General features: G+C 41.7%; 1 protein-coding gene, 2 long non-coding RNA genes, 1 other non-coding gene and 2 pseudogenes across 8 annotated transcripts; 3 read left to right on the top strand and 3 right to left on the bottom strand.

Annotated features, from left to right (window-relative positions):
- The first annotated feature begins 7,454 nt into the window (after window positions 1-7,454).
- On the top strand, window positions 7,455-11,405 carry LOC140637238 (uncharacterized). The gene is made up of 2 exons (XR_012034472.1): window positions 7,455-9,060; window positions 9,803-11,405. It is a non-coding gene; the product is annotated as an uncharacterized lncRNA (long non-coding RNA).
- A 906-nt stretch (window positions 11,406-12,311) lies between these two features.
- LOC140637236 (HLA class II histocompatibility antigen, DO alpha chain) lies at window positions 12,312-17,003 on the bottom strand. The gene is made up of 5 exons (XM_072833524.1): window positions 16,850-17,003; window positions 15,420-15,668; window positions 14,708-14,989; window positions 14,474-14,609; window positions 12,312-14,242 (listed from the first exon to the last, which is right to left on the bottom strand). Exons 1-5 carry the CDS (start codon window positions 16,929-16,931, stop codon window positions 14,239-14,241), a joined length of 753 nt encoding a protein of 250 aa, XP_072689625.1. The 5' UTR covers window positions 16,932-17,003; the 3' UTR covers window positions 12,312-14,238.
- An 8,355-nt stretch (window positions 17,004-25,358) lies between these two features.
- On the bottom strand, window positions 25,359-26,164 carry LOC140637396 (large ribosomal subunit protein uL24-like; annotated as a pseudogene).
- Window positions 26,165-30,689: 4,525 nt separating this feature from the next.
- LOC140637230 (uncharacterized) lies at window positions 30,690-44,460 on the top strand. 5 transcript variants are annotated; one of them, XR_012034467.1, is made up of 5 exons: window positions 30,698-30,995; window positions 31,305-33,372; window positions 39,500-39,626; window positions 41,705-41,825; window positions 43,439-44,460. It is a non-coding gene; the product is annotated as an uncharacterized lncRNA (long non-coding RNA). The 5 variants fall into 5 exon arrangements; XR_012034469.1 differs by lacking the exon at window positions 31,305-33,372 and having other exon boundaries at window positions 30,698-30,984; XR_012034465.1 differs by lacking the exon at window positions 31,305-33,372.
- On the top strand, window positions 32,656-32,784 carry LOC140637449 (small Cajal body-specific RNA 20). The gene has a single exon (XR_012034563.1).
- On the bottom strand, window positions 35,650-36,241 carry LOC140637229 (large ribosomal subunit protein uL5-like; annotated as a pseudogene).
- Window positions 44,461-50,565: the final 6,105 nt, after the last annotated feature.

Genomic DNA, 50,565 nt, shown 5'->3' with positions numbered 1-50,565 from the left:
TGTCCAGTCTCATTTCCACTATCCATCCCCCACGCTAGCTGCCAGAGAGATCTCTTAGGACAGAAATCTGATCATGTTGCTTATTATTACTCTTCAGGTTTAAACTTCTTTGCCAGGTCTCTAACCTGTGTTGCTTCTACACAGTGATATTTCTCATTTGCCCTTCCTTAAACTCTGCACTCAACTCAGAGCAAAAGATAAGCCTTCCCAGATTCTCCCATGCTGCTTAGAATATCCTTTCCCCATCAGTAAATCCTGCATAATCTCCAAGAACCACTTGTTATCTCCACTATAAAGACCTTTCTGACTGAACTTCCATACCCCATGACACATACACACACTTTCAAGGACCTCATTGAGCTTCTAACTATGCCCTAAGCCCTCCCCACCCAACCAATACCCTTTCCAGACTCCAGCGGGGGAATGTCTAACACTGATTTAAATTGGCCTCTCTGTTATGGCTGTTCTGCTCAGCAGCCTTGGAGGAATGTCCTTATGAACAATTAGACAACTTCAATTTTTCAGTTCACACTTAAGCACTTCCTCCTCAATTTTGCCCCTTCCACTTATATGTCTCTTATAGGTCCTTTGTTAGGCAGGAATTGTATCTTGTTCTTTATAAACTTAACCTTAACCAGTGCCTAGGGAAACAATTTACATGTAAAAATAAGTGATGGTTAAATTACCTCTTGGCATTTGCATCCATCCCAGGCACCTCAGCACACATCCCGCGGGGCTAGCAGGCGTGGGTGCTGAGGTATGGACTAGCGTAGTATCAAGTCACTGGCTCCAGTGACTAATTATGCAGGATTTGCTGATGGGGAAAGAGGATATTCTAAGCAGCATGGGAGAATGTACGGTCACCACCCACCCCTGTTTTGTCCAGAGCTGACTAGCTTTAGTTATAAATATGGGGAAATCTCAGGCGAATTGGGACAAGTGGTCACCTCATGAATAGGAGACATCATCACTTTGGCCATGCAGGCAGATAGTAAGAGGTAACATACTCTAGGCATTTTTTTATTTTCCAGGCCCTATGCTTATTTTATTGTATAACTCATCTGATTCTCACAAAATTGAATTCTTTCTCATTAAATTTTATTATGCCCTCTTCATAGAAGAGAAAGCAGAGGCTCACAGAGGTATATTAACTGGGCCTGAATCTTTGATTCCAAAGTCTGTGTCTTTGTGCTGTACCATGTGGTCTTGGGGTTCCATCAATCACCTTCTCCCTTCATGCCCCGCCCTTTGTGCAGGAGCCCTCCCTCCCTGGGGTACCAGGCAGGCCTGTCACTTGCAGTGAGGCCTCTCATCAACCTGGCAGCCAGGATAAGAATAGCTCCTTGTACAAGTGAGAGGAACTAGCAAACACTTATACGTAATATTCCTCATGTGCATCTACCAAACAAGGACATTGCTAACACTTTGTCGGCTAAGCTAATGTCTGATTTGAGGTTGGAATAGAAAAGGCATTTATTCTCCAGGGATACGAATTTTTGCCAGGTGTTGGTGTGAAAGAGTTACTAAAGTACTCTTCGACTGGTTCCGCTGTCAGACCTCAGAGTCAGCTGCTGTTAGGATTTCTGAGACCATGAGAATGCAACAGAGCCCAATCAATGAGTACTTTCTCCTCCTCTGCCCCTGCGGTGTGTGTGTTGGAACTGGCTTTCTCCGTGGAGGCAGGTTGTAGAGACACCTCTGAAAGTTCCTCCAGAAATGGTTATTACCTATCCTCCTGCCTCGTCTCTGCGTCTCACCCAGAGTTGCTGCAAAAGGGAGACGATTTTCTCTCAAAAAAAATGAAAACAAAAACAACCAGTTTTTAAGGTTTTCTAAGTTTGCATGTGTGCTTTTTTTAACTCTAACTCCAGGGCAACAAAAGCTGAAAAGTTACGGCGATGGGGGCAAAGAAGGCTCCATTCCTATCAGGAACCTACTGCTCTTTAATGGGACACAGAATGTCACATCCAGTGGTGACAGAAAAGTGTTGTTGTTGCTTGTTTGTTTTATCTCTCTCTGCTTATTATTAGGGATTTGTGGGCTTTCATATATTCAACATGTTTAAGTTGATTATAGTCATTTTTTGATGCTCAAATTCCCCCAAATTTGGCCAATGGGGAACCTCTTCAAGCTGGCTGCTCTTCTCTTTTGACATGCCCCTAATTAGTCTTAGAACACTTCATTGTTTGCTGAAACAAATTTGCTTTGTATTTTCCCTAACCCAGACCTGCAATCAGTCACTTCTCTAAAAAACTCCATTTCCTTTTATTAGGTATTTAGAAACCACAATCTGTGCACTTGGATGCTCCTTGCTACTGAGGTATCCTGTATCACTTTCAGGTTCTCTCAGCCACTGGAACTAGGAGATACACATATTTATACATCATTAATTAAAACTGACTTTTTTTTTTTTTAAGAGCACAAGCAGGGGGAGGGGCAAAGGGAGAGGAAGAAGCAGACTCCCCTGGTGAGCAGTGAGCCCACTGTGGGGCTCCCATCCCAGGACCCTGGAATCATGACCTGAGCCGAAGGCAGACACTTAACTGACTGAGCCACCCAGGCACCCCTAAATTCATTTCTAATTAAAATTTAATATTAGTGTTTTAATTCAGCTACTTTTTTCCCTTTAAAAGTAAAAAGACATTAAAAGTCTCAGTTCCAAAAAAAAAAAAAAGTCTCAGTTCCTGGGCAGCCTGGGTGGCTCAGCAGTTTAGCGCCACATTCGGCCCAGGGCTGATCCTGGAGCCCCGGGATCGAGTCCCACGTCGGGCTCCCTGCATGGAGCCTGCTTCTCCCTCTGCCTGTGTCTCTGCCTCTCTCTCTCTCTCTGATGAATAAATAAATAAAATCTTAAAAAAAAAAGTCTCAGTTCCTAAAAAAAAAATTCTTGGTTCCTAATTACATTACACTAGTAATTACTGATTGGTTAATATACATAATATAATTTCAAAATAATAATACAATATTAATTTTTTAAAGATTTTTTTTATTTATTCATGAGAGAGACACAGAGAGAGGCAGAGACACAGGCAGAAGGAGAAGCAGGCTCCCTGCGGGGAACCTGATGTGGGACTCGATCCAGATCCCAGGATCATGACCTGAGCCAAAGGCAGATGCTGAACCGCTGAGCCACCCAGGCATCCCAATGCAATATTATTATTATTATTATTATTAACAGTGAAACTACTCAATGACATTCAAGGTTTTTGGTAGTTCTTTTTGTCCTTAGCATATATTCCACTAAGAATATACAGTACTGTCTTCTTTTTTTTTTTTTTTTTTTTTTATGATAGTCACACAGAGTCGCACAAACCGCTGCGCCACCCAGGGATCCCTAGTACTGTCTTCTAATATTAGTTAAACTCTCTTCTTGGTGTAGTTTACTTGTTTCTGATAGTTTTAAATTTTAGGGTTTTTTAAAATATTTATAAAAATTGTAAAGCAGGGAAGCCCAGATGGCTCAGTGGCTTAGCGCCGCCTTCAGCCCCGGGCGTGATTCTGGAGACCTGGGATAGAGTCCCACATCGGGGTCCCTGCATGGGGCCTGCTTCTCCCTCTCCCTGTGTCTCTGCCTCTCTCTCTCTCTGTGTCTCTCATGAATAAACAAATAAAATCTTAAAAAAAAAAAAAATTGTAAAGCAGGGCAGCTGGGGTGGCTCAGTGGTTTAGTGCCACCTTTGGCCCAGGGCGTGATCCTGGAGTCCCGGGATCAAGTCCCACATTGGACTCCCTGCATGGAGCCTGCTTCTCCCTCTGCCTGTGTCTCTGTCTCTCTCTCTCTCACACACACTCTCTCTGTCTCTCATGAATAAATAAATAAAATCTTTTTAAAAATTGTAAAGCCTTTATATGTTTCAAAAGTCAATATTCATTTTTATCCCTGTTTTCTCAAACCCATTCCTTCAATTCTTATTCTCCCAACTTCATTTTTACCAATTTCTGGTTTTATCCTTCTAGTATGGCTTTTTGCAAATATATATCTCTGTTCTTTCTTACCCCAAAGGTAGCACATACTATATATAATTCCTTTGTATGTTGCATTCTCCATGACATCCTAGAGATTCCTCCACAGGAGCAAAGAGATCTTCCTTGTTCTGCCAACATCTTTAGAGTAATGGTATGGAAGTACTTCCACTGTGTGGAAATACCATAGCTTTTTCAACTATTCCACTCTTACTAGATATTGTTACCAATCTTTCACTTACAAAAAATGACATATCAGTCTTAAAAGGCAGATAAAGTCTACATGTTTGACATTTCCTTATACATATTAAAGTATATTTTTATTTTTTAAGGATTTATTTATTTGAGAGAAAAAGGTGCACACATGAGAGAGGGGAGGGGCGGAAGGAGAGGGAGAGAGAGAGAGAGAGAATCCACAAGCAGACTCCCCACTGAATTTGGAGACTGATTTGGGGCCCGATCCCATGACTCTGAGATCATGACCAGAGCCAAACCCAAGAGTCAGCTGCCTGACTCAGACACCCGGGTGCCCCTAAAGTATAATTTAGAAGAAAAATATTACTTGTGTCTATTTATTTTTAGTTCAGTTTTTAGCATTCTTTGGAATACTTGAATTTCATGGAACAATTTAAGAAACACCAGGTATATTTCACGGTGAGCATACAGACTAATGGATCGGACAAATGTCAGGTCTTCAGACTAGTGCTTGGCACACTAACAGTGCCTAATAAATGAAGGACAATCATGATAATAAAAGCAATAGTGTTAATAACAGCAGCCACATTTTAATTACAGGCTACCTTCCACTAGCTCGTGAGTAGTGATGGTTCAGCAGAAGGAATTTGGGCTCCTGCATCACACAGACCTTCCAGGCCACCTTTTAGATGTCTGACCTTGGGGCAAGTTGTATAATTTTTCAACCCCAGTTTCCTTCCTCCCCTGTAAAAAATGGGTATAATTATTCTAACTTTGCAAGTTGATTGTAAGAAAGAAATAATACATGGTGGAGGAATATTGCTTTTCTTTTCTTTTTTCTTTCTCTGTACTGAAGTCTGTGATATAGGGCGATGGCAGATGTCACCTCCAAGACCTCTCCTCTTCTGGCATTGAATTTCCCAAAGCCTGGAGCACACTGGACATCACGCCAGGCGTCTCAGACATTATACTAGGAAGATAGAGAGAGGAATGACTTTGAGAGGCAGGGAGGCAAGGCAGAGAGGGTAGATTCTCCTAAACTGTGGAAGGCACAGTGGTGGGTGGGTCCCGCGAGAGCCCCGTTACCCTGCGGCACCCAAAGCAGATAGGGAGGACTCTAGGGAAAAGAAAGGGTGTCCATCTGGTGCATTTGTGCAGTCATGCTCCAAAGCACTGGGGCTCACTCCTCACCAAAACCTCCCCTGCCCCCTGCCTGATGCAGAACAGCAAGCTGCCACTCCAAAAGGACTATCTATGCAAGCGAAGGCCCAGGCATCCTAGAGAGCGCCAGTCTGAACAGATGTAGGAAGACAGGGAGCTGGTCTAATGCCGCAGCGCTGTGTCAGTGCCTTTGAAAAACCATGAAAGAGGGGGCGCCTGGCTGGCTTAGTGGTTGAGCGCCTGCCCTTTGGCTCAGGCCATGATCCCAGGGTCCCAGCCAGTCCTGCATCGCGCTCCCCGCAGGGAGCCTGCTTCTCCCTCTGCCTGTGTCTCTGCCTCTCTCTCTGCATCTCTCATGAATAAATAAACAATCTTAAAAAAAAAAAAAGCTGCAGAACAGTGGGAATAGGCCAAATCTGCAAAAAATAAAATGGAATTCAGTAGAATTCTACCAATGTGTTAATGCCCAGTATGTTCCAGATAAGAGGTTAAGTGTTGGAAAGATGAAACACAGCCTTGCCTTGTGATAGAAGAGCAGCAAAGGAAGACACACACACGCACACACGCAGCTAACTCTGACATATGGCAGAATGTCATAGATCCTAGTGAGAAAATGGGCAAAATATTGTGGCCTGGGATTAGGAAGGTTTCACAGAGGTGGCATTGAATTTGGACTCCGGGGAGGACAGGTAAAATGTTTGGTTGGCAGAGGCAGGCAGGTCCAAGCAGAGAACAGTATGCGCAAAAGCAGGAGGTATAAACATATCTTGAGAGTTTGGTGTGACTTAGCAGTGGCTGTTTTCAGGGGAGCTACTAGGAATAATGTTAAAAAGTAGATTGAGGACAATTTGAGAAGGATCTTCTTCACCCCATAAGAATTTAAAGCTGGAAGAAGAGAAAAAGAAAATAGCCTAAAAGCTTCCAGAAAGAAAAAACAACAGATCACATACAAGTTTCAGGACTCCAAATATCTTTTGGCTTCTCAGTAATAATACTGGAAGCTAAAAGACTTATAGGGAAGCAGTTTAGCGCCACCTTCAGCCCAGGGCGTGATCCTGGAGACCCGGGATGGAGTCCCACTTCAGGCTCCCTGCATGGAGCCTGCTTCTCCTGCTGCCTGTGTCTCTGCCCACCCCCCTCTCTCTGTGTCTCTCATGAATAAATAAATAAAATCTTAAAAAAAAAATTCTGATAGAAATGATTTTAAATCTTGAATTGTATGCCCAACTTGTCTCATTCAAGTGTCAGAGTAGAATAAATCAATTTTCTGAAACGTAAAACATAAAAATGTGCCTTTTATGCACTCTTTCTCAGAGAGCTAAAAGAGGATGTACTTCTGCAAAATAAAGCATAGACCACAAAAGGGTAATTACTGGATTTAAGAAACAGAAGCTGCCGCACACAGGACAGGTAAATCCTGCCAAGGTTGGTGAAGGGTGATCCCAGGATGACAGCCATGTCACTGAAGGCAGCTGGTTAAGAATGGAGCAGACGGAAGGTGGTGGGACAGTTTTATCTGGCAATAAAATGGGCTGATTGTGTTGTAAGGAAATTTGTCATTCATTAATAATAAGTACAAACAAAGCCAAGCAAAGAGAAAACAGGATAATTATTCACTCCAGGGAAGACAAAAGCTGTTTAGGGAAGGAAGAGCCTGGCTTACTCTGTGGTTTGACTGCAAATAACTTTTACGTGGTCACAGTAATATAAACACTGAACACTGACCTAGCCAGAGCGACCATCTAACTAATTGTACTAAGGGATGACAGCACCAGAAGAGGGCATGTGTGTGGTATGAGGATGAAAATCCTCATCTTCCACAGTGTGAGGCAAAGAGAGAAAGCCTAAGGCTGAAAAATCAAGATGTAGCAACACAAACACATGATTTAGAGACAGGAGGTAATACCAACAGAATCAATCGAAAACAGTTGAAAGTTGGGGTGCCTGGGTGGCTCAGTCGGTTAAGCCTCTGCTTTTGGCTCAGGTCATGATCCCAGGGCCTTGGGGTCGAGCCCCATGTCAGGCTCCCCTCTGCTTCTCCCTTTGCTCCTCCCCACCCCACTCATTATCTCTCTCTCTCTCTCTCTCTCTCTCTCTCAAGTAAATAAATAAATATTTTTTTGAAAAAAAAGTTGAAAGTTATCACTTCTTGGCAGGGAGGACATGGTAGGAGCAGGGGCTGGAGACTAGATGTTTTGGGGAAATCTTGTAGAACTATTTGACTCTTTAAGCTATATGTGTGATGATGGCCCAGGCACCTCAGTGCAGCCACACTCCCAGGGAGCAGGTGGCCAGTGGCCCTCCCCAGGGACTATCCAGCAGGCCTGGAGGAACAAAAGTGGCTCTAAGTCCAGCACAGGCACATCGAAGAAAGCTAAAGCACTTCATGTGAAGCACAGATGCAGAATAAGTGTCAGATAGCAAGCAGTAGCCGGTCCACGTTTAGTGAGTGGGCAGCATTTCCTTCTCCCACTGGTGCCGACATGGCAGAAATTGGTGTAATTCAGTCTAAAATGGAATACAGCGAACATATTAGTTAGCAAATGAGGGTCCCAGAAAAATTAAAGGTAGAACCACCAAATGCTGCCCTGGAATAAGGAGTTCCGAAGGCTGCTGTCATTATGCAGGTTGCAGAGAGGACTGTGGGAGCAGGAAATAATGAAGACATTCCACTTCCAAGCCCAGCAGATCTTGATCTTCATCCATCAGCTCCCAGGGGAACCTGGGTGGCTCAGCAATTAAGTGTCTGCCTTTGGCTCAGGTCATGATCCCGGGGTACTGGGATCGAGTCCCACATCGGGCTTCCCACAGGGTGGGTGCTTCTCCCTCTGCCTGTGTCTCTGCCTCTTTCTGTGTGTCTCTCATGTATAAATAAATAAAACCTTTTAATAAAAGAAGGAATTTGCAGGAAATAAACTATAAGTATGACATAACTTTGTTAAAAATTACAATTTTCCGTCTTATCTGAGGAAAATGAAGGCACTCATACGAAAAGATATGTGCACCCCAATATTCATTGCAGCACTGTTGATAGTAGCAAAGATATGGAAATGACCTGAGTGTTCATCAATGGATGAATGGAAAGATAAACTGTGGTACATATGCAAGGAAATTATGTAGCTGTAAAAAAAGAAGATCAAAATCTTGCCCTTTGCAACAACACGGATGGGTCTCTAGGGCATTATGTGATGTGAAATAAGCCAGAGAAGGACAAATACCATATGATTTCATTTATGTGTGGGATCTAAAAAATACTTCATAAATATGGGGAACAGACTGGTGGTTGTCAGAGGCAGTAGTTGGGGGGTGAGTGAGGGAGAAATAAGTAAAAGGAGTCCAAGGTAAAAAGGGGAAAAAAGGGAAAGAATAGTAAGGAGATGACTAATGCATTTAGTTAGGAAGAACAAAACTGCAGGCATGTGAAAAAGAAACAAAGTTCTGGGTAAAGTAACATTATTTTCTCTCCTCCTGGGTGTTTGTTCTGCCCTTAGGCCTTGCTTCTTTCTTACTGAAACACTCATTCCTCAGATCTCTGCTTGTCAGTCTTCGGAAATAACATTTCTGTCCCGGTGTCACCTCCTAAAGTAGGACTTCAGCCCTCTCCTTCAGTCACTCTATCAGACCCTTTATTCTGTTTAATTTTCTTTGTAGAACTCATCACAATTTCCAGGCCTCGTATTTCTCATTAAATATCCTTTTCGCTGGTGGTATGTTTCCTTCACTGAGTATAAGCTTTTGGAGGTAAGAGACTATGTCTGGCTTTTTCACTCCTGCCCTCAATCCCACACCTAAAGCAACAAGAGACACTTAGCATCTGATCGGATGGATTGATGCATAAATGAATCAAAGATGCAGTAATTCACTTGACTACAATGGGCCTGTTTTATTAAACACAAATTAGAGCTATGAGTATTTTCTCAAGCTTCCTTTGGAACACTGCATAGACATTCCTAATATTAGGAATTATCCAAAATGAATAACTGCATTCAGCTCTAGTCTTCTGAAAATTCTGAGGATGTCCATGTCTTCTCTGCACCTCCTGGTCCATGCAGTGGGTCATTTATCCACATTAAACCTAGAATATGTTAGAATATTAAAGGCATGGGCTTTGGAGTCAAACAGACTTGGATTTTATTCCCTGCTTTGACACTTAGAGTTGTGTTGCTTTGGACAAGTTACTGAATTTGTTCAGGCCTCAATTTCCTCTTATTTAAAAATGGAATAATATTAGAATCTACCAGATGGGATTATTGGGGATTAGAAGATACAATGTATGTGCACTGTATGCTACACAGCTGAACAGGGAATTGTGGGGGAGAAAGAAAGAGAGAGAGAGGATCAGCAGAAGGGATCTGGAGGCAGCCCACCCAGAAGACTCATTCAGAGAGAATGGGAGGATCTTGCAATGTTGGAGGTGGGGGGTGGGTTATACAACAAGGAGGAGATTTATTTATTTTTTATTTTATTTTATTTTATTTTTAAGGAGGAGATTTAATGTTCTCAATATATGAGAGCCATGATACGTCATCTGTAGGGAGAACCTGCAAAGAGGGAGAGTTTGAAAATACAGAATAAGAGTTATCTATTGAATGTCTATTCTGAGAGATACAGAAAAGGATCAGATCAAGAATATAGAAGGACCACCAGCATTTTCCACAGCGCTAGAACAAACAATTCCAAAATCTGTATGGAACCACAAAGGATCCCAAATAGCCAAAGCAATTCTGAAAAATAAAAACAAAACTGGAGACATCATGATTCTGAATTTCAAGCTATATCACAAAGCCATAGTCATCAAGACAGTATAAGTCAATGGAACAAAACACAGACACATAAATCAATGGAACAGGATAAATAACCCAGAAATAGACCCACAACTCTATGGTCAACTAATCTTTGACAAAGCAGGAAAGAACAGCCAATGGAAGAATGACAGTCTCTTCAACAAATGCTGTTGGGAAAAGTAGACAGCAACACTGAGAAGAATCAAACTGGACCACATTCTCACACCATACACAAAACTAAATTCAAAATGGTTGAAAGACCTAAATATGTAACAGGAAACCATCAAAATCTTACAGGAAAACACAGGCAGCAACAACCTCTTTGACCTTGGCCATAGCAACTTATTAGATATGTCTCTGGATGCAAGGGAAACAAACTCAAAAATGAACAATTGGAACTTCATCAAGATAAAAAGCTTCTGCACAGCAAAAAATCAACAAAACTAAAAGGCAGCTCACTGAATATGAGAAGATATTTGCAAATGACATATCCAATAAAGGATTACTGTCCAAAATATATTAAGGATTTACCAAACTCAACACCCCAAAAATAAATAATCCAGTTAAGAAATGGGCAGAAGACATGAAGAGACACTTTTCCAAAGAAGGCATCCAGATGTCTAACAGGCACATGAAAAGATGCTCAACATCACTCATCAGGGAAATAAAAATCAAAACTATGATGAGATACTGCCTCACACATGTCAGAATGGCTAAAATTAACAACATGAAGAACAACAGATGTTGGCAAGTATGTGGAGAAAGGGGAACCCTCTTACACTGTTGGTAGGAATGCAAACTGGTGAAGTCACTCTGGAAAACAGTGCGGTGGTTCCTCAAAAAGTTAAAATAGAACTACCTTAGGATCCAGCAATTGTACTACCAGGTATTTACCCAAAAGATACAAAAATACAAATTCAAGGGGTATATGCACCCTGATATTTATAGCAGCATTATCAACAATAGCCAAACTATGGAGAGAGCTCAAATGTCCATCAACTGATGAATGGATAAAGAAGATGTGGTATACACACACACACACACACACACACACACACCACTGGAATATTACTTGGCCAACAAAAAGAATGAAATCTTGCTATTTGCAACAACATGGATGGAGCTAGAGTCTATTATGCTAAGTGAAATAAGTCAGAGAAAGACAAATACCATATGATCGCACGCTAATGTGGAGTTTAAGAAAGAAAACAGATGAACATATGGAAAGGTGGAAAGAAAAAAAAGGACAGAGGGAAATACGCCATATGTGACTTTTTTTTTAAGATTTTATTTATTTATTTATTTATTTGTTTGTTTGTTTGAGTGAATGAGTGAGTGAGTGAGAGCATGAGCAAGGGAGGAGCAGAGAGAGAAGCAGACTCCCTGCTGAGAAGGAAGCCTGAAGTGGGACTCATCTCAGGATCCTGAGATCATGACCTGAGCTTAATCAACTGAGCCACCTAGGCACCCCCATAAATGACTCTTTTTTAAAAAAAGATTTTATTTATTTATTCATGAGCGACACACAGAGAGAGGCAGAGACATAGGCAGAGGGAGGAGTCCCTGCAGGGAGCCTGATGCAGGACTTAATCCCAGGACCCCGGGATTGTGACCTGAGCCAAAGCATACCCAAGTGACTCTTAATGACAAAAAACAAACTGAGGGTTGATGGAGGGAGATGGGTAGCAGATGGGCTAGCCACCTAGCCTAAATAAATGGGTTTATTTAGGGAGCGCACTTGTTGTGAGGAGCACAGGGTGTTGCATGTAAGTGATGAATCACCGAATTCTACTCTGAAAACCAATATCACACTATATGTTAACTAACAAAAGTTATTTTTTAAGATTTTATTTATTTATTCATGAGAGACATAGAGAGAGGCAGAGACATAGGCAGAGGGAGAAGCAGGCTTCCTGTGGGGAGCCTGATTCAGGATTCGATCCCAGGACCCCAGGATCACGACCTGGGCCAAAGGCAGATCTCAACCACGAGCCACCCAGGTTCTCCCTAACTACCAAAATTTAAGTAAAATTTTAAAAAGAAAAAAAAATGTGGGAGGACAATTTTTAAAGTGAGACTGTTTACTCTGAAACTAGAAGAAAAATGTGCTTATGAAGGCAGATACTAAATTTAAAAGATTTGGAATTGTCCCCTGAAGTTCCAATGACTTCTGTGTAATACATGCAAAGCAAAAAAGTAGACTTCTGGTCAAAATAAAACACTTTTAATGACCTTATTAAACATTCGAACAGTGATCAGAGAAACATCTTTTCCAAGGATGATCAAATTAACTTTTAAGCAAAAGATCAGCAGAGATCAAGGCATGTTGGGGTCAAACATATCTTGAGGTGTCTTCTGAGAACCAACACATTCTTCTTTCTTTTGAGAAATGATCCAACAACCCCTTTCCTCAGAGGGGTTTGTGCCTTAGATCTTCTGCCTCTGGCCATGGTACATTGGACTCAGATGGACACCTGCCCCAAGTTTGGGCATTCATTTGTTTTTCCAATAATTTAAAATTGTCACTGGGAGATAGTGCTGTTGGGTGGGTTCAGCTGAGGTGCTGTGGCTGCGGGCGGACATGTTAGATGAAAAGGATAGTCCACAGAGAATAGATATGGCTAATGCAACTAACATGCAGAGGGACAACACAGGCCATATGGCCCAGAGAGAGAAAGAGAGCAAGAAAGGATATGGGCTATGGGCTAGAGTCTATGGGCTTTTCAGTTCTGAGTTCTGTTGCCTGTAAGGCTTGGCTAAAATCCACCTTTGGGTTCAGGGCACCACTCCTGTGTCTTTATTGTAAATATCCTCTGCTTACATCTGTGATCATTTTAGGAGGGTTTCTGTTACGGGCAAACAAAGCCTTCACTAGGACCACTCTCCCCCTTCCAACAGGGTCTTCTTCTGGCCGTTGATTCCTTTCAACTTACTCTCTCTTGGGAAATCTACAGTGTCTTCACGATCTCTTAGTTTCTTTCCTCTCTATGACCAAACCTCACAATGCCAAACCCAATTTGCCCCTACTTACTTGTATCTTCCCCAACTCCTATGCCCTAAAAGACCCAGGTTCCCAGAAAGCCTTCCTGGACCACCTCTGAACTCAGGGATCCATTCTTAGCATCAGGCTATGTCAGTGGGTCCCAGTTATCAGATCACAGTTTAAGTTCAGGTGGCTGCATCAGCAACATCTGGGCTTGTTTAAAATTGCAGACTGCTACCACTCTCCTCACCCTCCAAGATTCTAATTCAGTAGATCTGGCTGAAGCCTGTACTTTTAAAAAGGCTCCCAAGTGATTCTCCTGTACATTCCAGTTTGAAAACCACTAAGAAAGATCCACCTGAACTCTGTCTAAACCAGCTCTTCTACTGGTATGACTGACCCCAGGTTAAGGAAGTAATCATCATATCCAAGCCTTGGACCTCTCTTTGTCATGCGTGGGACTCCAGGGGATGTAGAAAAAGGAGATGACATTGTAGATCATGGCTGTATACCAAAGTTCTCTTCATTACAGAGTAAATCTGGACAAGAGTAGAATTCCCATGAACATTTCCTCTCCTGAAAACTCCTTTAGGGGCAAATCTGAATTCAGAAGGTAAATTTCATGAAGTCCTTGTGAGAGGACCGATTCATAACTAACACACCATAGAGACTCAAACAGAACAAGACATAGCTGAACTGGCCTGAGGATAGCTGCCTATCCCCGTTGAAATGTCCTGCTCAATAGTCATCACCTGGAATACCCTCTTCCAGCATCCCTCACACCCTGGAAGAACTTGCCAAGATCTGATAGAAATGATACAGTACAAACACCATTTAAAAATTTATTGCCACTAACCAGAGCTTTGGGTAGAACAAGAAAGAGGTGTGTGTGTGTGAGTGTGTGTGTGTGTGTGAGTATGTGTGTGTGTACGTGTTGGGGGTGGGAAGGGGAGCTAGCTGCTGCCCCACCAGTCCTGCAGTGAGTACCAGGTCTAAGGGAGGAGACAGACCTATAGCACAGAGTTTGATCCCATCCAAAGTCAGCACAATAGAGATATACTTAGTAGACTGAGGCACTGAGTATGCAAAGGCTGTCAGAAACTTGCAAGGAATCCATAGAGCATCTCCCACAATCCTTTCTCGGAAGGCTCATTACCTAAAGTGGTAAAAAGCATATAATCAAGCTCACAATGCTGGGATCCTATCTCTGATTGCCCACCTCCCCAAAACCTCACCCCCTCATCACTTCTACTCTTCTATTCCCTGCCCGCTACTTGTCTATTCACCCTTCCCATTGGCCCCATTGCTCCCCAAAGAATGATCCTGCACCCCATCCTGTTCAGAGACACCCACTCTCCTGCCCCCAGACTCCTGGGGGCCTCTGTACCTGGGGCCGCTGGACAAGCACGTGCCTCTGATGATGAAGATGGTGCCCACAAGGAAGCCCACCAGGCCGAGAGCCAGGCCAAGTGCACAGATCAGAGTCTCGATGGTGTCTGGCACTGGGATAGGCACCTGGGGCTCTTGGGGGAGAAAGGAAAGGTCAGGGGGTTCAGAGAAAGGATTCCAGAGCAAAGGAAACATGGGTCTGTGGAGAGTGACCTGGGGAGGAGCTCCGTACCCCAGTGCCTGAGAAGCGGCTCTTCCAGACCCCAGTGCTCCACCTTGCAGTCATACATGTCTTCTGCAGAGGGCACGAAGGTCAAGTAGCAGAACTTGCGGAACAGATGGTCAGGCTGGGAATAGAAGCTGGTCTGGGCTACCCCCTCGCTGATTATTTGACCATTGCGCAGCCAGGTGATATTGATCACAGGAGGGAAGATGTTGTCCACAATGCAGATGAGGACATTGGGCTGGCCCAGCTCCACTCGAAACTTGGGGAGTACAGCCACCCTCGGAGGCACTAGGAAAAATGAGGCCTTGAATTCCAAAGGCTCATCCCTGTACCTGGGCTTCATTAGGACTTGGATTAAGTAATGTTTCCTCCTATTTAGCCATTTACAGGGAGGAAATGCTCTGGGATGTAACAGCTTGGGTGGGAGGGGTGCAGAGGGAGAAGAGGCTGAGAGGGGGGCACCTGGAACCCCTGTATCTGACAGGTCCCTGAGAGGGCATCCAGGTGGAAGGGTCAGTCCTCAAGAAGGAAGAGTGTGCTGAAGGGGTCTGGGAAGATCAAGAGCCTCCTGGAAAAGAAAGGGGCTGATTACAACAGTCACAGAGGCTGAGAGATGTGCTGGAGCAGATGGAGGCCTGTGAGGTGGGAAGAAGCTTCTCTGGGCCTCCCTTGCCTAACACAGGGTAGCAGAGGGAACAAGGAGAGGAAAGGTGGGTACCGTTGATGGCTCTGGTGCGGTTGGAGCGTTCCACCAAGACATCCAGGTGGGCTTTGATCACCGCGATGCTGGCCAGCCCATTCTGTGGGTCAAAGTGGGCCAAGTTGCCAAACTCAGGCAAACGCCACACAGCCTGCCTCTTCTTCAGCTCCACGGAGAACAGCTGTTCCCCATCAAATTCATGGGCAAACTGACCCGAGGAACCATAGGACTGGTAGAAGGCTGGTCCATAGGAGCCCATGTGATCAGCTGTATTGAGTGAGTTCAGGGTCAGAGACAGAAAAGAAAATGTATCAATCTCATCTAAAGCAGGTGACACTTTAAATTTCTGAGCCTACATCCCATCCTGGGTTCTCTATGAGGGCAAAGTTGAGCTGTTGAGCTGGTCTTTGGACAGTGGAAGTGTTGCTGGCGGGGGGGGGGGGGGGGAGAAAGGAGAGGACAGAGGGACACGGACATGTGCCCAACACACTGGCAGGAACAGAGAGACACGAGTGCAGTCCAGCATACCAGGTTGGGAAGAAGAGAGGCTGCCTCAAATCATGCTTGGGATTCAAAGTTAAATGGTAGCCATGATCATCAGCTCTAGTTGTGCTATGAGGTCCTGTGTGTGAGATGAGTGGTATGAGGGAGTGGGATGAGGGAAAATGATTAAGGATGGGAGCATAAGTAGAGCCTTGGGCACAGAGATGCAGTATATGTGGGCAGGAGGGGAGAATAGGTGATGGCTGGCAGAAGTAAGAATTAAGATTTGTGACAGAGATCAAACAGACAGGAAAAAGCAGCCTGGGGTATTGCAGAGAGCACTGGAAAAGGAGTCCAAAGTTCAAGTTAGGTTTATGCCCCAGCTCTTCCACCTCAAGAGATTATGATCCAAGGTGTCTCTTTCCATAACTGAGGCTTAGTTCTCTGGAAATTTGGGTTAGATTTTAATCAGTAAGGGACCTCTAGAAATCTATGCAGTCATCGAGGGACTACTATGTGCCCAGCATGATGTCAGGCCCCAGGGAAATACAGATGAACCAGCTGTGGATCCCTCACTCAAGGAGCTCATGTCTAGAGCAGGATAAACAGTTGACTATCCACATGGCGATAAACATTGCAGTAAAACTGGACCTGAATGCGCACACTCCAAGTCAGGAAGTGACAGAAAAGTCACTGTGCTTGGCGGAAGGAGAATGGAGGTTTGGGTCTCAGAAAGAAGGAAGGAGCTGGGGAGGCACCTGAACCTGCAGCTGGCATGGCTACACTGAGCTGCACCTGTATGTTTAGGTCTGCAATGAACATGATAGAGGTGAGAGAGATTGAGGATCTCTCGGTAAAGGAAGTTGCCCATAAGCCAGAGAAGGAGAACAATCTATGTTCTTTCTATACTGTCTCTCATAGAACCCTAAATTTCCTTTCCTCAGCCGATCCCCCTCAGCACTCACCCTCGATGGCCCCAGTTTCATGGGGGCTCAGGAGGCTCATCAAGGTGTAGAGTACCAGGACCAGCCCCCTACTGAGGACCATTGCCCTGGTGCTTTAACCAAGTAAGTCTCTCAGAGTCGGGCTGCCGCAGAAGGTAAAGAAAAGAGGAAGGAAACACTCTAGGATGGGGAAGACCCCTGCTGTATTCAGCCAATCAGAGACACTCCTTGAGTTAAAGTGGCTGTTGTTGGGTGAAGAAGTAAGGAGCCTAGGTGGAAGGTGAAAGAATACACTGGGCCCTCATTGCACCACGGAGGCCTGGTCCACAGAAGAGTCAAAAGGAAGCTTCTGTTTGGGAGATGGCAGAGCTTTAATCAACCATTACTACAAACTCTAAGAAGAGACCCACCAAAGGAAGAGAAAAGGCCATCAGAGAACTACACAGCTGAGCTCAAACAAAGCCTCTATCTTGCTTTGTGATCTGTGGTGTAGAGAAACCCAGTCCCCCTCTAAGTTTCTGCAGACACATTTGGAGGCAATAATAATAATAATAATAATAATAATAATAATAATATAAACTGTACTCAGGAACTTTGAAAAGGAGATGTTGAGTACACAGTAGGATTAAAATCCTTTAAACCTTTAAATTGTTTTGGAAAATATTACTTTATTTCATTGTGTGAAAAAAAAGTGTAATTGTCAGAGATGTTTAGAGTAAGATGTTTAGAGTAAGGAGAACTGTAAGAAGCCTCAATGGACTGTTCTAGGGGGGGCAGAGGGTGCTGGATAACCTCCATTTGTCCCTCCAGGTCTCCTGGGCACCCTCCTTCATGCTGCCAGCATCCCCAGCCCCAGCCCCCGTCCCTCCCCCAGCAACAGCAACTCCTTTCCCTCCCGCTTCCGGTTGAGCTCAGCCAATGGGAGGCGGGAGGAGGATTTGTTCTAATATGAAAACTATATATAAAGCTAACCATCTCTCCAGATAAGGAAAAGTCTAACCAAATACCTGAAGGCAGTTTCTGAAAGATCAGAAAATAAATGATTTTCTGCTTGGAAGGGAACTAAGATATCATCTGAGTCTATGGTTCCAAACCCCGCTACAGAGGAGAATCACCTGGAAAGTTGGTTAAAAATGTAGATTCCTGGGGCGCCTGGGTGACTCAGATGGTTAAGTATCCAACTCTTGATTTGGGCTCAGGTCATGATCTCAGGGTCGTGAGATGGGGCCCCGAGTCGCACTGAGCGTAAAGCCTGCTCAGGATTCTCTTTCTCTCTCTCCTTCTGCCCCTCCCCCTTCTCTCTTTCTCTCTCTCTTTCTCAAAAAGTAAAATAAGTTTTAAAAGATACGGATTCCTGGGTTACATCCTGACCTGAGTTAAAGCAGCCTTTTCAAGGGTAGGGCTGAGAGACCTGCGTTAGTAACACGCTCCCTAGGTGAGGACTACCACACTGGAAAAGAACCATGCCTCCTGCTTTGCAGGCTAGAGAGAACCTCCAGAAGGATCTGAAGAAGATCTTGCAGCTTTCGACCACAAACCACATGCCATTTCTACTCACATTCCATTGGCAGGAATTAAACAATGACCCTGCCCCTGGGCAGGGCTGGGAAAAATGTATTTTAGCGGTGCGTTCAGGAAGACGTAGTGGTTGGGGAGCACATCGCAGGCACTATCTTTGCCCCATCCCTGCTCTATTTATTGTGATTATTAACATATTTGAACCTGTTTCTAATATTGTATTTATTTCAATCTTTCCATTTGTTGTTGTTGGTTTTTTTCCTTAGGCTTCATCATCTAAAAAAAAAAAAAAAAAAGTGTTATTTTTACCTTACCTATCTTCCCTCTAGCCAGATAAGAACTTTAGCATGCTTTCAAATTATTCATATACTGCCTCTCTACTTCACCAAGGAGTTTGATCAACTTTACTTCTCATCCTTTTTGGCACCCCCTGACATTTTTTTCTCCTTTATTGGAATACTTCTTCCAAAAATGTTTTAAGTATGAGCAAATCTTCTGAAGCTTTGTATGCTTGAGAATATTACTGTTACAGCACCACTTGTGAACGTTTAGCTATGCATTAAATTCTAAGTTGAGGGACTCCTGGGTGGCTTAGTTGGTTAAGTGTCCGACTCTTGGTTTTCAGCTCAGGTCACGATACCCCTTGTATCTTTTACTCTAGAAGAGTTAGTTCTTCAATGTAGTCTTCCCATTACTCTGTTGTTTTTCTATCTCTCCCACTATTTATTCCCAGTAGTGGGGTTTTTGACTTTCATATTTTTTTCATGCCTAGAACTTCTATAGAGCTTTTTCTGTATTCCTTTTTTTCATATTATAATAGTTTTTCTTTTTTTTTAAAGATTTTTTATTTATTTACTCATGAGAGACACACAAAGAGAGGCAGAGACATAGACAGAGGGAGAAGCAGCCTCCCCCCAGAAGCCTTTTGCAGGACTCAATCCCAGAACCCCGGGATCATAATCTGAGCCAAAGCCAGATGCTGAACCACTGAGCCACCCAGGCATCCCAGTTTTTCTTATTTTTTAATGTGTTTTTCATGCTCCTTTTAAGTGGCTATCCTATATTTTCTAATATTTCTTTAAGGACACATATGGGCTCTCTGTTGCTTTTCTTTTGACATGTGAAACTTCCCAAAAGGGAGGGAGTTATTATTTTGGCCTTCAGGTGCCCATCTATGTCAGTATCATGGTAAAGAGAGGGAAGGACCAGAGTTCTAGGACAGCACAAAACCAGTTGCCACCCTTTTGGTGTCACCTTACTGGTGGCAGTTCAAGTCAGGGCCTCAGGATAAGGAGCCCTGGGAGGGGCTAGTCCTCTCTCCTTGTCCGCCAGCCCTGAGGACGGTCCGAAGGAGTGCTGCAGAGTGAATGACTATGGCATCAGGTGCACTTATTGTCCTGCACCCTCCCCACTCTAGCAGGGATTTCAACCTAGACTTTATCCCCAACCCTCTATCTCCAGGCATGATCCAGCAATCAGGATCTTGGGCCACTGTTTTTTGTTGTTGTTGTTGTTGTGGTTGTTGTTGTTGTTGTTTTTTGCATTATGGGACAGGCAAAAATTGTTCAAAGGCAACACTGGGAGAAAGCAAGAACAGATTGCCTCTAATGAATCTTCTCACAGCAAGCAAGCTCCCCCAAAACAATTAACAGTGTCACTAGGGATTCCCCAGTTTCCCTCCACTGCTTCTCCAGGGTTGGTTTTTAGAGCTGGGAACTAAGAACATATGCTAATTTATCTCAACAAAAAGCAGATCTCTCCATTATATTCCTATAATATTTATGTATGAACTATATTCCCCCCTATATAGAAATGCCAAGCAGTTGAGGTTTATTGACTCTGTTATAGAATCTCCCCTCTCCTCCAGATGCTAGCCCAGTATTAAATAAATGCTTTTCAAATAAACAAATAGATGCTAACAAATAAAAATCAATGAAGTGGGAACACCTAGGTGGCAAAGTTGGGTAAGCCTCCCGACTCCTGGTTTCCCCTCAGCTCTGATCCCAGGATCGTGAGATAGAGCCTCCTATTGGGCTCTGTGCTCACCAAGGGCTTTGCTTTGAGACTCTCTCCCTCTTCCTCTGCCCCCCCACCCCTCCCACTGCTCATGCATGTGCACACATGCTTTCACACTCTCTCTCAAATGAAAAAATCTTTTTAAAAAATCAATGAAGTGAATACCAGTGGTTCTAGAGAGAGACATTCCAGCACTGGAAACAAGTACTGAAAATAAGTACATGCTCAACAAATTGCTGAGTAAAGTGCTCTTTGAATATGACATAAATTCAGTTCCTCTAAATTGTCTAAAACACTGACTTTGAGATAAACAGTTGTATCCATCATGTTGAGCATAATATGCTCTGGAGCATAATATTAAGTTGAGGTAGGTGTTAGGAGATATTATTCATTAAACACATATTTAATGAATATGTGTTTCATTAAACACACATAATGTTTTTTCATTCACACATTATGGAACACCCACTATGTCCTGGGGACACAGAGAAGAACAGGACACTGCCCCTTAATCATAGGACTCTGCTGTCCAATACGGTCACCACCTGCCATATGTGGCCATTGATCACTTGTAATGTAGCCAGTCCTGAGATATACTATAAATAGAAAACCACTGTATTTCGAAGGCTTTGTAAAAAATATATGCATTATATGTATTTAAAATTATATATCTGAATATATATAATCTCATTAATAGTTTTTATATTGATTGTTGGTTAATTTGCAATATTTTGGATATGCTGAGTTTTTGATATATTATTAATTTCACTGTTTCTTATTACCTTTTTAAAGTGACTAGAAAACTTGACATCGAATGTGTAACTCTCATTGTATTCCTATTGGACAGTGCTGCTCTGGTTACTCTTGGTTGGCTACCAATTAACTATTCAATGCTTTTCTTAGATTCTTCAATTTAGCTGTAAGCTTTTCAGGGGTTGGAGGTGGGGGGATCCTTTCCTGTGATCACCTAGAGATTCCACCAGAGGGCGACTTATCTTCCACCGTTTCAATTCTGGATCTTCAATCTATTTTATGTATATGTATTGAACTACTTTTAGTTTATTATGCTTCAGGCACTGTACTAGGCTCTAGAACCACAATTATGGTTCCTGCCATCCCAGATCTTACAATTTATCAAGAAGGCTATAAACAACTAATTATCATGTGAAAAGAAAGAAGAATCAAATCCATTATATTAATGTGCCATATGAATGTTCATATGGTCTTCAACTTTTTGGGATGACCCTTTCTTAGTAATTAATTAAATAGTTCCAACAGATAATTTCAGGAATTCAAGTGGTCTAGTTCTCTCTTCAGAATTCCCTGGACAGGGCAGCCCAGGTGGTTCAGTGGTTTAGCGCTGCCTTCAGCCCATGGCCTGATCCTGGAGACCTGGGATCAAGTCCCATGTTGGGTTCCCTGCATGGAGCCTGCTTCTCCCTCTGCTTGTGTCTCTGCCTCTCTCTCTCTCTCTCTCTTTCTCTCTCTCTCATAAATAAATTTTAAAAAAATTTTTTTAAAAGAATTCCCTGGACAGAGAAGTGATACAAGTGCATGTTTCCACATGCCAGATGCTTAATGTCTTTTTCTCCAACCTCCTGCTCCTGGCACACTGTTTCAGTCATTTTCAGGCTGCTCTCTATCATAGCAAGTGGCTTTCTGACCATATTTTCAGGCTTTGAACTTCTGTCGTGTTGCTGGAAGCTGCTTGCTTCCCTTAGAACTTTCCCCTCCCATTTCCTGACTCTCTAAATCCCAGACCTCTTATCTCCTGGGAACAAACTGGAAATTTTAAGCAAAAATCACTCTTTGTTCTCGCTTTGGCAGCACATATACTAAAATCACTCTTCCTTTATATCTGTAAGTAGCTTGATATATAAAAATCAAAACTCATATGTGAAAAACAGTAACTTTTTAAATATATATATATATATATATATATATATATATATATATATATATATATGAATAACTGACTGATCTCATTATACTCTGGAGCAACAAATCCAAATGATGGTAGGAAAACCCCCAAACTGGACTTTTAAAGGTACAGATGCAGCTCTTCCTATTTAAATGAGATTTTTTTTTTAATTTTTTTTTATTTTTTATTTTTTTTATTTATGATAGTCACAGAGAGAGAAAGAGAGGCAGAGACACAGGCAGAGAGAGAAGCAGGCTCCATGCACCGGGAGCCCGACGTGGGAATCGATCCCGGGTCTCCAGGATCGCGCCCTGGGCCAAAGGCAGGCGCCAAACCGCTGCGCCACCCAGGGATCCCTAAATGAGATTGTTTTTGAAAAGATTCGTCTCTCCCCTGGGAAAGGCTGTCTTTCAGGGTTTTTCCTCTTTCCCCTTCTCCTTCCCTCTTATTTGAATGATATCCTGGGACAGAAGGTAAATTTATATAACATTATGACTATGGGAAGCTGTGTCTTTTTTCTCTTCTCTGATGGTTCTCTACTTCCAGCAGCATCTTAATCATTGGCCTCTGCCCTCTCTCCTTCAATTACCAAAGTTTCTGTGGCTGGTCGAATTGGAGATCAGTTCTCCTTGGCAAAGGCAACAGGGCTCAGCCACTTTCCCCACTATTGGCCCCAGTGCAAGCCTGGCTCTTGCTGCATATCCCTTACATCTTGATGCACCTGCTACCCGATCCTGGGCTTGCATAACTGGGACTGCTGGCCCTTGAATCCAGGCCAGGTCTACCTGCTCCATGATTACCTTGAAAATCAATTTACTGAAAATCAACTCTCTAAAAATCAAGTCATGGGTGGGGGTGGGGCCGGCTGGCTCAGTTGGTAGAGCTTCTAACTCTTGATCTCCCAGTTGTAAGTTTGAGCCCCATGTTGGGTGTAGAGATTACTTAAAAATAAAATCTTTAAAAAATTGTTTTAATTAAAAATAAAAATCAACTCACCAAATGGCCAACTAAGCTGAAATTAATTCATCAAATCACAATCTTCCTATTTTACCGATTTACCAAAAACTTGATTCTTTAACTTTATGAAGTTTTTGTTACTTTATACATTGAGTTGAATGGTTTTATGCATTCAATTTTTTTAATTTTAGTTGATTAGCTTTCCTTTTTTCTTCATATTAGCTTTTAAAGTAATGTTCAGGGATCCCTGGGTGGCGCAGCGGTTTGGCGCCCGCCTTTGGCCCAGGGCGCGATCCTGGAGACCCGGGATCGAATCCCACATCAGGCTCCCGGTGCATGGAGCCTGCTTCTCCCTCTGCCTATGTCTCTGCCTCTCTCTCTCTCTCTCTGTGACTATCATAAAAAAAAAAAAAAAAAAAAAAAAGTCTTAATAAAAAAAATAAATAAATAAAATAAAGTAATGTTCAGTTTGCCAAATGTTACAAATACAGGAGGATGATAATGGCTGTAGAGTTTTTTCATTGCCCCAAGTGTCCTCATGAAAACAGATCAATTGGGATAGCAAAGGAAAGTACCCAGAGACAATGTCTTTAACAAACGAGGGACAAGGCAGTACCTGGAACTCTAGAATATGAATGGGTAGGTCCAAACAACCACACAGGATCCTATAGGTTCTAGCTCCGTGTGGAGGTAGCAAAAGGATGAAAAAGGAGAGTTTTGATGTTTATAAGATCTCAGAAACACAGAACCAGCCAATGAATATTCACCTCCAAAAGAAAATAGTCCCAGCCTAAAATGCACACTCAGTAAGAAACTCTAAAAACCAAGCCAAGCCTGAAATTCTAAAGCCAAAAATTTCAGAAACTTCTTTTTCTGTTACTAATGTCTGACTTTCAAGACTATGACCTTGCTGTGTCTATCAATATTCTGTTTGGAATTCTCTTTGAAGTTATATGATAAAAATCCAAATGTTCCCCAATACAATGAGTATCTCTGAATGAATAAAATCACATCCAAAGATGTGTGAAAAAGAAAATAGTAAGACCTTTAGTAAATAATATTTTTATAATAAAATATTATCCCTATATGTTTCACAGAGACATGTGACTTCCACCTGCCTCTACTAATTTAGAGTATTTCTTTCATAATGAAAAAGCACATTAATATGTTTTCCTAAATCAAAGGTCAATTTTCTCCTTGAGATCAGTTATATCTCTAGAACACGAAAGCAGCTTCCAGCACTATGTATTTAAAATAGTAATCTTTTAAAGTTTTAGCTCCTACCTTTAAATCTTTGATTAATTTTTTTAAAGATTTTATTTATTTATTTGAGAGAAGAGAGAGAGTGTGAGCACGATGTGGGAAGGGGCAGAGAGAGAGGGAGAAGCAGACGCCCTGCAGGGTCTCGATCCCAGGACCCTGGGATCATGACCTGAGCTGAAGGAAGATGCCTAACCAAATGAGCCATCCAGGCACGCCTCTTTGATCATTTTGACATAATTTTGTACGTGATAAGGGTCCAACATCATTCTTTTGCATGTGGATATACAGTTTTCCCAGCACTTTTTGTTGAAGTCTGTACTTTCTACCATTGAATGATCTTGCTGCTCTTGTTGAAAATCATTGACTATATAGGCAGGAGTATATTGGGGGGGGGTCTCTATTTTATTCCATTGGTCTATGTGTATGTCTTTATGCCAGTTCCACACTGTTTCGATTCCTGTAACTTTGTGGTAAGTTTGTGGTAAATGAGGAAGTATGACACCTCCAACTCTTCTCCTCTTTTTCAAGATTGTTTTTGGCATTTTGGGGCCCCTTTTGAATTTTAGATGGATAATTGTATTTATGCAAAAATATCATTAGGATTTTGATAAGGATTGTACTGAGTATGTATATTGCTCTGGATAATATTGACATTTTTAAAAATATTATATTTATTTATTAATGAGACACACACACACACACACACACACACACACAAAGAGGCAGAGACACAGGCAGAGGGAGAAGCAGGCTCCATGCAGGGAGCCCGATGCGGGACTCAATCCTGGGTCTCCAGGATCAGACCCTGGGCCAAAGGCGGCGCCAAATCACTGAGCCACCCAGGCTGCCCTAATATTGACATTTTAATAACATTAAGTCTTCCAATCCATGAACATGGAATGTCTTTCCATTTATTTACATCTTATCTTCTTTCAGCAATGTTTTTTACCTTTCCCCCTTCTCATAGAACAATCATACATAGGATTACTTTATTCCTACATCTTCTCAATTGTTTTTTCCCCATATTTGCCCTTTTCCTTTCCTACTTGGCAAGATTTGGCTTTACTCAAGGATCTTTTTGTGATCTTTGTCCAGTTTCATTCTAGTGATAACTACCTTGCTATGATGAATGCCTACATGGACAGTTGTTCATTTGCCTTCTCTTTCTGTACTCATTCAATGTAGATGACATATTCCTTCCTGTAAACCTAGACTACTTCACCAATTTGCTGATCTTTCTAGTGTCCTCACACAACATGTACTTCATCATCCTTTCGGATGGCATTTGTTCAAACATTATACTTCTGTCTCAGCTCTTTGGAAAAAGGGGACGACATAATCTTCCTGTGAATGTGGGAAGGTGCATTGAAATGCATTTTATAGTTCTTGCTCCGGTCAAAAGTCACAAAGATTGAACTTCATTTTGGAGGCTGGCACTTCAACGATGGCTGCAAAAGTCTCATCAGTGTTTTTTAGTCGTCAGTGCATATAGTATTCACCTCCTTGTTTAGGTTAATTCTTAAGAATTTTAGTCTTTTTAATGGTATTATAAATAGAATTGGTTTCTTTTTTGGATTGTTCATCGTTAGTGTATATAAACACAATTGATTTTTTTATTGAAGTATAGTTGACATACAGTATTCATTTCAGCTGTACAACATAGTGATTCAACATTTATATACATTATTAAATGATCAGCATTAACTCTGTCACCACACACAGTTATTACAATATTATTGACTATATTCCCTATGCTGTAGTTTGCCTCCCCATGACTTTTAACCAGAAGTTTGTACCTCTTAGTTCTCTTCCATTTATTTCACCCATCCCCTCACCCCCTTCTCTTCTGGCAACCACCAGTTTGTTCTCTGTATTTATGAATCTGTTTCTATTTTGCTCATTTGTTTTGTTTTTAGACTCCACATATAAATGAAATCATATGCTATTTGTCTCTCTCTGTCTAAATTATTTCACTTAGCATAATACCCTCTAGGTCCATCCACATAGCTGCAAATGATAAGACTTCATTCTTTTTTATAGCTGAGTAATATTCCATTTTATGTATATGCCACATTTTATCTATTCATCTATTAATGAACTTAGGTTGCTTCCATATCTTGGCCATTGTAAATAATGCTGCAATAAACATAGGGATGCATATATCCTTTTGAATTAATGTTTTCATTTTCTGGGGTGAATACCCAGAAGTGGAATTGCTAGATCATACAGCATTTGTTTTTATTTTTCTGGGAAACCTCCTTACTATTTTCCATAGTGGATGCACCAATTCACATTCCCGCCAACAGTGCACAGGGATCCCTTTTCTTCACAGCTTCATCAACACCTGTTATTTCTTATTTTTTTGAGACTAGCTATTCTGACAGGTGTGAGGTGATAGCTCGTTTTGGTTTTGATTTGCATTAGAAACACAACTGTGGATTTGTGTGGATTCTGTACCTTATTACTTTGCTGAATTTCTTTTTTAATTATTTTTTGTGTGTGGAACCTTTAAGGTGTGGTACTTATTAGATCATGCATCTTTGAACAGAGATAATTTTACTCTTTCCAATTAGGATGGCTTCCCTCCACTCCCAGTTTGTTTAATTGCTCTGGCTAGAATTTCTAGTGCTATTTTGAATAGTGGCTAAAGCAAGCATCCTTATCTTGTTCCGGAAATTAGAGGAAAAACTTTCTTTCACCATTGATTATGCTGTTATCTGTCAGATTTTCATGTATGGCCTTTATTATGTTGGGGTTGTTTTCCTTCTACTCCTAGTTTTTTGAGTGTCTCACCATAAAAGAGTGTCAAAATTTTATCAAATGCTTTTTTGCATCAGTTGAAGTGGATCATTTCAGTCCACTTAAGTGTCATTATATTAGTCATAATGTTAGTATCATATATGACATTAATTAGTCATATTAATTTTCATATGTTGAACCATGGTTGCATACCAAGAATAAATCCTAATTAGTATGTATTCTTTTAATATGCTGCTGGATTCAGTTTTCTCGTATTTCAATGAGGACTTTTGTATCGATATTCATAAAGGATATTAGTCTGTAGTTTTCTTTTCTGGCAGTGTCTTTGTCTGGCTCTGGTATCAGGACAAAAATAGAATATCATAAAATAAGTTAGAATGTGTTCTCTCCTTTTCAGTTCTTTGAATTTGAGAATTGGTATTAGTTCCTTAACATTTAGTAGAATTCACCAGTGAAGCCATCAGCTCCAGGGCTTTTCCTTGTCCACAGGTTTTTATTACTGATTTAACCTTACTACAGTTCTACTCAGACTTTCTATTTCTTATTGATTCAATCTAGGTAAGTTATGTGTTTCTAGGTGTTTGTCGATTCCATCCAGGTTATCCAATTAGTTGGTTATCCAATTGTTCCTGGTATCATCTTTTAATCCTTTTTTGTTTCTGTGGATTCAGTAGAAATGTCCCCGGTTCATTTCTAACTAGAAATTTGAGGGATCCCTGGGTGGTGCAGTGGTTTAGCGCCTGCCTTTGGCCCAGGGCATGATCCTGGAGACCCGGGATCAAATCCCACGTCGGGCTCCCGGTGCATGGAGCCTGCTTCTCCCTCTGCCTATGTCTCTGCCTCTCTCTCTCTGACTATCATAAATAAATTAAAAAAAATTTTTTTAAAAGATTTAAAAAATTTTTTTTGAATCTTCTTTTTTTTTCAGTCAGTCTATATAATGGTTTCTCAATCATGTCACTCTCTTTGAAGAAGCAACTTTTGGGTTTATTTCCAGTATATTTTTCTCTTCTCTATCTCTGCTTTAATCTTTATTATTTCCTTCCATCTGACAGTTTGGGGTTGCTTGTTCTTCTTTTGCTAGTTCCTAAAATTGTGAAGTAGGTGATTGGTTTGAGGTCTCTCTTCCTTTTTAATGTGTTTACAGAGATTAATTTGTCCCTTAGCACACCCTTTACTGCCAGTATGCAGCATTGTGTGTTGTGCCTTAGCTTTTGTTCATCTAAGTATATTCTAATTTCCCTTGTGATTTCTTCTTTGATCTATTGTTTATTTCCACAAATTTGTGAATGTTTCAGTTTGCCTTCTGTTGTCTCTAAATGATATTTTAAATTAATGCATCACATTTTTAAGAATATTCTGCTGGTATTTACGTTAAATGCACTATCTGGAGGTTGTGGTATTTTTCATTGATCAGTCAAGGTACGTTCCACGCCTTTTGAGGCCAAGTCTATCTATGGCAATGCTTGAAAGGTGAAAAGACATGTTAACTTTCAAGCTAAGATTTTCTTACACCAGGGTTTAAGAAAGCTTTGTGAAGTTTATTCCTCCATTTCCAGCACGCAACACTACAAACCTGAGGTATATTTAAGATGTAATACTGGCAAGAAAAGAGAGAGAACCTAACTGTGGAAAAGAGAAAGAAATGAGGGAAGGTTTCCTGGAGGAGTGACATATGAGCCAAGACTGTCCAATAGCAGGAAAGGAGTCAGAACAGCACACTCTCCATTTCCCCAATGTTTTCTGTCTCCGCAATGCCTCCACCTGAGGCCTTCCCCACTAGTGAGTTTCTGCCCCTCCCTGGACCCCACAAGAAATATCGCCTCCACAGAAGCCTTCATGTTCCCCTCCTCCTCCAGCTGCCAGCAGAATTGATTGCTTTCTCCACCCTCTCTAGAGATCACTGAATTACCCCTTAGCATTGAGTCACGTTTTATATACTTATGTATATCTATGCGTGTTTACTTTTTTTCTTTTCCCTGTGAAGGGCCTATTGTTTAATGTTCAGAAATCATTTGGTTGAATCCTCTCCTCTCATAGGTGAGAACACAGAAAGGTTCTGTGCCTAACTCACTATTACAAAAGATAGTTTTTAAAAATCCAACCCTGAGGTGAACTGTTTTGAGGAGAATAGCTAGAACCATGCATATTAAATATATTGTCAAAGGTTCAAAATAAGGGCACCTGGATGACTCAACCGGTTGAGGTCCGCTTTTGGCTCAGATTAGGATCTAACCACCACCCCCTTCAAGAGCTCCCACCTCAGAGGGGTCTCTGCTTCTCCCTCTTCCTCTGGCCCTCTGCTCTGTTTTCTCTCTCTCTCAAATGAATAAACTCTTCTTTTTTTTAAAGTTCAAAATAGCCAAGTCAAAAGCAATGAATCACTATTTTGTAAAAACTTATTGTACACATACCAAAAATAGTTTGCAAACCGGGAGCTGTCAAACCAGAGCACAGAATGAGACTTAGGGGTATACTGTTATGAAATAGCTTATGCCGTGAGAAAGCAGTGACTGTTTTTCACAGATTGGCTACAATATAATTTTCAGTGGTTTCTTCATATCAACCATGGGAAACAGTCCAATGTTGCTTATTTCCAGAAGAGCAAGCAAGAAATGATCTTGGCCAAGACAGCCTTGCAAATGCAAAATAAGCTAAATTAAGCTTTGTTTGCATGATCAAACCGGCTAGTTTGCTTAGAATTTTCTTTTTTTTTTTTTCTATTTTTATTATTTATGATAGTCACACAAAGAGAGAGAGAAAGAGAGGCAGAGACATAGGCGGAGGGAGAAGCAGGCTCCATGCACCAGGAGCCCTGCGTGGGATTCGATCCCGGGTCTCCAGGATCGCGCCCTGGGCCAAAGGCAGGCGCCAAACCGCTGCGCCACCCAGGGATCCCTGCTTAGAATTTTCAAAGCTGGTCTCCTTCGGTGTTGATTGTAACAGACCCAATCTCTCAGTCAATGCAAGACACCCAGCAAAAGTTCCACGAATACAAAGCAGCGCTACCTGGGCGGCACTAGGACCCCAGGGGCACCCGCCGGCGGGTGGTGGCGCCCGTTAGACGTTCGGCGAGAGCGGGGAGCCAGGGGCGGGCGAGGCGGTAGGAGAGGCCGACGGAGGCGGCCGTCCCGATCCGCCCCCCGGGCCGCGAGGAGGTGCTCAGGAGTGCGGGGAATGGGGTCCGGCAATCCCGGCGCGGCCGCCGCCCCGCGGCGCACGTTCCGGTCGCGGCGACGCTGAGGGCCCCGGCCGTCTCCCGGGGCGCGGCGCGCGGTGGACAGGCCTGTCGTAACCGCGAGAGGAGAGCGCGCGCTTCCGCGGGGACAGCAGCCTGTCAGAGCCGGGGCGGCGGCGGGGCCTGGGACCCGGCGGAGCGAGTCCTCGCGCGGACGCGAACGGAGGGGCGGGGCTTGGGGGCGGGGCGAGCGAGGGCAAGACCGGAAGGGGCGGGACCGAGAGACCGCGCAGTCGGGGCTGGCCCCTGGAGGCTGGGAGGTGCTGACCGGCCCTTCGGGACGGCGTTGTGGGAAGAAACGCCGTGGGGAAGGCGGATCTGAGATATTCGAGGGACCCCAGGTTACTCTAAAGCATCTGGAGCCGACGAGAAGGCGCTGGTTTCCGGGGGGGAATCCGGGGAGACGAGAGCGAAGGAGGGAATCGCAGGAACCCGGACAGCTGTGCTGTTTGACCCAGAACAGCCTGCCAAGGAAACCAGAAGGTGAAGAGCAGGTACTAGGAGAAGCGCCCCGAGACGTGTTCCAGAGGCTGAGGTTGAGAGGGTGACCTAAGCCAGCGGTGGCAATGACTTAACAAGATGAAGGAAAGGCGGGTTGAACTGTGTGTTCGGAAATCGGGGAGGCTTGGGGAGGCTGGCTGGCTGCAGGATGGGGAGCAGGAGAGTACCAAGGGGGGCCGAGAAGTAAGGGCGGTGAGGAGGAGTGTGAAGCCTAAGCCCCTTGGGGGCTGGGATGGCATTTTACCTTGATTTCCCGTCGCTGGTACAGAGTAGTGTTTGAGCTAAATGGCATTTTCTTGAAGGTGATTAGCTTCCGGATAGCAGAGTGCTGGATGCCAGCCTGAGGAGTGTGGATTTATCTTCTAAGCCAATGAGTCCCAACTCCTGCTCACCGGAATCTCCTAGAAACCTTGCCTGAAGCACAGATTCCCCAAATCACTGCCCAGAGATTCAGATTCAGTGGGTGGCGAGGTCTGGAAATCTGTTTTCTTAATGAGTTCCCAACTGATTCCCATGTAGCCAGGTAACACCTGGCAGATCCTGAAGATTTCTTTTTTTCAGTTTTATTGAGGTGTAATTGACAAATAGGAATTATAAATATATTAATTATATATGTTTAAGGTGTTCAACTTGATGTTTTGATATATGTCTACATCGTGGAATGATTACACAATCGAGCTAATTAACATACCCATCATCTCAGACAGTAGCCAGTGTCTGTCTCTGTGTGTGTGTGTTGACAACACTCGAGGTCTACCCTGAACACATTTCAACTATGCAGTACAGTATTGTTAACCATATCACCACGCTCTACGGTAAGATCTCCAGAACTTAATCATCTTGGATAATTGAAAATTTCTACCTTTTGACCAGTTGCTCCCCATTTCCACCTCCCTCTAACCCCGAGTTACCACCATTCTGCTCTCTGCTTCTAGGAGTTTAACTATCTTAGATTCCACATGTGAGTAAGATCATGCAGTATTTGCCTTTCTGTGTCTGCCTTCTTTTACTTAGCATAATGTTAGCTATATAGCTCGTTAGCATATGTATTATGTATAATAACATAATATTTTAATATACAATATATATTCATAGGTATATACAATGGATATATACTTAGAAGTGGGATTGCTGGATCATATGGTAGTTCTATTTTTAATTTTTTGAGAACTCTCCACAGTGTTTTCCATAATGGTTGTACCAATTTACATTCCCTCTACCAGTGTACAAGGATTGCCTCTTCTCCACATCCTTAGCAACACTTACCTTTTGTATTTTGATAATAGCCATTCTAACACATGTGAGATGCTGTCTCGCTTTGTATGTCGAGCTTTTCCCATTTTTCTTCTAAATTTTATGGTTTCAAGTCTTACATTTAAGTCTTTAATCCATTTTGAGTTGATTTTTGTATATGTACGAGACAAGGGTCTAGTTTCATTCTTCTGCATACAGATATCCAATTTTCCGAACAATATTGAAGAGACTCTCCCTTCCCCATTGGGCATTTTTGAAACTCTTGTTGAAGACTAATTCACCATCGATGCACTGATTTATTTCTTTGCCCTCTATTCTGTTCCATTCACCTATATGTCTGTTTTTATACCAGTAGCATACTGTTTTGATAACTTTGTGGTGCATTTTGAAGTTAGGTGGGGCCTCTCTCCCATGGGGCTAAGAGGTCCCTTTTCTCCTTAGCCAGGGATGGAGGCCAAGATCAGCCTTTGAGGATCATTGTCAGGGCTGCCACAAGCTGGCAGCCTTGTTTTCCTGCCTCAGACATCTGTAGTTGCTGGGAGCCCCTGCTTGATCCATATCAAGCATGCTAGCCCCACAGCCAGACTAGGGTCTGAACTGGCAGCATGGAGCCTCTGGCTCTCCTTACATAGTGCCAGGCTCTCATGAGCTGATCCTGGCCTGTGTTGCCCCAAAAGTAACTTGGCCCCTGCCTACTCTATAGGCAACACCTAACACACCTAAACAGGTAGTCGTCTACCTCAAAGATGCCTTTGAAGGAGTGGGGCCTCTCACCTCCTGCTTTCCTACTAAACAACTTCTTTGGCCCCAGGGGATTCACTGGGAGAAGAGAGGGTTCCAAAAGTGGGGGACTTCTGTTGTAAAAGAGGCTTCTGAGGCCACCTCGCTCAGGGAGGGTCACCATTTTCCCCTGTGTGGATTAGCTTGGGTGTTACCAGACCACTCTATCCACCCACTCAGAGTTGTGTCTCCTGCAGAGAGTCCCATACAGCATTGTGAGGCATGGGATGGTGAGGAAGAGTCATGAGTGGGTGCTGGAGAAGGAGCACCACAGACATCAGGACAAAGAATCAGACCTGACACTCACTACATCAGCCGCAAGTGCAAGTCCCGTTTGTAAGCAGTTTATTGTATCCAATTGGACAGTTTGGGCTCCCCACACTTGCCATGTGAAGTTTTCTGTGTTGAAGTACTTTCATCAGCTGACAAAATAACGTTTTAGAAAAGTTTTAAAGTTCTAACAGTTTTTCTTCACTAATAAAAATTCTGAAAGCAGGATGCCTGGGTGGCTCAGTGGTTGAGCATCTGCCTTCGGCTGGGGTCGTGATCCCGGGGCCCTGGGATCGAGTCCCACATCAGGCTCCCCGCCTGGAGCCTGTTTATTCCTCTGCCTGTGTCTCTGCCTCTCTCTCTGTGTCTCTCATGAATAAATAAAAATTTTTTTTTTTAATTCTGAAAGCATCAAAAAAAAAAAAAATTCTGAAAGCATCTTTTTTTTTTTTTTGTCCTAAAAGCAATAATCCACTTTCTGTGGGAAAAAAAAAAAAAATAGGAAGATTGTTTTGGCTATTTGGGATGTTCTGTGCCTCATGTAATTAAGATTATTTTTTTTATTATCTGTAAAGAATACCATTGGGATTTTGATATGAATTGCACTGAATCTGTAAATCACCTTGGGTGGTCTGGACATTTTAACAGTATTCTCCCAATCCATGAACATTGAAGTCTTTTCATTTATCTGTATCTGCTTTGGTTTCCTTCATCAATGTTTTACAATTTTCAGTGGCCAAGTTTTTCATTTCTTTGATTAAGTTTATTACTAAGTATTTTAGTCTTTTTGTTGCTATGTGATTAAGATTGTTTCCTTAATTTTCTTTTCAGATAATTCATTGTTAGTATACAGAAACATCACTGGTTTTCATATGTTGATTTTGTTTCCTACAACTTTACTGGATTCATTTATTAGTTCTAATAGTTTTGTTGCTGTTGAGTCTTTGGAATTTTCTAAATATATGATCATGTCATCTGAAAACAGAGATAAATTTATATCTTCCTTTCTGTTTTGAATGCCTTTCATTTCTTTTTAATTGCCCTGGCTAGGATTTCCAGTACTATGTTGAGTAGAAGTGGAGAGAGTGGGTATCCTTGCCTTATATCAGATCTTAGAAGAAAAGCTTTCAAGTTTTCGTCATTGATTATGATGTTAGCTGTGGGGGCTTTTAATATATGGTCTTTATTGTGTTGAGGTAAGTTCCTCTACATCTATTTTGCTTATAGTGTTTATCCCAAATGGATGTTGTCAAATGCTTTTTCTGTGTCTGTTCATCTGTCATGAGATGATGATGTTTATCTTTCATTCTGTTAATATGGTGTGTCACATTGATTTGCCATTATTGAACCATCTTTAATCCCACAGATAAATCCCACTTGGTCATGGTGTATAATCCTTTTAATGTGCTGTTGAATTGGTTTGCTAATATTCTATTGAGTATTTTAACATCTGTGTTCATCAGGGATATTGGTCTGTGGTTTTCTTTTCTTCGTGTTGTCTTTGTCTAGCTTTGGTATTAGGGTGGTGGTGGGCTCATAAATGGTTTGGAAGTGTTCCTTCCTTTTTTTGGAAGAGTTTTAGGATGATTGATACTAATTTTCTTTGAATGTTTGATAGAATTCACCCATGAAGCCATCTGGTCCTGGGCTTTTCCTTTTTGGGAGGTTTTTAATTACTCCTTCAATTTTCTTATTTGTTATTGGTCTGTTCAGGCTTTCCATTTCTTCTCAATTCCTCTTGTTATATGTTTCTTTTTTTTTTCCAATTTTTATATGTTTCTAAGAGCTTCTCCATTTCTTCCAGGTTATCCAATTTGTTAGTATATCATTGTTCATAAAGTTCCCTATGGTTGGGACACCTGGGTGGCTCAGCAGTTGAGCATCTATGCCTTTGGCTCAGGTCGTGAACCCATGGTTGTGGGATCAAGTCCCACATCGGGCTCCCCACATGGAGCCTGCTTCTCCCTCTGCCTCTGTCTCTGCCTCTCTCTCTCTGTGTCTCTCATAATTAATTAATTAATTAATTGGTTAATAAAATTCCCTATGGTCTTGTTTATTTCCGTGGCATCCATTTAATGTCTGCTCTTTTGTTTCTGATTTATTTCAGTCTTCTCTCTTTTCTGTCTTGTTAAGGGTTTATCAATTTTTTTATTCTATCCTCTATTTTATTTATTTTTGCTGTATTATTTCTTTCTATCTTCTAACTTGCAGTTTGGTTCGTTCTTTTTCTAGTTCCTTAAGGTGTAAAGTTTGATTGTTTATTTGAGACCTTTTTTTTTTGCTAAAAACTTCCCTCTTAGTATTACTTTTGCTGCATCCCATAAGTTTTAGTGTGTTGTGTTCTCTTTTTTCTTTTTCTTTTTTTTTTTTTCCACTGAAAAGTTTTATGCCTTTTGGATAGAAATGGGAATTTATTTGCCAGGAAGGATGATCCCATCACACTTCTACTGCAACCAGCACATGGCATCTCTTTGCTGATTCTGTGTTTGGCCCCAATGCAGCCTGTCCTGCGCTTCTTGTCTGCAGTGCTGAAACCTGGCCTACACAGAAGTCCAGGCCATAGATACCAATGCTTGGGTCATATTTAATCCCCAGATCAGTGTGCTCCTGGATCCCCAAACCAAAGTTTCCAGTATCAGAGAGGTTATTTTTTCTTAACTCATACTCTCGCACCTTTAGACCTTTCTCCAAGATTTCTTCTGCCTTGGACCTAAGGACTGTGCAGTGGACAGCAATCTTTTCATTTCTCCCAATACCAGGGAATCGCACTATGTATCTAGCTTTGGAGAACACAGAGTTGACCTGTGAGCTACTCCAGCACCTTGGCTGCCTGGGTCAGTCTCTCTCCACTCTCCCCCACACAGATGTTGAGTCAGAACTTGCAGATGTGAAGTTCCCACATGGGGTTCTCCTTTCTACCTTAATCCTGTGCCATGGTGGAGAACAGCATATATTGTGTTTTCATTTTCCTTTTCTGAAGATATTTTTAAAAATCCCTTTTGACCAATGGTTGTTGAAGAGTGTGGTCTTTAGTTTCCACGTATTTGCGAAATTTCCCATTTTCTCATTGCTTTTGGGTTTGTTTCATTCCATCATGATTGCAAAAGATACTTGGTATGATTTTGATCTTCTTAACTTTGTTAAAACGTGTTTTTTGACCCAACATGTGTTTGATCCTGGAGAATGTTCTATGTATGCTTGAGAAAAATATGTATTCTTATGCTGTTGGATAGAAAGTACTATGTGTGTCTTTTAAGTCCATTTATTCTATAGTGTTGTTTAACTCCACTGTTTATTGATTTTCTGTCTGGAAATTCCACTCAGTATTGAAAGTGTGTTGAAGTCTCCTACTATTATTGTATTGCCATCAAGTTCTCCTTTCAGACCTGTCAATATTTGTTCTTTATACTTAGGTGCTCTGATGTTGGGTGCATTTATATTCACAATTGTTATATCTTCCTATTGAATTGACCCTTTTATCTTAATGTAATGACCTTCTTTGTCTCTAAAGACAGGCTTTAATTAAGGTCTATTTTGTGTGATATAATTATAGCTACCCTTACTTTCTTTTGGTTACATTTAGCTTGGAGTATCTTTTTTTTTTTTTTTTTTTCATTCCTTCATTTCAGCTTCTATGTATCTTTAAACCTAAAGGAAGTTTCTTATAAACTGCATGTAGTCGGATCTTGGGTTTTTTTAATCCACTTAGTCACTCTTTGTCTTTTGATTGGGGGGTTAAACCATTTACTTTTACAGTAATTATTGATTGAGAAGGATTGTTACCATTTTGTTCATTGCTTTCTGTTTGTCCCAATTTTAGTATATGTGCTGCTGCAGCAAGCACACTTTCTGTTTGTCTTATAGTTCTTTGTCCCTCTTTTTCTCTACCTTCCTTTGCGTTTATCTTTTTTTTGTATTGATAGGCTTTAGTTATTTCCTTTTTCTTTTGTGTAGCTTCTATACGTATTTTCTTTGTAGTTATCATGGGGCTTATTCTAGTTATAACACTCTGTTTTAAGCTGATAACAACTTAATATCACTTGCATACAAGAACTCTACACTTTTACCTCTCCCGCCCCCACATTATATGTTATTGATATCACAGTTTATATGTATTTATACTGTGTATCCATTAATATGATTTTGGTTATAGTTATTTTAATGCTTTTGTGTTTTAACTTTTACACCAGAATTAAAAATGATTTTCTCGGGCAGCCCTGGTGGCGCAGCAGTTTAGCACCGCCTGCAACCCAGGATGTGATCCTGGAGACCCGGGATCAAGTCCCACGTCAGACTCCCTGCATGGAGCCTGCTTCTCTCTCTGCCTGTGTCTCTGCCTCTCTCTCTGTCTCTCTCTCTCTCTCTGTGTCTCTCATGAATAAATAAATAAATAAATAAATAAATAAATAAATAAATAAAATCTTAAAAAATATATTTTCCCATCACTGTTACAGTGATATAGCATTCCATATTTGTCTATATTTTCACCTTTACCAATATGTTTCATACTTTCTTAAATTATCATTTTTCTATAGCATTCTTTCATTTCACTTCCCTCTAACATTTTTTATAAGGCAGGTCTTAGTGGTGATGAACTTCCTCAGCATTTGTTTGTCTGAAAAAGTCTTTATCTTCCCTTCTTTTTCGAAGGACAGTTTTGCTGGATAAAGCATTCTTAGTTGGCAGGGTTTTTTTCTTTCAGCACTTTAAATATATCATCATCCCACTCTTTTTGGCCTGCCATGTTTCTGCTGAAAAATCTAATGGTAGTTTTATTGGTGTTTCTCAGTATGTGACAAGTTGTCCTTTTCCTGCTGCTTTCAAAATTCTCTTTGTCTTTGACTTTGATAATTTAATGTGCCTCAGTGTGGGTTTCTTTGGGTTCATCTTCTTTAATATTCTTTAGGCATCTTGGATCTGGATGCCTGTTTCCTCAGTTTTGGGAAGTTTCCAATATTATTTCTTTGAATAAGCATTCTGCCCCTTTGTCTATCTTCCTCCTCTAAGACTCCCATAATGTGTATATTGGGCCATTTGATGATGTCTCGAATCCCTTAAGCTATCTTTATTCATTCTTTTTTCTTTTGGCTTCTCTGGATGATTTCCAGTAACTTGTTTTCTTTTTTCTTTCTTTTTTTTTTTCTGTGACTTGTTTTCAGTTTCACTGATCCTTTCTTCTACTTGCTCTAGTCTGCTGTTGAACACCTCTGTTGAATTTTTCAGTTCAGTTATTGGGTTTTCAACTCTATGATTTCTGTTTGATACTTTAAAATTTTTCTCTTTGTTGAAATTTTCACTTTCTTCATGCTTTGCTCTCCTAACCTCAGTGAGCATCTTAATGACTATTATTCTGAATTCTCTGTGGAGTGAATCACATATCTCCATTTCATTAGGATTGATTTCAAGATATTTATATTGTTCATTTGTTTGGAATATATTTCCTTGTTTCTTCATTTTCTTTGACTCTGTTGATGCCTGTGCTTTAGAAAAAATAGCCACCTCTCCTAGTCTTCATAGACTGGCTTCATACAAGAGATGACCCTTGCCAGTCATCCCAACCAAAGATTAGGAGGGTCTTTCAAATATTTTTTTAAAAGATTTTATTTATTTATTCATGAGAGACACAGAGAGAGAGAGGCAGGACACAGGCAGAGGGAGAAACAGGCTCCACACAGGGAGCCCGACATAGGACTTGATCCTGGGTCTCCAGGATCATGCCCTAGGCTGAAGGTGGCACTAAACCGCTGAGCCACCGGGGCTGCCTGGGTCTTTCAAATCTTAATGTGTGTTTCCAAACCACTGTCTGTGTTCTTAGCAGCCACCAGGAATCTAGAGTGTGACAAGTCCTATTAGTGCTCCAAGACAGGTGAGGTAGAAGCCAATTCCCTGAGTAGTAGCTGGAAAAGTTGGGTGCTTCATGAGTGATCCAAGGAACATTCTTTCCTCAGGGATATTCTGGGAGTTAGAATTTATCACTCATTCTGCACTAGGCCAAGAAGAAGAGCTGTGACAAATGTCTGTATTCTTGTTCAGACCACATACTTTTAAACCATTGCTTTGCTCTCTGTAGCCCCCAGTGGCCTAATGAATGTTAAGCCCTGTCAGCTCTCAGAGACTGGTGAGTTGGAAGCGAGTCTTTCCAGTAGCATCTGGAAAAGTTGCAAGGCTAGATATATATTCCAACTCCTTCCAGGAAGAAGCTGGAGGCTTGATTTTACTTCTGGAACAAGCCAGGGGGAAGAGCTGCAGAAAGAGCCCACATCCTCATTCAAGCTTTCGGGAGACTAGTGATTACCTGCCTTATCAGCTCCCAGAAACAAGTAAGTTAGAGGCTAGACCTTTGGGCATTAGTAAGAAAAGTCAGGATGCTAGATGTGCAGTCTAATTCCTTCCAGGGAGATGTTGGACGCTGCGCTTTATCACTCAAGTGAACCAGGGAAGAAGGAGCCATAGGAGGAGCCCATAGACCTATTCAAAACCACCACTTGTTCTCTGTAGTCCCGAGGAGACTAGACCATCTGTATCTACTAGCCTAATTACATCATTTATATTTTAAACAGCTAGAAATCAACTCTATAATGAAAATGTCTAAGAAACAATAATCTCATGTGCCATTAGCTTTTCTCTTTACAATTTTTTTTAAAGATTTTATTTATTGATTTCATGAGAGACACAGAGAAAGGCAGAGACATAGGCAGAGGGAGAAACAGGCTCCCTGCAGGGAACCTAATGCGGGACTCTATCCTAGAACCCCAGGATTATAACCTGAGCCAAAGGCAGATGCTCAACCACTGAGCCACCCAGGTGCCCTCTCTTTACAATTCTTAGTCAAGCCTAAAGTGAACATCTCCCCTTTGAAGAATGGACCTCTATAGCACCTGAGCCTTCTTGTCTACCATGTGACAGATTTCTATCCAGGCTACATTCAACCCCACTGGTTCCTGAATGGACAGCAGGAAAACAGCTAGAGTTATGTCCACCAACCTGATCCTAATAAAGACTGGATCTTCCAGATCCTGGTGATACTGGCAATGACCCTTCACCAGAGAGATGGCTACACTTGCCAAGTAGAGCACCCCAGCCTGGATGGTCCTGTCACTGTGGAGTGGAGTGAGTTACTCTCTGAGTTAGGCCCTAAATTCTGAAAAACAGGGAATATTCTAGTTCTGGGATCTACTCATTTTGTCACAGGTCTATACGTGGGGGCCATACCTATCTCCATCTTTTTCCTAGAGAAGTCCCTGAGAATAGTTTAGAGCTGGGGCAGCAGAGACTTGCCCACCCTGTCCTAGGAAATACTAATGATTCATAGATCTCTGCCCATGTCAGAAAACCTAGGAAACTCAAACACCTTCCTGAATTATCCTCACATGTGAGAACTGTTAAATGCCTTCAGCCTTTTAGCTTATGTGAGTTATTTTGAGAGGCAGCTACCAGAATCGGCATGTGTGTGTCCTTTTGGAAGTCACAGCCTAATTTTCAGAACTTGGGGGTTCTTTCTAAATTTCCTCCTCCTTCAAGTTTTATATCTCTCACAGACCTCATATTGGTATTCTATATTAAGCCCCAGAATCTCAGACAGTACGTGAGGGGTGGTGCAGCAGGTAGAGGTGAAAATGACCCCTGGTCTGTGTTTCCCTGAGATACACAGATTCTGCTCAGAGAAATACTGGCTAGACTCTCAGGCTTTGTGCTGGGGCTCATCTTCCTTGTAGTGAGCATCTGAGTGCATACTAGGAGCAAGAGAGGTAAGAAAACCTGAGAGATGGCTGAGGTTTGCTTTCCCCTGACTTACTCAACCATCTTCAATTAAAAAACTGATACAGAAAAACAATACCAGAGAATCCTGGAGTTCACTGAAATCAGATTGTTGGGAAGCAAAAATGGCTTGTAGGAAGAGAGAAATCCCAGGCCAGAATTTTATCCCAACCAGATGTATGGAGTCTCCAAATACTCTGGTCATGTCTGAGTTCATTTAGTAATGAATTAGTCTTCAGCCAGCCCCTGCCTTACTTCCCAGTGATTGGACCATGGCAATGGAGATGAGATGGGAAAGTTTATCTAATTGTCTAAGATTCTGTTATTAGGTGAATACATTCCCTTTTCTCCTTTCATTATTCTGTGATGAGGATCTTGAAAACCAGGTAATACTCCTTCTTTTTCTTGGGAGTGGGTTGCAGAAAGTCCTTTCATTGCATCCTGACTCTGAGACGCCTACTGGGAAGAAGCATACAAGTGTGGAAATGAGCATTACTTTGCTCCATTGATGAAGGAAGCCCAGAGAAACTCTTATTTTTCATCAGGCTAAGACTCAATCTCTCACGAAATTTCTCTTTCCTGAGATTTAGAGTAAGAAATGTCAACAACCTGAGACAACTTTTCCTTTTACCTCCGCTAGGGTTCCTGATCTGACCCAAAGACCTGCATGTGACCTGGAACAAGCATTTTTCTATCTTTCCTCAGTCCCAGAGGCTGGTTCCGGAAAAGACTTCAGCCTCCCAAGAACATGTTACTGCCAAGTAATTGCTCTGAAACTAGTTTCTATAGTTGTTCTCTTTGATTCCATGCACACTTTCTCTCGGGGCTTCTATCCAAGTTCCTTTAGGGTAGTTCCATGAGTAATAAAAAGCCAATGTTAAAGCATATTCTCTTAAGAATATGCAGCAAGTCATCTCTGCCACTGCCTTTGTGTGAGGATTTTGGCAAACAGTAGGAGTTCATGAAGAAGTTCATTGTTGTGTATACACAGGCAAGAAGGAAAATGTGAAAAGGGGATATTCTAACTATTGGGAAGGGTGACAAATTGGACATGGACCTCCTCTGAATTCATACTCTATCTTTGGGCTGCCCCATATTTGTATTTGATACTTTCATTCCTGGAGGCCTGGGACCATTCTTAGTTATTCAAGGATGAGCAGATGGTGAATACAGCACTGACTCAACATACATGAAGACTGTTTTACCATTACCATTAAGAAATCAAATTAAGGGGTGCCTGGGTGGCTGAGTTGGTTGAGCATCTGACTCTTGATTTCCTCTCAGGTCATGCTCTGAGGGTCCCAGAATGAAGCCCCGTATCAGGTTCTACACTCAGCAGGGGGCAGGGAGGTTTGGCTTCTCTGCGTCTATCTCTCTCTCCTGCCCCTCCCCCCTCTAAAATAAATAAATAAATCTTTTTAAAAAATCAAATTAAGATCAGAATTTAAAATTGGAAATATAATGTAATAAACCTAAACCCTTTTCTTTGATACCATGATAGTCTTTGACCAAACAAGGCTTAGCCTTTTTTTTTTTTAATATTTTATTTATTTATTCATGAAAGACAGGCAGAGACATAGGCAGAGGGAGAAGCAGTCTCCCTGCAGGAAGCCTGATGTGGGACTCGATTCCAGGATCCCAGGAATGGCTCACAACCTGAGCCACCCAGGCAGATGCTCAACCACTGAGCCACCCAGGCGCTCACAGGCTTAGCCTTTTTAATGCAACAATTTATAGAAGATGCGTCATCAGACCACCAGGCTTCCTGTCGTAGTAATTCACATAGTGTTAAAATGCTCAAAGAAATAGATGCAGTTCTCTTTTTTAAACATACGTCTGCTTTTACAATCCAAAATGATTACAGGTTTTCTGTTTTACGTGAAATTATCCTGAAAGCCGAGCTAGATTCTAAGTAGTTCTTTTTGCATAAAGCATGGAGTATGACCTCCTGAGGCACATACTGGGGACTCAGAAGATCTCTGACATACCCAGGTGATGCCTCCTCTCTCCCTGCCTCCTCACAAGCAGCTCTTGCCTCTTGTTTGCCCCTGGGCCCCCCTGCTCCATCAGTTCCCACTGCTTGCTCCTCTCACACTGCTCCCCTCCCATCATGCCCTGCATGGGACCAGCTTCCCCCATTTCCAAGAGAGGTTGAGGCTGAAGATGCAGAAGTGGGTGTTACTGACACAGGAGTTAGCATAGTTGGGGTCTGTAGAAAGGTTGGGGTGATTAAGTGTGGGAGCCCAGGAAGAAAGGCCCTGAGCATGGCAAACCAACCATAACTCCCATAACTCATTATGTATGTGCATTGCTTTGTTTAATTCTAATTACTCAGGGATAAGGACATGGTTTTTTCTTTACTTATCTGTTCCAGGTGCATCTGCAGTGGCCACTGTGAGCCAGACAGTGAGGAGAAAATGAGGCAGAGCAGGGCAGGGAGGAGCTCTGAATCCAGGATTCATTTCCCTATCTGGTGAAGGGAGAAGAGGTGGAAGTGAAACCGCTCAACAGGGCTCACCCAACCAGAAAACATCAGAAGGGGCATCTCAGTGTCTGGGAAACAAGCTAGAACCAACATAGCTGAGAAAGCCCCAACCTATATGGGGTTCAGGGGTAAGAGGAAGAAAATAAAAATGGAGACATGATAATCACCTTCCTTTCAATGGAGTTGATAGGAAATACATCTTTGAAATTGATCAAATTAAAAAGATTTTTAATTTGTAAGTAACTTGTGAATGGATAATTTTCTTCATGATTTCATGTTGATTTTTTGTATCAATATAATAATCCACTTGATTGTTATTAAATAATGTTATATTTTACCCTTTTGTTCTTTTGATAATTTTGGAGGAATCTGATGTTTCCAGACATATAATCAGAATGCAAAAAATATTATTTCACTTCTAAATATTATTCCTTTTTATTTCTTTTTTTCTGCTTTAATCTTTTTTTAAAGATTTTATTTATTTATTTCTGAGAATACACAGAGAGGAGAGAGAGAAGCAGAGACACAGGCAGAGGGAGAAGCAGGCGCCATGCAAGGAGCCTGACATGAGACTCAATCCCGGGTGTCCAGAATCAGGCCCTGGGCCGAAGGCGGCGCTAAACCACTTGAGTCACCCGGGCTGCCCTTTTTTTCTGTTTTATTTCTTCTTGAAATTTTTATCTTCTTTATACGAGATGTCTCTAATATTTTACTACTTAGTATAAAATTAATTCTTTGCTTTATAAATTTTTAAAAAATAAATATGTCTTTTTTATAAATTTGTGTAGAACTGTAGTAAAAGCCCCTGATACTTCTTAACAAAATGATAGAACTTAATTGTTAAAATTAATTGTATGTTGTATTTATTCAACTGTTTTTGTTTTGAATTAAACTTGCAATATAATAATGAACATTTCTTGATTCCTTACTATGTGCAAGACTCTGTTTTAAGAGCTATACAAATACTGAGTATTATCCCAATTAGATTTCCCAATAAACCAATGACATTCACTCCATAGTAATCTCCATTCTACATGAGAGGAAACTAGTCACAGTGGGTTAAAAAAAAAAATCAGGAACACATATCAGGAATCACCTGTAAATTAGTTCTCACAATATATTGTGAGAACTATATTTGATGTTTAAAAATTCCACCCCCTCCAAAAAAATATTAAAATGCAAAGAAAGTATGGACCCCAAAGGTTAAAGGTAGGGAGTCTGATCCCCCTAGATTTTCAACACCCTGCTTAGAACTTGCTCTGTCCCAGAACATGTCCATGCAAGGGGGGTGGCGTTCTCCATGGAAAGGGAATGACATTCCTTAGGATCTGCTCCTAGGGCAGCCCCAGTGGCGCAGCGGTTTGGCGCCGCCTGCAGCCCAGGGTGTGATCCTGGAGACCTGGGATCGAGTCCCACATCGGGCTTCCTGCATGGAGCCTGCTTCTCCCTCTGCCTGTGTCTTTGCCTCTCTCTCGCTCTCTCTGAATGAATAAATAAGTAAATTAAAAAAAAAAAAAAAAGAGTTCAGGATCTGCTCCTACGGAGGAAAATATATAAACAATCAAGACTTTTGGCTCACCCAGTTGCTCAAAATGAGGATCCCTTTCATCATACTGTTTTCGGTGAATCTTAACACCTTAAAGAATCATGTGCTTTATACCAAATTTCTGTCTGGTGACAATTCCTACTAATTGGTTCCTTTCTCAGAATGTGGCCACACCCAGAGGATATGGGAGGCTGTCCAGGCTCATTGTCTCTAATATTTTAATATTATAGTATATAGTATATAAATTAATATATTAATATATTTTAGGAGTGGGGCCCATTGAGTGAGAGCCTTTCCCAGGCTCCAAGATAGTGGTCCTGAGGATCACTGGGGTCCCAGGAATGGCAGCTCTCATGATGTCCTTAGTGATGCTGAGCTCCCCTTTGATTCAGAGCAGAGACATGCCAGGTAAGTGCAGAGCTGCTGCGCTTAGAGGATCCAGTTCAGGGTAATGAGCTTAGGGAGCTTTCCATGTGGGAAAAGAGAAAGTCTGAGAAAGACTTTGGGGCCCTGACATCGTGCAAGGGCTACTATTCTCACCAGAAAGAGAAGAAGATCAGGGTGTGCCTGTGATGGAGACAATGGTACCTGGTGGTCTGGAGTGATTTTGGAGGGACAAGGTTCTCACAAAGGGGTCATCAAAATGACATTTCAACACCCATCAGAAATCAGAAAGGGGAAATTATGGTTAGCCTGCCTTGTCCAAGAACTGAAGATGACTCTGTAGAATCAGTGCTCCAGGTAGGGGCCCCTTGCACAGAACCAGGCAGGAACCCTACTGGAACCAGTGAGGAACCAGTGATGGCCAGAGCAGCAGAAGGGAGTGATAAAGACAAGCTATGGTTAAAGCCCATAGGTTACATACTGAAGCTAACCATCCCCCCACCTTCCCATGTCTGGAACTTCCACATCCAGCACAGTAGGATAGGGCCAGAGAGGAAGCAAGAAACAGGATGTGGCATTCTCCTTAAGCTGCCCCTTATGCATAATTTAATATTATAACTTCTGGTTTTCTGTATTAAATCCTCATAGCACCTCTTAATTTCTAGTTTCAATTCACCACCAAGACCATACATAATAGAATGGTGAGCAGTTTATGTTAAAATTCTCCATCTGGAACATATTTATCCATAGCCCCATACTTTGCTCCAGGGCCAGGAACCCTGTGGGAGACATGACCTTAATTGACAATTGGAATTCAGATATCCGTAAACTGGCTAACATCCTGGGATCTGCAAAGATGGTTACAGATGCCCCTGAAAAAATATGGGGGGAATAAAGTAAAGCCTGGCAGGATAGGGCAGGTGTATCAGAAGACTAGTGGGTAGAGTACAATACAATGTGGTATAAAAGAAGACAGTAAGTCAGTAAAGGCTTATCATCACTATGGGAAACTCCTGCAAAACCGTGTGTCTACTGGAAGATGGATCTTTTCTGCTGCCTGGAAGAGGAGAGGAGCCCTTGGGTCAGAGTCCAAAAGTGGCCAGGGTTCTGGGTGAAATAAAAGGGGAGTGAACAAAGGAGGCTAGCAACAGGATGGAGAAGATGATATGAATCGTTTAGAGTAAATCAACCCCACAGTACACCATCTTTATGCCTTATACCCCATGCTATAGGTTAGGGAAGTACCCTAACTTGGGGTACTTGGGGAGCAGAGCAAACATTATCCAGACCTGGCAGGCTCAGATACTGCAGTAACTATATCCACATTACAGGTCCAGGATATGTGCTCCTAGGGAATTGAAGATAGAGAAAAGGCCCTGGAGTCACAAAGAAGGCACCAGAGATGTCTAGCACACACGGTATTTATTGGTCCTTGGGATTACTCAGAAAGGATACTCTGTAGAGAGGAGTCACAGAAGAAACCAGGGCCTATAGACCATCCAGTGTGGGGGCCAAATTGTCACCATACATCAAATTTCAACATTTATTAAGTACTTCCTATGTATCAGGCCCTTTGCAGGTGCTAAGTACTAGTAGGATCACAGACAGGAAGGAATTGGAGAGGTCTTTGGAGACATCAATCATTGGTGTTGAGGAGCACAGAGATTCAAAGGCACTGGACCTTTAAAATAGATCTGATGCTGGGGATTCCCCTATGTCCTCTTCTGTCACATATGGGTTGTCACCTGCAGTAGGATAAACACAGTGGGGTTGGGACTCTTGGGTTAGCATTACATGCTCTAGCCCTTTACACCTGCCTCTTTTTTTCTTTCACTGGGTCCTCAGGAGCTGGTCTTCCCAGCAGATGTTGCTACTCCCAGAGAAGAATCAGTAAGAAGTCTAAGGGCACCGTAAGGAGATGTCATTTTGCTCTCCTGCTCTCCACAGTGCTCTGAAACTCCTGAGACAGTGAGGCCCAGCAGCTAGATAATGAGAGTCAACGGAGGTAGGAATTAGGCACAGTATATAAAGCTGTTCTTTAAAGGGGCACCAATAACTCTTCAGTACTGGCCCAGTGGATATTTACCTTAGTTGCCAGATTATAAACATCTAACATCATTAATTACTAACTCCTTCCTGAAATTTCCGCTCCCTTGGTTAGGTGATGAACTATTTTTCTAACACTCCTGCCTCTCTGCTTCTTTGAAGTTTCTTTGAACACTTCTCTTTCCTGCATTTTTTTTTTTTCTAAAGGGGAGGGCGAGGCAGAGATTCTTTTTTTTTTTTAATTTTTATGATAGTCACAGAGAGAGAGAGAGAGAGGCAGAGACACGGGCAGAGGGAGAAGCAGGCTCCATGCACCGGGAGCCCGACGTGGGATTCGATCCCGGGTCTACAGGATCGCGCCCTGGGCCAAAGGCAGGCGCCGAACCGCTGCGCCACCCAGGGATCCCCCTGCATTTTTTTTTTTTTTTTTTTTTTTTATGATAGTCACAGAGAGAGAGAGAGAGAGGCAGAGACACAGGCAGAGGGAGAAGCAGGCTCCATGCGCCGGGAGCCCGATGTGGGATTCGATCCTGGGTCTCCAGGATCGCGCCCTAGGCCAAAGGCAGGCGCCAAACCGCTGCGCCACCTAGGGATCCCCATTTTTTTTTAAGTAGACTCTGTGCTGGGCATGGAGCCAGTGTAGGCTTGAACTCATAACCCTGAGATCAAGATCTGAGCTGAGATCACGAGTCAGACACTCAACCAACTGAGCCATCCAGGAACCCTCTTGCATTTTATATAATAAAAATAAGATAGGAGGTACTGATGCACAAATCGTGTGATGTCTAGCTTTCACTCATGTTGCATGTCCAGTGTGTCAGCAAGATAGCGCTGCTAATTATAGTTACTCAGGGAGCAAGGCTGACAGATCTTTGACACCTGTTCCCATAATTTCCCAAGCAGAGTGAAGGACCCTACTGAATCATACAATGGCTCTTAATGATCCCTCTTGGAAATAATGAATCACTTCTCACATTTCATTATACAAAGCAAATCACATGGATAATTTCAAAAGAGTTGGAATCTTTGGAGGTAGAAAGTATTCCATAAGTAGACATTAAATAAATGATATATTACTCACTTGAGAACCTACTATGTGTAAGGAAGTATGCTAGGTCTTGTGGGTAAAAGGAGCTTCTAGCTCCTAAAAGGTTTACAAATTATCCCTAAAGAGGACCTCTGGGGTGTTGGCAATGTTCTTTTCCTTGACCTAGGTACTAGTTACATGGGTGTTCACTTGACAATCATTGGCTGTACATTAATGTTTTGTGTATTTCTTACATATGTCTGCTAGTTCACAGTAAAATGGTTTAAAAGGAGAGGCAAAGAAGGATATTGGTAATTTGAGGCAAAAACAAGAAATCAATGAATCAAGTAGAAATAATGAGCTTTAATAATGGTTGGAATAAAGAATATTTAGATGAAACTAGTGGGACTCCTGCAACTGAAGAATAATTAATAAACAAGAGCTCAGACTGAGAAATACTCTCAAGGGCAGTATACGAAAGATTAAACAATGAAAGATTAAACAAAAAAAATGATAAAAAAGAAAAATGATAAGATATAAAGGATCAAAACTGACATCCTGGCATCTTGATAATTAGATACCTAGAAAGTGGGGAAAATAGTAAAAGGAGATGAAATGTCTGAAACAAAGAATAGATTGCTAGGCTTTAAAGAAAGACGGAATGACTGTTTGACATAGTGCATTGATCAATTTTTAAAAAACATCTCTCTTTAAAAAGCACACATGTCTAGATGCATTATAAGAAAATTGTAAGAATGTCAAAGACAAAAAGAAAATTCTCAACACTTGCAGAGAGAGCAGTTCCACCTATAAAAGAACAAGAGCAGATCCATCTAGAAAAAAACAATCAAACTGACATCATTCCTATCAACAGCAGCACTTAATGCCAATGGGATGTTACTTGCATAGAATTGAAGAAAAAGAACTTTCAATCCCAAAATGTATACCACAACAAATGGTCATTTTAATACAACATGAATAGTCTCAAACATTTCAACCTTAGATGCTTTACTATTCAAAAAACCACTTCTAAAAAATTTTTTGAAAAGCACCCCCTAAAAAAACAGAGACACATCTAAGAGAGATGTGGAATAAAAGAAAGATCAAATAATTTTTTAAGTTTATTATTAAACTTAATAGAGGCTGAAGCAGAGGCTGAATTTAAAAAATATTAAAAAGCAGAGGCTGAATTTTTTTAAATAAGAAAAGTGTATTTAAAACAAACCAAAACTCTGGCAGCCCCGGTGGCTCAGCGGTTTAGCGCTGCCTTCAGCCCAGGGCCTGATCCTGGAGATGCGGGATCAAGTCCCACATTGGGTTCCCTGCATGGAGCCTGCTTCTCCCTCTGCCTCTCTCTCTCTCTCTCTCATGAATAAATAAATAAAATATTTTTTAAAAATAGCTGTAAAACAAACCAAAACTAAAAATGTAGTTAGTATTAACATAATGGAGGTGCTAGGTAGTGATAATAGGAGAAATTAAAGTATTATAAAGTTCTTGTCTCTTTTTGCAGGGCAGGATAAATAGAGGGATCTATCAGTGTTTTTTAATCAAAGTAATTAAGAGCATTAAGCTATTTTATGAGGATAATTAGAAAATACAACTGTTAAAGTAACAGAATTTGGCCTAGCCTTTAGGAACTGAGAGATGAGAAAAATGAACAAGAATAAAGTATATTAAATAAAGCATTTTAATATGATAGTACATTTTTAATCTAATAATAATTGCAATATATCAAATGAGCTAAACAATTAATTAAAAAGCAGTGACTCTCAGATTGTATCTTCCAGTCTAATAAAATCAGATAGCATAAATGAATATCAAAAGGTTGAAAACCAAATAATGGAAAAAGAGATTTGAGGCAGGTAAGCAAAGATAACTGACATAACAAATTTCACATCTGCCAAAAAAAAAAAAAATTAAAGGCAAGTGTAAAAACTAGAGCAAGAAACTATAATGAACACGAACATATATCCCCCTGAAAATAAAACCTTAAAATACAAGAGCAACAAA

Source organism: Canis lupus, chromosome 7 (genome assembly GCF_048164855.1).
Source record: "Canis lupus baileyi chromosome 7, mCanLup2.hap1, whole genome shotgun sequence".
In the NCBI taxonomy this organism is placed as follows: domain Eukaryota; kingdom Metazoa; phylum Chordata; class Mammalia; order Carnivora; family Canidae; genus Canis; species Canis lupus.
The sequence above is the reverse complement of the archived record's forward strand: the minus strand, read 5'-3'. Positions and strand labels throughout refer to the sequence as shown.

Coding starts and splice junctions, on each gene's coding strand:
- LOC140637236 (XM_072833524.1), bottom strand. CDS start 16,931: ATGGTCCTCAGTAGGGGGCTGGTCCTGGTACTCTACACCTTGATGAGC. Junction 14,990..15,419: donor CCGCACCAGAGCCATCAACG/GTACCCACCTTT, acceptor CATTTTTCCTAG/TGCCTCCGAGGGTGGCTGTA. Junction 14,610..14,707: donor GCCGCTTCTCAGGCACTGGG/GTACGGAGCTCC, acceptor TTCTCCCCCAAG/AGCCCCAGGTGCCTATCCCA.